Below are 72,089 nucleotides of genomic sequence, written 5' to 3'. Positions count from 1 at the left end.
TACTTAATCTCTTGCATATTTGGACTTCTCAGTTCTTTTTTATAAATTGTAGTTCGTTTTCGAAAGAAAAAGCACTAAAATTATCTAGCGGGCCATATCTCAACACATCTAAATGTAAATGAGTTAAGCTGTGCACATTCATAACTATAAACTTTTCACCGTAAATCTTTTCACACTCGGCTACAAACATATTAATAAGTTCTGATGCATATGAGCCCTAAATAGCTGGCGACTAGACAAAATATATATAGCGCAGTGCAAAAGCCTAAAGTGCTTGAGACCATTTTTACCAATAATTCCCATTAATAAAATGGGGCCAGTATACAAAAGAAATTGTCTTAACTCTGTACCTTTCCATTTATCTATGAGTCTCAGTGCTTTTGGTTTTCGAGCAAACTCGCTGGGAATAAATTTACGTGCTTTTAACAATTTTTCAGAAATTAAATCTATATTTTTTTACCTAAACGAACAGAGAACGGTCCTTTTCTCATCCAAAAATAAAGTCACCTACGCAACACACCTAAACATACCAATTTTAAGGGCTACTAGTGGAGATGGCTCCCCAATTGTATGATGATCTTCATCTACTTTATCTAAAAAGGACTGATCAGTACGCAATTCAGAACCATTAGTAATAAATGTCATTGTATGATCTATTCGTTCGCCTTCAACATTACATTTATCACAAGATTTATACCCTGCATGCCCTTTTGTTCGTTTTAAATGTGCTTTGGCAGGTGTCTAAAATGAATGGACCTCGCAAATTTACACAGTACTTTTTCTCAGCAAGAATAAAACCATTTTTATCGAGGTCTAGAAGTTCATCAATTAAGTTATCCAAATAGTCTTTTAAAGGAACTGGCTTTTTATCGCCACAAAAAATTGCAACAACAAAAGGTTTTCCAACTAGCCCAGTATCAAAATTAAATACCGAAACTAAAATTGGACAAAATTCCAAGGTGCCACTTTTTGAAATAGGAATACCATCAATATTCACAGCAAGCGAGATGATATGTTCGTAGGGATAATTTTGTAACAGAAAATTTATCAGACCCTTTTTAACCCCAAAATAAATAAACTCTCCACTACCGAAAGTTTTAACTACAGCAACAGGTTTTGCAGTTTTTAAAAGTGTTCTACTGTCTTTAGGTAGATCATGGCCATGTTTACGTAACAAAAGTAATAAATTATCCAAAGCTACGTGCGTGGTTCTGTTTCTTATGGCCCAAACAGCTAAATCATTGTCAAATGGTATATTGGGATCCTTATTAATATCATCTACTTCGCTAGAAGATTCATAATTATAATCCCTGTCAAGTTCAGACGACTGAATATCGCAATATACGCTGGCGAATTATGATTGGGTTTTAAAACATCACTTTCGCTCGCACTTTCATCGCGGATTAAACTAATTTCGCTTTTACTTCCTTTCTCGCTATCTGATATAACAGTATTAGTGTTTTCGTTATGAAACAATTCCTCATATTTCTTTTTATTATTCCTACTTCTTTGCCTTGCATACAAAGGTTGAGGAAAAGAGCCACCATATTCATATCTATTTCAACAACAATATATTAAAAAATCCTTCACTTATTAATGAAAAATTAAAATTATTTTTAAATTAAAATTTTATTATTATTAAATTTACTTTTAAATGTAATATTTATTTCTTATATTTACCAACGAAGTATCATCACACCACAAAGTTTACTTACTTTTTTATCGCTTCCAGCCATATCTTACCAAATCTTTAAAAAATCCCAGGCGCAGGCAACGTACTAACAATGCCACCTAAAATAGAATAGCATACAATAACCAAGGCCACTTAATTAACCTTTGATAGTAGTAGTAGGTAATGTTAATAACTTCTACAACTCTTATAAATATTAAAACTTTTAGCCATGGTTTATTATAAAATGTAATTTAAAAAAACCCGCTACTTCATGACTTAGAATAAAAACTGTTGTTTTTTTAAAATTAACATCCCATATTCATTACATTAAGTTATCTTTAAAATGTTTTAAATATTAAATGAAATATAACCCACTTTAAATTCTGACTAACAAATAGCGAATTCATTAACAAAAATACAGAGAAGAATTTTAAGCTTAGCGCCAAGCACGCAATAGAATAGCGAGGTAACATATTTTCAACAGATTTGATTAAAATAGTACGAAACAAATTGTTCTTACCTTAAATTATTGAATATCGAAATCCAAGAGTTAAGAAAATCGATTGAAACATTAACTTATAAAAGGTTATAACGGCGACGAGTGAGAAAGGCTTAGCTTCTCTTGGACAATGAGATTCGATAAAAGGTTTGTCGATGAGGCTTGGAGGAATAGCCGTGATTCCTCCAAGGATGAGGTACGATGAATTGTAAAACGCCACCGTAGGCAATGCACGAAGACTCTTAACCAAATAAAAAGTTCCGAAGCAGCAGTGGTGTCAGATGAGAAAGAGAGAAAGAGAGAAAGAGAGAAAGAGAGAAAGAGAGAAAGAGAGAAAGAGAGAAAGAGAGAAAGAGAGAAAGAGAGAAAGAGAGAAAGAGAGAAAGAGAGAAAGAGAGAAAGAGAGAAAGAGAGAAAGAGAGAAAGAGAGAAAGAGAGAAAGAGAGAAAGAGAGAAAGAGAGAAAGAGAGAAAGAGAGAAAGAGAGAGAGAGAAAGAGAGAAAGAGAGAAAGAGAGAAAGAGAGAAAGAGAGAAAGAGAGAAAGAGAGAAAGAAAGAGAGAAAGAGAGAAAGAGAGAAAGAGAGAAAGAGAGAAAGAGAGAAAGAGAGAAAGAAAGAGAGAAAGAGAGAAAGAGAGAAAGAGAGAAAGAGAGAGAGAGAGAGAGAGATTATAGGGTTTGCTTTCTGGTTAATGAGATAAGATAGTTGCGCGGGTAATACAGATTCTGGAGAATGAAAAGTATGGTGAATGTAAGCAATGAGAAATTCTGGTGATTGGGGAGGGTGGAAGGGTGAAGGGGAAAGCAGAGAGAGTCTACTGATTGGGGTATGGTTAACGAAGATATCAGCGGCAGGGAAAACATTCTGGACATTAGGGCTAACGGGAGGACGGAGGGGGGAGCAGAAAGATTCTACCGATTGCGATATGAGATAAGATATCACACTGACAATCTCATTAACCATGTCGAAATGCTTGTCTCTAACGTATTCAACAAGAACTAGAAAACTAAATAAGTGTGAAAATAAATAAAGAAATTTAAGTAAAAATTTTACTATGAAACTGTACCATTCTTTTCCCAGAAGTGGCATAAGACAAAATACATTCTTTGAATCCATAATAATTTACCATATTTTGTTACTGGACAAGTTAATTTTTACCAATGGTTTTAGCACATATTTCATCATCCTTGGTGAGTACGCTAAATGAGTCTTTTTATTACTTAAGCTAACGGAATATTCAGCACAGTTCTACGCAAACCTTCGACCGTGGTTTAACGTTGTCAATGGATAAGTTATGTAAAAAGCTTACGATATACCACGTATTTTTAAATTTCAAGGTCATGGCCTACTCTCCTAACCCTTCCTTTTTGGAAAAGTCTTCGAAGCAGACGATACGACAATCGGACGAAAATCAGACGAAATAAATTAATTTTCTAAGCTTTAAATGGCAATTACGTCTTTAATTTGTTCGCCATTTCTATTTTAATTTTGATATAAATGAATAATTTATCGAATATAATATTTAGGACATTTTCGGAAATAATCGCCTTTTTTCTAGCCCACATTTCATTTTCATTCGCTTTTCGTATCGTCTGCCAAAAGCTTGGGGAAATTGTGAAAGATTGAATTTGTAAGTGATTTTATCTGAGAAATTAGAAGGAAACAGATTCCAGAGCGTGGGAGTGATTGAAAAGGCAACTTGAATCGGTAAGACAGATCCGGGTAGTATGTAGAAATCTAATTTGAGGCTGCTTTGATAGATTTGAACGTATCTAAAGCTTAATCGAGGCTGTCAAACTGAAATTTAGTGCCAAACAGGTGAATGAGCGAAAAATAAATGCGGGGAGAATGTATAAATCTAATATGATCATGTGGCAATGAGTTCCAATCACGTTATTATTATCTTATTAGACAGGTTATTATAGAAAAAAAATCATGTAGTAAGCGTTGGTGGTCTGTGATGGAGCTGCAAAAGGGTCACTACGCGGGTTCCGAATAAGAGTGTGCCCAAGGTTTTTATACTATATCCCCTTCCAGCCTTTACCTGCCGTAACGAGAAAGCTATCTAGTACTTTAGCCTTTCTTGCATCTAACAGTTATACAGGGTGTTACGAGGAAGAGTACCGAAACTTTCTATATGCATTCTATGGGTCTCTATGAGTAAAAAATTCCAATAAACAGGGATCCTAAAGTGCTTCGTTTGAGAGATATGGGCTTCCAAAAAATACCCCAAAAACCGGACACAGCCTTAAATCTGGCCAACAGTATTCTTCCTTGAACCAAATTGTTTTCATTAAACTATAATTTTTTTTATCCGTGAGGCGAGAAACTTTAATAACAAGTGGCAAAAGTTAATTAATGTCTTTTAGAAGTAAAACGAGTTTGTTTTTTAAATATATTGATACGATTTTGAATTTAATAATGAAAATCGTAACAATAAATTAAAATGGCTTGTATTTGCATGTTGTCTTCAAACTCATTTTACTTCTAAAATGACATAAATGAACTTTTGCCACTTGTTATTAAAGTTTCTCGCCTCACGGATAAAAAACAATTGATAGTTTAATGAAAACAATTTGGTTCAAGGAAGAATATTACTTGCCAGATTTAAGGCTGTGTCGGGTTTATTTAGGTAGGTTTTTGGGAGCACATATCTCTGAAAAGAAGCACTTTAAGACCCATGTTTATGGGACATTTTTTACTCTTAGAGACCCATAGAATGCATATAGAAAGTTTCAGTACCCTTATCCGTAACTCCCTGTATAATACGACGAAAATACACTCACTTCCAACCAGGCTTCACTCCGGACATTTCTCAAGAGAACTCGAAACCGGTCCTGAAGATTTGTCAACGACGTACGCCGCTCGCTCAGTTCCGTCAGTTTTAAACGGTTCTCACCCGGTAATCTGAAAAAATCATGAAAAAAAATCAATGATAAAAGACCAGGAGATCCCTGGAGCGTGGTTGATTGGTCTATTTTAAAAAGAGAAGCTTTTAGCTGTGCCAGAATATAAATTAACAAATAACCTCTCCGTGGAGGACTCGAATAGAACCGCGTTTTATCAAAAGTAAATATTGAGATCAAGTCTAATAGTGCCTTCAGATTTTACCATCAACGATGCTTGACATCCATTTTAAAGAGCTACAGATCACTTGGTGTTTTCCACCAATAGAAAATCACTTTATAAGACATATTTTCCCGAAAAAGTTATGCGTTCCGAGGATTTTTGGGGCACAATGTTTCGGTCCTCGCTTTCGACGTATCGAATCGTCCGCTTCTGTTTCAGAAACGCTAGCCTAGTATTTTACTTCGCGCTCGGTTTTGTTTAGACCTTGTTTAAAGATTTTAATTAAGTGAAGACTTCCATCCATCAACAACTACTCGCCAATAGCTTTATAGGTTACATCCAGTTTGAAAAATTAATCTTCACAATTCTTCAACAATGCTTCAATACTTAACCCTTGGCTAGTCATTTTTTATTAAACCATTTAATATGTTCCTTTTCTGGCTATAAAATTGAATGTCAACTAATTAAAGACCACGAAAAAGTCAAATTTGAATGGCATTTAAAATTGTTACCTTTTTAAGTTATAAATCCGTTTATATATTCGTTTTCTTGTAATATACTCAGCATGTCATAACTTTGTGGCTAGCGCGATATCACGTCATATTAGGCTTACTATAACCACTGATTTAAGTTACATTTGTATCTATTTTAAAATGTCGTATTATAGGTTCAATCTTATATCTACTTAATAACTTAAAAACAACAACATCAACTTCTTGTACAATAAAAGGTTTTTATTTATAAAAACGACAACTAGTTTCGTTACCCTTCGGGAACATCATCAGGTCTAACTCAAGCGTAGTGCGGTTAGCCAATATATACAGAATTCCAAACACTTACAGGTTGATTTACATAAAAAGCAGCGTGTCAGATAAAGATTAAAAAATTAAAAATAATAACAAATCAAAACGGGTTTTTATTCCAAAACAAAGCGATAGCACTACCTGGGCCGTCATCTCTATTTATTAGGTTGTCGTCAGAATTATGTTTTTTGATTATTTCTAACGACTCTCTTACATTGAGTTTTAATTAATTATCAGTTTTAAATAAACAAGTAGTTTTTTCGAAATCAAGTTTGTGGCCAGTATTAGATACATGTTCGGCTAGGGCTGACTCATTAAATTTTAAATTACGGACGGCCAACTTGTGCTCATTCATTCTGAATTTAAAATTTCGTTTAGTTTGTCCTATATAGACAGAGTCACACTTACAGGGGATTTGATAAATTCCGTAGGTTTCGGACAGTTTAATTTTATCTTTGGTGGAAGTAAAAAAATGTAAAATCGATTGCCTCAAGTAGAGGTTTCGATAACTCAATTTTAAATAGAGGGATAGACCGCATAACCCATAGACAAACCATAGAAAAAATACGTTCTTAAAAATGGAACGGAAAACCCAACAAATTGTAGTTCTACCCTATACTTATGTCTCGAGTACTATTGGCAATGAATTTAGTAAAATTAATATAAAACCGGTTTATAAACCCATTAATTAATTAATAAACTACAAACATTTTTTACTTCCACCAAAGATAAAATTAAACTGTCCGAAAACTACGGAATTTATCAAATCCCCTGTAAGTGTGACTCTGTCTATATAGGACAAACTAAACGAAATTTTAAATTCAGAATGAATGAGTACAAGTTTGAACGTCTTTAACATTCGTTGGTTTGGGAAACTTCTCGACCACGTCGAAACGTGAGCGGTCAACACTGCTACCCGTTTCGTTAACCACGTGACCGAGAAGCTTGGCGTCCGTTTTGTGAATTGACATTTTTCTATTAGACCAGCGTGGCCCTCAGGGGTTCGAAGTGTGCACTAACTGGTGGCTTTACCGGCGAGTCGGGGTCCGGTCTTGTAACACCTAAGGGCGGTGGTGCACTGGGAGATGTTAGCTCCGTCCAAAGGTTCCTTTCTCCACCTCCGACCTCGGTCAGTTGTAGGCTGGATACTGGGCTTCGGCTCAGGCGAACGGAGAGGGTCTAGGCAAACTGGTCACCTCGGCAGATTGGGTAGTCTGCTGTGGGGCAGTAAGCCTCCGTGTGAGGGCAAGACGGCCCTGTTTCCCGGCCTTTTGGAGTTCACCGGGATATCCGGTGCCAGCTGTGATGGGTAATTTGCTCGTCGTTTAGGAGCTCTTTCCAAAGGGCTTGGCTCTCTGTCTTTCTTGGTGGGGTGTAAAGCCGGAGTTGCTAGAGCATCCGCTCTCTATTCCACTGCTGTGTGCGTAGTGGCGAGCTGGTCAAACCATTGCTGCACATTCTGCTGCGATGGGTGGTTTGCGTCGAGGGTGCGACCATCAGTAGTAGGGTTCTACTACCCATGCAGGATTTGTCACCTGTCCGGGCTTGTGAACGCCGGCGTAGGGCATTTTGATGATATACCTCTGGTGGTGTGGTTTAATAATAATAATATTCAGCTAGGCTAATACTCAAGTCACTACCTTAAGCCTAAGTCATTGAGCGACTTTTAAAGCCTTTAAAGTGCGTAGGAGGGTGGTGGCAAGCCCTGCAAGCCACGAGAGCCAACAGCTCCATACACTAACTAATACCGTTAACCTCAACAAGTTTTGATGGAAGGGGAAACCGAAGAGCTCAGGGGAGAGAACTTGCAAACTCAACGCAGAAGGAGTTATTCCGAGTTTTCACCCAGTGCCACAAGCTGGGATCGAACCCGGTTCCTCTTGCTGCGAGGCGAAAGTGCTAACCACTACGCCGGTACACCGGGCTATAAATTTGACATATGTTAGACCAGCGTTTCGTGGTTGACTTAAGGCGTACTCTAAAGCGTGTATATGTGCTTCCCAACTTTCGGAAACAATCAAAATATCATCTAGATAAACACATAAATCAAATTTATCCCCGTCTCGAATCAATTCGTCAACTAATCATTGAAAAGTACTAGGAGCTCCGGTTAAACCGAAGGGAAGAACGTTAAATTCGTATTTGCCTGAATTTGTTACGAAAGCGGTTTTAGACTGGGAATTTGGCTAGACTTCTATTTGCCAATTACCTGACCTTAGATATAAGGCAGTTATATGCTTGGCTTTTTTCATTCTCATCAACACGTCTTTGATTCGTTTCATTGGATAAGGATCCTTTTCAGTTATTTTCCCCTCTCTATTTTCCTGGTAGACTAAAACTACAGGAGATGACCAAGGGCTTCTCGAAGGTTTTATTATACCTTCTCGAATATTTCTTGAACTTTTTCATTATGCGTTATGTTTCTTTGAGCATAAAAATTGGGTCTAGAGCTTGTATATTGTTGATTCGGTTTTCCCGATCGGAACATACTGTTATTTGTATTTGGAGTAAATTGAGAATTTCCGGTATTAGCATTTGTATTTCTAGGTGGATGAAAATTTACGAGTCGTGTAGCATTCCGGGCGTGACTCATTTCTTTTATTGACTTTTCTAAAGCCTCGCAACGTGTTTGTAAAGGGGTTAGATTTACTGTAGGATAAGAAAACAAATGTTCTCTGAATTCCGGTTTTACATTTCGCCTTATTATAGAGGCTAGAGCTGCATCGGGTTCTGGATGTATTAAACAATTATTCAGCTTCAGAACTCTTGCAATAAATTGTGATACTGATTCATGAATTTTTTTATTAGCTAATCGCAAATCGTTGATTAATTGCTGTTCATTTTCTACTGGTTAGAAATACATCCCAAGCCTACTTGTAAATTCTTGAACTGTTATAGTATCTCTATGGGGATAAATCATATGTCTATTTTGATCCAATTATAAATTATTCGACTTAATTAAGCTAGATGATTTAGGACTATGGTGGTGCCTTGGGTAATATCCTAGCTGCTTATTATTATTATTAATATTATTACAATTAGCAAATGTCCATAAAGGTATTAAAAATTTAGGTAAGATTGTAACATTGACAAGCTGAGGTAGGACCGCTCCTGGCCCAGCAGCACAAAAAATTGGTCATACGTCGATGGCATCACAGGGGCCTGACTAGTGGGCAAAAAGCCGGCCCGCTGGGGTCGAATGTCACCTGAGCCCGACTTATCAGAAATACGCTGATCCGACTTAACTTACTGCATCGTGAACCGACGTTCCGGCGACAGTTGCATTAGACATTGTGCCAACGTTACGGTTTACTTTCATATAATGGTCGGCCCGACAACAGCCAACGTCGGTACGTAATGAATCCCACCTATCAGCGAAACAACATATATAGATATAAATGTCGGCCCGACAACTGCCAACGTCGGTACGTCACAAACCCCAACTGTCAGCCCCATAACACATAAATATAAAATGAGTCGGCCCGACGATTGCCCACGTTGGTACGTAAACAACCCCAACTGTCAGACCAATAACATATTGTCGGTCCAACGGTGTTAAACGTCGGACCAACGCTACATTTCCTCCAGAAATATTAGTAGGTCCGACGTACACCAGCGTTGGTGCGTACTGAAACCCAACAGCTACGGTGTAAAACCCATCCACCCTTTAAATATACTAATTAATTTACTTAAACACATGTGGATTTGCATGTTTTAATGAATTGTTTAATTCACTTTAATACCATTTATTTATTGCACAAAACTATAAAGGAACTCAATTATCACATTAAACGAGTGTTTCTAAAAATCAATTAAGATACAGAATACTGGCTAATCGTTTTTAGTGAAATCTTTCCGCCAATAACCAAATACGCTATATCTGGACTTTATAGAAATGTACATTTTGTATTCATCGCTATTATTTATTTGAAAAAGAACGGCAACAACTCAATGCCGTTTAAATTCGTTTCATTTTACGGTGCACAAACAAATAAGATATACAAAATAGTTTAATTATAAATCCCCGTCTTGTTTTTAAGGTACAAAATAATTTTAGTTAAGAACAAATATAAACGTATGTTAATTAACATACAAGTTTGAAACTATACGTAATTGACATTAATCAAATGAAAGTCACTAACACACGACTTACAAAATGAGTTCAGGTTCTTAAAATTTGTATACAGGGTGTCTTAATTTGATCAGCCCAGCCGTTTTTCTCAAACACTATAGTTGCTAGAAATGTGAAATTATCAGGGTATACTCTCTCGGGGAGGACCCTTTTCGTTTGGTCAGCGTCGTCGTCTGCTTATAGATATAGGGCTTTAAATTATTAGTGTCCTATTGGTTTTATCGCCAAATTGACTTCTTATATTTTCCTATATTTCACTGAGATTTGTTATATAATTCCTATTAAGGATTTTAAAATATTCTGTAGTCACCATCCTAATTTTGAAGTCAATAATTTCCTCAATTTCTATAAATACAGGTTTAATTAGGTGCAGGTGCTATAATTTGTCTAAGAATTGCTTGATTTTGGATAGTGGATGCCATATATATTTGGTATATTCAATCTGGCAACGTTGCACTTAGTTGAAGTTTAAGCCACCCAAGGTCATTGAAGATACCGAGGCCCAAAACTTAAGTTTTAGCTAAGTCTTATAAGCTCGCAAATCAAACGATCTTACCTGTTATGTAGCTATTACATACATGTAGTAATGCTAAATATTAACATTTAGTAATATTTTATATCATTAAAGTATTCAATTCAACGTTATAACCTGTTCATAAAGTTTACACATGCATTCAATTCTAACTTACCGACGTAGTTTAGATTATCTTTAGTTCATTTGCAGTGCTGCCGACTTATCAAGAGTTTACCAACCAACTATGGTATATGAATAGCCTAAAAAGACTGAAAATTTTTAATAAAAATAAATCGTGACATTTAAAAATTTGCATGATTATTATTTTTGATCAAATATGTGCGTAAAATCCTTAGATATAGTTCATTTTCGCACAATTATTGCAAATGAAATCGAAATGATTATTTCTTCAGCCCAGTTTTAAAAAAAATCCCGACGTCCCAACGATACCATGTCAAAACCCAATTATTTTCACGTATTTAGCCCCTCGTCAAATCTTTCAGGTTTATATATTTTAAATCTGACTTCTAAGGTAATTCAATGTATTTTACGTGTAATTTAAATGCATATTTGATAAATATGTGATTTATCAATGTGTGAGTTGGCCCAAAGTAGGTGTTACTCCTTTTTGTTTTTAAGTATGACCACGTACCAACTATCACAGATTCACAAACAAAATGACCAAAAGCCAACTAAAATTTTACCATTTGCAACGGTCGCATTTAGGTCGGCTGTCGACCGAGACCATTAACCGACTTTCCAACCATTTCCCTACCAAAAACCGACTAGACTATGCTGCTGGGGTGTATCGTAAATAAAGTGTTTTCAACTTCACGAAGTATCAATTTTTTTATAAAACTTGTTTTAACTATTTCGATATATCCGTGGAGCAAATTTTTTTTAATTTCATAATTATGTTCATGCCCCGAAATTTATAATAAGCTAAAAATCCTCCCGTTAATAGCATTACATGATTAGTGGTTACATTATTACGATTGTAAGAAAAAATAACCATTCGGCAATAAACGATTTTTGAAAACTTAATTTATTAAGTATTATCTTTAAACTTCTTAGGTCAGTTTACTGCATTATAGACCGTAGGTGGTTTTTATTAACAACCATTATACTAAGAAATATAGGGATGACTGAAAGGTTTTATATTGGCAAGTATTTCAAAAAATTATTATGCTATTCTGATTAAAAAATGAATACCCTAGTGGTGAAGTATGGCAATACACTAATGGCTGCCACTTACGACTCCATTATTTGCTAACCGTTCATGTTACAACTTGTTGTAATAGTTGAACTATTGAACCGCTTCGGAAACACTATCTGACACGCTCCTATGGAATAATATGTTGTATACGATTGAACGTTTTCATAGAGGAGCTTATTACGTTATTTAAATTTCGAGTGCGAACCGACCTTTTTTAATTTTTTTATGTATTTTATAGAAATATTTCTGACAGTATAGTGGTCATGTATTCAATATACACAAGTTCTTAATACTAAAATTTGTACACACGAAGAGTTCACAAAAGCATTATGTTTACGGAGATAATTAATGTTACAATATGTTTGTAGCAACATTTCCAGATGATAACAAAATTCTAGTACCAAACACTTCTCCCTTAAATTCTTATAGTAAATAATCAGCCTTAGTTCATTATAGAACTATGATAAAAAATGATAAATTATTATATAAATAAATTATCTTTCGTGACCAAAGCATGATCGATTGCTATTTTTTACCAAAGGTTCGATGGTACAGTAATATAAGTAATTGTTAACAAATTATGTGCATAAAGACATTAACACGAATAATAACCAAAATAAACGTTAATTAATTATTTTAAGACGTATCAAGTATTTTTAAGGACCAGAAAACCAAGTAGGCAACTTAGACGTCGATGTCTAAGCGTATTTTAATGCAAATCTTGGCCGTAGTACCAGAGAAGCTCAGGCAGAATTGGGAAAGCTAATCTTAAGTTTTTCCATTATTTATTTATTTAAATAATTCGTGAATAATTCTTACGTTTATTAGTTGCTTATTTATTTCCCTCTCAAGTTGAGCATCACGACTACATTGACTCAACAACATTAATCGACATTCTAAATGTATTTATGAAGATCGATAGTCTCACCAGGGACAAAGATTCGGCCATAAATATTTTATGCACTTCTATGGCTGACATATCATTTCAGCTCTCATCTATGCAGTCTGCAATTGAAGCCCTGCAAAAGGAAAACGTTATTCTAAAGCGTGATATTACTAAAATTAATACAACCACGCACCCAGCACCAAACCGAGCTCGGTCAACCTCACCTACACGAGCGGCCACCTCTAACGACACAACCTATGCCACAGTAGCCTCTCAGAGGGCATCCTCTAAGCCAAGCAATACTAGCAAGTCGTCAGTAGTTTACCCCCCTATTCCTGGATACGCGTGGGGGCCCTCCGTGCTTTCCCCCACGCATCCACAGCTGCGTAACGGGGGGAATGAAGCGGGGAATCGCGATTCCGCCCCCCTCGGGCGCGTGTCCCGCACGCGTGACCTGAATGATTAATGAGATTAACAGGTGTTAATTAGTCGACCTGTCAATCAACCTGTTCAAGGTCAAAAGGGTGAATATTAATGAGCGTGGTATTGTTTAACTAGGTGGATTACCGTTAGGGGTCATTGACCTGTTATATGGATAGTATAGTAACATGTGTTTGGTAAGCGCGAAAAGGAAAAATGAACAAGTGGAGGGGAGGTCAAGTAGTTATACTTGTTTATTATATGTTTGAATATTAATTTTTGGCGGGAAAGTGTAAGCGTCACGTGCATAAATCAAAAAGTGGTTAAACTCTTTAGGTTTATTTTTGTACACTTATGTTTGACATGAATATTAATATATGGCTAAAGTTTGTACCTTTATAATTAACCGTTAGGGGTAATTGACCTGGTAGCTATATGGTTAACAAATCGTTTTTGGCGCGAATTTAACATGTGTTTCGGTTAGAAAAGCGCGGGAAATTGTAAGCGTCGATTAACAAGTTAAACTCTTTGAAAAGGTTTATTATATGTTTGACTATTAATTTTTACCGGGAAAATGTTAGCGTCGCGGGCATAAATCAACAAGTGGTTTAACAAAAAAAATAGTTATAAAGTGTGTATTGTACATTTTCGGTTTGCCCAACACCGAACCATATATCTCTAAATATAAGTCTCCTTCAGATGTCCAGAGTCCAGGATGAGCAGTGTCCAAATATGATTTGCTGAAACTCTTTTTGACTTTCATCCTCCAAATCGAAATTTAAGACTTCTTCAGATGTCCATAGTCCAGGATTATCAGTGTCCAAATATTTAGTTGCTGAAACTCTTTTGACTCCCATAGAAATCGTATTGAATTCATTATACCAGATGGCCATTATTCCTATTATACAAAGCATAACAATAAAGTTTACGATAAATAACTTAACATTTTTATATTGACATTTCGAATTTACCGCGCCTCCACGAAAATCCCTACTTCCAAGTGCACTTGCGCCATCTATTGTACTAAATCACTACCATAAAAATATATAAAATAAATATCAGTCTAATTTGTTTAATATATACCAATATTATGAACACTTTATAATTAATATAATATAACATTTAACCTAACCAATAATTTTAAGCAACTCGCCTCCAGAAAAATTGCCAAAATCTCTCCTTTCCAAGCGCACTAGCGCCATCTATGTATTACGTTGCAAGATTAGCATAAAAATATATTTTCGAACAAAAACTTTTTAAAATATATAGCATAAATATCAGTCTAATTTGTTTATTATATACCTATATTAATAACACTTTATAAATTACTATATTTTTATATATAATATTTAAGTTAGATGGCGCCACTTTCTTCACCCAGCATCTTAAGCAACGCGGTCGAAATCGCCATTCTCCAAAAGAAAATTGTGCTAAGTATCTAACCGCGTAACTTTTAACATTCTTTAGATTTCTAGGAATTATATTGGCCGCATACTTTCCAGCTAAACTTTTAGGCTTATAAATGAACATATTTTTAAATATTTTAACGTCTAGGATGTAAGCCATTACTAACGGCCATTGGTAAAGCTCAACGAACAGTAACGGACTCATCATTGCCATTTGACTAGGTAAAAAACTATAATTTTGAACTAGTATTTTGTTTTGGGCCGTATATATATATATTGTATTATTCAATTTAAATAAGGTGTATGATAGAAAGATTTATGGGAGGCCGGGGGCGGGTTAAACTGGGTACGAGGCCCCGTCAAAAAGTTTCTCCAGCGCCACCAAGTGAGGCGTTTTAGAACGTATGTCGGGGAAACATTAAGTTGTTTTAAGGCTAGCTTTACACACATTTTTTGGTGGAATATTTTAAAATAATTTGAATGCTATTATAAGTATATTACCATGTCGAGAGGGATTCCCAGCTACTAGTAGATTGTTGATTTTTCATAAGGAACGTAAGACTTTTTATCAGAAACATTAAAGAATTGTGAGAATACATGGAAAAAATCCCGTCCTTTTATATCAGTAAATCCAGGAAAAACTGGAAATCAGAATCAGGTTATCGATAACTAGAGGTGAATAGCCCTATAAATAAGAAAGGAATGTCATAGTTTATAACCAGTTGTTAATATCGTATCTAATTAAAGTTTACGTGGTGGTTCAGGCTAGTGGCCATATTATTTTTTGCAATGGACGATCTATTTTTAACATTACCGAGTAACGCTTCGAGCGATTTATACCCGGAAAATACAGCGTCTACTTATAAAGTAAATTTAGGACGACCTTTAAATGTACCTTCAAATTTTGAAGTTGGAATTAGCGAAAATATATTACCGCCAACATGGGAAAATATTACAGAAAAAAACCGGTCATTTTTAGCAGTTTCCACGACAACCATTAAAAACGTGCAACCGTTTACATACTTTAAAATATCAGTGAAAGTGGGTAAAATTGAAGCGGAGAAAGACCAGAATGGAAATATCCTTCGATATAGTGTCGTGCGAAAACTTATTGCAGCGCTTAATGAAAGTTTAAAAGAATTCGGGCTTGATAATGAAATTAAAATTGAACTCCACGCGAAACCAAACGGGCTCTGTTGGAATTTGATAACCACCAATAACTACCATATTAGAATTCCCAATGGACCAATTAAAGAGCTTCTCGATTTTGAACCTAACATAAATCCATATCAGAAAGACGGATTTCATATTGGGTCATATTTTTGTACGAAACCTTTTGCTGGTTATATAAAGTCCTTGTCGTTAAATAGCTTTAATTACATTGAAATTAGAAGTGATAATGTACAAGACGCCGCGTTTAGAGTGGAAACTCGAATCGATTATCAAATACCGACTGGTGCTTACTCGAGTATCCAAGACATTTTAGACGCAATGATGTTGACCTTGGATGAGGAAATAAGAGATAAATTTAAATTAACCATTAACCATAATGGATCCGTTCACATTGGAGCCGCGGCGGGGTTTGCAATTATATTTCATTCATCTGAGAAAGGTCTCGGTGAAATGTTAGGCTTTACGTGCTTTAGTGAACTCTTGGCCAATACAGATAGTCTCTACGCTGCTGATTTATCAATGGGAGCCAGAACACTATATATATATTCAAATTTAATATACCCTCAATATGTAGGCGATACGTTTGCCCCTTTGATGAAAATAATACCGCTAGCTGGAAATGATAAGCCGTTTGAAAAATCTATTATTTTTTACATATTGATTACTATCCTTTGAGAACAAATAATACAGAAATAGTTGACATTGACATGAAAACGGATTTTGGCGAAACAATAGCCTTTGTAAATGGTAAAAGTGTCGTTAGACTTCATTTGAGACGAAATGGCCGACAGTGAAAGTTATTTCAAATATTACCGCGAACAATATGGTGGCGGACCATTTTTTGCCGGACCTGTTTATCAACGGGGAAGAGGCGTGGGCGGAATTTTTAAAAAGCTGATAAAATATATAACACCCTTTATCAAACCCGTGACCAATGAGGCTTTTGGAGTAGGCAAGAGATGGTGGCAAGATTTAAAACAAGGCCATGACCCAAAAGACGCGTTAAAGAACAATTTAAGAATCGCCGGTAGCAATTTATTACATAAAGCAGCTGATCGATTAACGAGAAATCAGTCTGGCCGCGACTGCCGTAAACGACGAACGGGCCCCATTAGGAAACGAAAAAAAGTGTCCAAATGGAGAGTTACAAAAGAACCAAACTTGACTTTTTAGGATAATAATGGCGGTTTACGAGGGAATGCTAAGTCAGCTGGATATTTTTCAACGCCCATTGGTCAATACTAATGTAATTACCACAACGGAAATAAGATATTTACCAACAAACAATTTATCGGATAATGGACCTCTGGAATTTTTTATTCCCGCGTCGGAAGATTTATATATGGATTTATCAAAAACTATGTTAAAATTGAAACTGAGACTTTAACATAATGATGGATCGAATGTCCCTGCCGTTGAAACAAAAGTGGCACCAACGAATAATCTAATAGGGTCGCTTTTTAGTCAATGCGATTGTTATCTCGGGGATACTTCTACCCAGTCCGCGAAAAACTGCTACGCTTACAGTTCGTACATTGAAAAATTAGTCAACTATGGAGAAGATGCAAAAAATTTGCAACTCCAAAACTGATTGTTTTATATGGAGTCCACGACCAAACCATCGGAAATGTGGTGAGATGCGTTCAAGTCAGAGTCCAACGGGGCCCTGAAGCGAGGCTCAAGATCAAAAGAATCGCAATCCTTTGAAATAATGGGGCCTTTGTCTGTTGATATTTGCAAAATTAATAAGTTTATGTTAAACCAAGTTCCGGTACGATTTCGTTTAGTTAGAAGCCCGCGTCTAACTACCGTCATGTCTATGGAAGCTGGCAAGGATTATAAATTAGTTATAGACCAAGCGTACTTGTACGTGACAAAAGTTAAAGTTAATCCATCAATCGTATTGGCGCATGCAAAATTGCTAGAATCAGATATTCCAGCTATCTATCCCTTAAAGCAAACGATTGTTAAAAAGTTTAGCGTAGCTAGAGGCCTTACGAGTATAAACCGCGATAACATCATTTTAGGTAGATTACCGAAACGAGCTATTGTGGTTTTTGTCAAGGAAGATGCGTTTATCGGGTCATTGAATACTAATAGTTTACAATTTGACCATTTAAACGTGACCGATTTGTCCCTCTCGGTGGGTCCTGATCGTTATCCTCCCGATGGGTTCCAAATGGACTACGACGTAGGGAATTATTGTTTACCTTATCAGAGTCTATTTTCCGCGATGGGGATCGATGGGGCTGACCGTGGTAATTTCATAAGTTTTAAAAATTTTAGATACGGGTATAGCATGTTTCTGTTCGATCTAACAAGCGACAACAACGCTAGTGGGGATTATTTGTCTCTTAGAAAGGACGGTAGTTTACGACTCGATGTGCAATTTAAAAACGCATCAACCCATAATGTGACATGTATAATGTATTTTGAATTCGATAATGAGATTTTGATAACACGCGATCGCAAAGTAATTTATAACGCCGAATAAAACCCATTTAAAGCACTTTACCTTAAACTGTTTAACAGTTCCTCGCGCGCAATCGTTCAACCATGTCACGCTCTCATTATCTCTCTGATAAACTGGAAATTTTTCTTTCAAATGACATTCCGGGTACCGATCTTAAAATTAAACGCCAAGGGCATAGAAAATACGTTTCATTTAATCTTAACGTTTGGGAAAACTTATGGACATTTTCCGATGAAATTGACACATTCTTTGACTTGACAAAACCCCCAACCCGATTTCATAGTTGGCTAACCGATTACGTAAAACTCGAAGGATTTATATGTCAAAGAGGTAAATTTATTGATTTGCGTTCGCACGTCCGCGGAGCTAATGACAAGTATAATGTCTTGTACTCAACTTCAAACGGTTTTGCAATGTGTAAAACAAGCTGGGAGCGGTTAAAAATTATTCGTTTAAGTCTTAATACGGAAATTCAGGAGAGAAAAAACTGTTACCAGTGTATGAAGAAATGTATTATCGACGAATTAACCGAGATTCTAATGTCGTTAACGGGATCCTGTGAGAATACAGCTTGCCACTTTCAATTGGCTCATGACATTACGTGCCTTCCCGTAGCTTCGCATTGGTCTGAAAGGCTTGAGGCTAATGTGAAAAGAGCTCTTCCTCTGGTCAATTATCAAAAGACTCTAAATAATTTTAACGAAAACTACCCACATTGTTCTTTAAACATACATAATTTATTTCATGCATTGGTTCACGATGTAAATGAAATTATTACAGAATTTATTTTAAATAAAATGGTATAAATTTAAGAATATGGTTTGTTTAATTTTTATTACAAGTTAAAAGGTCAAAGCGCGCGGCCATGAATAAAACTAAAAAGAAGGTCTATTACGATCCTGAAAATCCAGGGGGATAAGGCGGTGTCAAGCGATTAGAAAAAAGTTTGCCCTTAATTCCAAAGACAAAAATTCAAAAATGGTTGTTGACGCAAGACCCCTATACGTTGCATAGAGACCGAAAGCTTAAATTTGCACGTACACCGACATACGTGACGTCACTGAATGAAATTCATCAAATGGATTTAATAGTTTTGGGCGAGTTGAAACCGGATTATAATTATATTTTAGTTAACATTGACGTTTTATCGCGTTTTTTATCCCCGTTACCTTTGAAAACAAAGAGCGGGAAAGACGTTCTACAGGCGCTAAAAAAAATTCACAGAGTTAATAAACCCATGAAAATTAATACGGATCAAGGGAAGGAATTTCTTAATAAGACCGTACAGGATTATTTAAAAAAGAACGATATAAAACATTTTGTAAGTTACGGGGACATAAAATGCGGAATCGTAGAACGCCCCAATAGAACTCTCGAGAACAAAATATATCGTTTAATTACTAAAACTAAGAAACCAAATTTCATTAAGGATTTACCGAAAATTGTTAGATCGTATAATAACAGCGTACACAGGTCGACCGGGTTCAAATCGTGTGAAGTAACGGTTGATAATGATCATTTAGTTTGGAAAAATCTTTACGGTAAAAAATCAATTAGGGAAAAAGCCAAATTCAAAGTCGGTGAACGTGTTCGATTAACAAAAGCCCCGAAAGCGTTTACTAAAGGCTACAAGGGATACTGGTCGAAGGAAGTGTTTACTATTAAGACAGTGATTAATAGACCTCGTCCTGTTTACGTCATACAAGATCAAAATAAACAAGTCATCTTGGGTTCATTCTATCCCGAAGAACTACATAAGATTCTATCATGAATACTTATCAGCTTGATGAATTTTTGAAATGTGATTATAGAACGCGCCCATTTGATATTGGTACATTTTCCAAAGACGCGATTCCCAAAAAACCGCCGAAACAGAAAACGTATTGTTTTATTATAAATACGGACGATTCGACGGAACCAGGTTCTCATTGCGTCGCTGTGTTTATTGAATCGGGAAAGGGAGAATTTTTCTGTTCGTTTAAAAATTCACCTATTACGTACAATTTTAACTTTGGTCATTTAGCTAAAAAGTGGGTATATAATAAAAATATTATCCAACCGATTGACTCGGAAACATGCGGTGCGCATTGTTTATTTTATATCGTATGTAAATGTTCGGGGTATACTTATAGAGTAATATTAGATATGTATAATGATACTCTATATATCAATGACATAATCTCGTTATGGAATGTGTCTGCATTTAATGAATCACGAAAATAAATATTGTAATCAATAAATTTTTTATTGTATCAATCTTTCCATTTTTTAAGAGGGCTTATTGCGCGACGTCTGTTTTTAGGTGTCGGATAAGGTTTGCGAACATTTAGTCTCCTCTTCACGTGCTTTTCATTCGTTTGTAAATCTTTATCCCAAAATGGTAGAGACACAGCCTCCGATAAATTCTCCACGCTTTCAGCCGATGGCCTATACGTTGCGTCGCTGTCTCGTGTAGTACCCGTCGCGCCTTCAGACGTATTGAAGAGGTTCCTTATGTTACTGGTACTTTCGGAACGGCGTGGTGTACTACTTGAACGATGATCAAACTCGCGGCGGAGTGCTTCGTGGACGGCTTCGGGAATATTCGGTGTTGACTCCGCTATCAAATGATCCGGTAGAAATGCCGGGACTGGGGGAGTAGGTAGAAGAGAGGGTCTCGGTTCCGCGTGTAGATAAACGGGAATCGGATCGGGAGAAATCAACGTAGTACTGGGTGAAACGGGGGAACCGCGAGAGACATTTCTCGGAGAATTTGTTGGTGTAGCTACGGGTCGTATCATCTGCGCCGGTGCGAGAAGAGGGGCTACGGGCCGTATAATCTGCGCCGGTGCGAGAAGAGGAGCTAATGTATTCGATGGAGGAGGCATCGGTGGGGGCTCTTACGAACGGCGGGAACTCCTTGAAATTCTTTAATTTTAAAGTACCTTTGAAGCATAGTTAAATACTCTCGTAACATATCCTCCTCACTCCCTACTTTAATCGGTTTATTTATGATACTTTTCATTTGATTTTGAATAATGTCTATTAATTTGGCCGTATCGCTAAAATAGCTATCAGCGGTGATAAAACGAATTTTTTCATCGATTAATAATACGGTTAAGAACCACGGGAATTAATGAACCGAGAACTGCACCCCAGAATCCACCTCGCTGAGATATTAGAATTTTTCGACGGTTTAAGTCGGTTAAATTTTTACGAGCAAGTTTTCTGATGCACGCTTTATAGCGCTGTAGTATTTTTTTCCTATTTGCGCCTACAGGTAGCGCCCCCCGGGTAATATTAAGACAAATATTAGAAATAGAGTTTAATTGTTCGGAACTAGCGTTTTTAATTAAAAATTTGCGCTGACTGGGGGAAGATTTTTTAATGAGCGTTAAAAAAAGGTTTATGTTCGCGTATCGCTCGTGGCCAAGTCATCTTACGTAATGAAACAAGTTTATAAATACATTCAAATTTATTCAAAAAACACAAAGAATTAATACAATGAAAACATTTTCACATATTTTTTATAGAACATATTTAACAGAATGCATTTTTTTTAAACCCGTCACCATTACTCTAGAAAACTTTTCATTGGGCCCTCTTCAAATAAGCAATTTGTTCGCACTTTGAAATGTTCTGGTGTTTCTTGATTTAAGTCTAAAACAATATTATAATAGGGTCGGGAAGCAGTTACATTATTGTACACAGTACTTAGAAAATTTGGGTTATTAGGAAAGACTTGTCGACTGAGACATTTAATCTGACTTGGATCACGCGGACTCTTAAATAGAACAATATACGATGAGTTCAAGCTAATATCGCGAGCCGCTCGACCTTGACCAAAAACATTTTGGGTTAAATTTAAGTGGTGATTACCAACACGAAATAATTCCGAAACGTACGCGTTATTTAAACAACTTTGAAAGAGATCGTCGAGAACGAGCAAGTTGTTTATAGAACTATCAAATATTTCTTCCGGTTTCTCACTTAATAAACCCTGATGAAACTCGATATCAGGTATAATTTTTTTAAGCTCATTGAATTTTTCCGACCAAATATTATAACAATAAATGATTCGCTCGGGAGGTTTCTCGAATAGCGTGTGTCGATTTTTTAAAAGCCGAAAAGTCCAAACTGTTTTTCCGCATCGACTCGGTCCACTGATGAGGAACGTGGTCGGTGATTTAAACTTGAGCCGTGTTACTGACATTTTTGTAGCCGAAGGGAATACTGGTACCATCGCTCTTGAAGATTCGCTTGTTAGACGTAAATCCAACGAGTTTTTCAGCAGGTTTTTGGAATAGCTGCCCCGTTTTTAAACGTTTCACGTTAAATGGGACTTCGACGCTGTATTTCAATTGTTGGTTGTCCAGATTCGAATAAAATGGAATAGGCTTTACATCCCAAGGAAACAAAGGCTTTTATATTTTCATTGGGATACTGGTCAGCCAATGTTCCTAGGGTAGTCCCTAGTGGAATATTTAAATCTTCACTCATATAGAGAAAAGCAGAGTCAGTATCGACGTAATTTAAATTAAACCTATTTGAGCCATTAATTTGTATAATTTAATACGGCCGTAACTAGCTACAAACGCGCCTATCGTTGGTGACCCTTTCCGATAAGTTGGAACGTAGTCTTCCCGAAAACGAGTGGTGACTAAGGCTATATCATCGTCTAGTAGTTTAAAATCCGTTAATTCTTTGGTTTTATCGGCCAAAATTTCGACTAATTCCTTATAAGAATTAATAAAAACACTTTGGCCTCGATTTATATTAATGGAATTTTTGCCCCACAGATTGTTTAGACTAAGTTTACCAATAGCCTTTTAAAGCGGGATTATTGGTTATATCGTCTAAATTTAAATCTAACCCGTCAATTTCATTAAAGTCTCGTAAATAATTAAGTTTTTGTTCTAATGTAATTATGTCTTTTGGATACGACGAATTTTGAACTTTGATTTTGTAAAAAAGCCGAATATAGTCATCGAATAGCGGACAATCTTTACCGAATGTCTCTTGATAATGATGTACTTCGTGAATTGTAATAATTTTGTAACCGTACTCTATCGCTAGATAAAACTCGGGGGTCGTCAACACGTCGGTTATGCTACGCTCTCGATCAGTATGGGTACATTCGAAACATTGTTCAGCTGCACATTTGTAGCAGAGAGTATAATATATTTTACTATTAATTTTAGCTGAGATGATCGGGAGGTTAAATTGGTAGGTGGCAGCACCGTAGCTTTAATCAGACCAAAATAAGCGTTAACGGCAAAATTAAAGTTACAAGTTATAATTTCGGGGCTCGATTTGGGGTATTTATAGGAACTCATCTGGACGGAAGGTTACATGCTATTAAAATCCATGACTTTGATTGGTCGATCGGGAGTGGCTTCGGCGTAAATTACAAAGTTTTCGACCCTCCCCCCGCGAATGGCGTCTCTCGCTCCTATCGGTTTGGTAAAGGGTAGGGAATCGCAAAAACTCGAAATTGCTGGGTCTTCTAATAACTCATCATACTCGTGTTCCCATATACTAATAAACTGTGCATTAGGCTTTTCCTTTTTTTTAAAAATGTGACCTGTACACCGATTGTGCGTACTCAAGACTAATAAAGGTACCGACTCTAAGGATTACTCGTTATCTCATTAGTTAAGTCAAAGGTTCATACACACATTCCTCATTCTACGAAAAAAAAAACGTTTTTATTAAAATATCTCACACCCGTTATATAAACTCTAATACAATTAGAGCATCGGTTTTAACATCGGGGGGATTGTACTTAAATGTCCGTGATATCCGGAGGAATAACAGCTCATGAAAAACGTGATCTGAATATCTCATTTCGGCTTTTTATTCTTTTTATAAATAAAACTTAGTAGGTGATGGTAATAAAAAATCGAGATTGATTAAGTATAGAAAATAGCCGATTATCAACTCGTACAACAAAAAGTAATACAAATCGTAGACCTAAACAGATTTAAAACTTTGTAAATATCTGATAACCCGTAACTACTTGAATTTGTTATAAAATATTTTATTAATATTTCTGGTAGAATATGAACTTTCAAAAACAATTACTTAGAGCTATTTTTATAGTATCCCAAATAGATTGAATTCATATTTTATATCTCAAGTTTCAAAAACTTCAAAGCTAGATAGTAACCTGCCTTAAAGTTGAAAAACGTCACGTAATGTTCTATATCAACCATGTATTTTAGAATTTATTTCCATTGCCATTAAAAATATTCAATGTGCTATTAAATTGCATTGGAATAATTTGAATACAGACACATCGAAAACATAGATTAAAAAATTATGATAGATAGGTAGTCGTAAAACACAACGAATTTTTTTTCGTATTCGCTTTTTATACTAAGAAACGTATTCTTTGCCGCAATATTTTAATGAAACCTCCTAACAAAAAGTCCTGGAAGAATAAGTAACTACCCAGCAAACACAAATCGTCCCTGGGACGTCCCATAATGGTCCTTAGAGCCCAGCTTGGTCACGTCCAAAATTCGTCCTACGGGACGAATAACGGGCGTCTCATTTTGGTCCTCGTAGAACCAATTTCGTGACATCCGATATTCAGCCCAATCGACGTCGCATGGATCTCCACTATTCGTCCGAAATGTTTCGTCCATCAATGCTATCTAGAGGTGCGTTTATCAGCAATTAATTATAATTTTTTTCACCTGTATTGGTATTTGAGCTGATAATGATTAATGAACCACTAAATAATAATTGTATGAAGAATATTAGTATTTAAATTTACGAGTTTATTTAACGTGAATTAATGAAATTACGTGTTAAATCAAAACTACTTAATTATTTAATTAATTTTTTCTGTTCTTAATTTTAAATTTTTTTATATTATTATTTTCTTAATTTTTATTTCCATTATTTTCATGTGATGAATTATTTCTACAATCACAGCCAATTACTTCGAAAAAGCTGATCTAAGTTGGCCGAGCTAAAGTCCTTTTAAAATATCTGGTAGCCCAGTTTGTAGTTTCTTTTGTACGACGCCATTACTCGATAGTTTGGAATCGGTCACCATAAAGTACATGATGCGTTCTACCAAGAATGTATTGAAGTTACTAAGAATATTGGACTACAGGATTCTGATTCCCATCCTCGCAGCCTTTGTAGCTTAAATTTGTCTGCTTTCCCATTCAAGTTTGCTATATGGTATGACCCTGAACAGGCTTGGAAATAAGGTTTATTAATAAACTGGACACTTTACCAGTGAACCCCTAGCTTTTGAATAAAAAACTGGTCCGAGCAATTAATAAACTGGTCTTTGACCCAATGACCACCGCTTATTTCCAAGCCTGACCTTGATTCCTTGAATGCGCCTTAAATGCAGACGAACTTTTTCCACAAAAGCTGTGAGGATGGTACCAGGGGTTACTGCTATGCTGAAATATTCTTAGTAACTTCAATACATTCTTGGTTCTACACACACGTTAAAGATTATAACATAGTAATCTCTAGTATTGCTGATAATATATCATAAGAGTAAGTATTTTATTAAAAAACTGTTTGATTTTTTAATGATTTTAACTCGATTTTTTTAGTGTGTCTTTTACAGAGGTAGGAAGAAAATATGTTTGATCAAAGTCTATTCATTTTGGACCTGTACATGTTTCAATTTAACTTTTTAATATTATTCATTACTCTCACTGAACGGTTCGCCTAAAGCTTTATTTCATACTGTTATATTTTATATATTGAATTTTGGAATTCCAAAAGTAAGATTTGCATTGAATTCTCCGAATGTTAGGGAAGGTTCGCTGTTTTTAAAGTTCATTTTGGACCTGTACATGTTTCAATTTAACTTTTTAAGTTTATTATTCATCACTCTCACTGAGTGGTTCGTCTAAAGCTTTATTTCATTTTGTTATATTTTGTATATTGAATTTGGAATTCCAAAAGTAAGATTTGCGTGTAATTCTCCGAATGTTAGGGAAGGTTCGCTGTTTTTAAAGTTCATTTTGGACCTGTACATGTTTCAATTTAACTTTTTAAGTTAATTATTCATTACTCTCACTGAACGGTTCGCCTAAAGCTTTATTTTATACTGTGATATTTTATATAGTTAAATTGTAATTCCAAAAGTAAGATTTGGATAAATATTAAAATTAAGCTTCGAGAAACAGTAATTTCTAGAGTACATTTTTCATCCGATAGTCTTAATTTTTTTAAGGAATAGTATTAAATGGCTTAGTTTTATTTTGCTTCTGATTTTAAAATTAATTTTATTGTTTTTTTTTTACATTTGTATAAGGAACGTTATTTAATTTTTTAATTGTTTAGTTCGAAATTTATTTTGTTACATAAAAATTAAATAACTATATAAGTTTTGTAATTTATATGTTAACTGCTAATACTTGCAGAGTTCGTGTTATTACAATCAAATTGTACACTTGTTGCTGGATTTTTTCCATTATCTTGTATTTTAATGTTTTGAATAAAATTTTAATACCAAGTTTGGCTTTTTAAATTATTTGTTCAGAATACGATATCCAATAAACGTCCTAGTTTCATCCCTATTGAGCCATCTATAGGTTTTATAGAAAGACATCCAGTGGACGATCTCCGTAATCGCCGGTCGATGTCCGAAAACTCGTCCCCGGGAAGTACTACTGTTATAGACAAACCGGACATTTGGACGTCCTTTAACGTCCAACCGACGTCAACCCCGGATTTTGGGATGTCCTACGGACGAAGGCAAGATCCGAGTGTGACGTCTATCGGATGTCCATAGGACGTGTTTGTGTTTGCTGGGTAGTCTATTTAATAATAGCTAGGCTAAAACCCAAGGCACCACCAAGTCATGGAGTGACTTTTAAATTAAAGGAGGTGGCAAACATTAGTTAAAAAACTTGTGTTTAAGTTGTTGTATAACTACACATGATTTTCCGTGAAATGAACCTAAAATTTAATTGCCAACAATATTAACTAAAATATCAAATCGATAGGCTGCTAATTGTTTGCATGTTTCGTTAAAAATTAACTTGATTAACTGAGTGTTATATTTATAATCTAAATAAAATAATGTTGTATTTGTGTTATGTAAAATTTTTAAATTCAAACAAGTTGTATTTTTTCTAAAATATTGTACACCTATATGTTTAAAAAGATAACAAATCACCCTCTAAATAGCTCTGTATTTGACGTAACTTAGAATGTCATTCTTATCGACTTTCCGCAACTTCAATATTTCCTTTCAACCATTTCCATTACCTCTCGGGTAAAAATGACGCTTTTTAAAAATTTAAACACCTGCCAGTAAATTATTCCCGCCCACTATTCTATGTAGCATGACGCAATGAAATACCATGTCATATCTAAGTTATATATTTGCTGTTAAAATAATATTAGTATGCGTTAAAAGGGTGAATAATAATAGTCTAATTATAACAGAAAGTGTAAATGTTTTCAACAGTAGTTTTGACGACCGAAACCATTATACTAAATTCGGGGACATTTCGTTCGCTGAAAGGTCAAGTATTTAAACAATGCGTATTAATTATGTTATTGTCATTAATGCAGGGTAGTGTGTGCTGCCACTAAGTTCTTAATTTACCCCTGGTGGTGAGAAATGGCAATACTATAATGCTCTTTAAAAATAATCGAACGTTAATAAGAGTTCAGTTTACCCCTAGTGATGAAAAACGACAATGCCACTCTAAAAACTATATAGGGTCTGTTAATATCACAATAAGCCCATGTCTGCTACGATAGAATTACCACTATTTTACCTTTACACTCATTTAATAAAATTATTAGTCATTTTAAAGGTTCACAAATTGATTGAGCGTTCTTTCACGTAGTGGCCCCTCCCATACTTTCGCTACCACTTACGAAAATTAACGGACCGTACATGTTAAAGTCTATTAAACCGCGGCCGAAACATTCCTCGCGCCGGAATAATATACAGCTAGTTAACGATAGATTAGAGGATCTTTTTTACGTTTATTCAATATTAAAGATTTTTACGAAATTTATAACGGCTCAATACAAATATTTTTAGTATAGTGACCATGTATTCAATATACTTAAGATTAAAAAGTCTTTCTCAGAAGTAATACTTTTTTTGTTTATTATACATTTAAAAAATAGGATTCCACACGTTCCCAAGGCACTAGCTTAGTTCATTTTATGATTAAAAATGATAGTTTTTGTATATAAATTGTCTTTCGTGAGCAAATCGATTGCTATTTTGAAAGGTTATATGTTGTCGTAAATGTTACATACTTTTATATGCATTTACAATGTATACATTTTATGTTAACACGAATAATAATAACCGTTTAAAAGTTCATATAGGGGCGACTTGTTTAAGTAACGGTTTCTATTCGATACCAGCCTAGCATTGCATGTTAAAAACACTAACTTGAATACAGGAACTTATAAATGCATTATATATAATTTTTATACACGAACTTATACATTCATTATATGTACACGGATTTATAAAGATTCGTTAATGTTTCAATAGTAACATATCCAGATAATAACAAAAGTCTTGACCCCGCGCCCTTAAAGTATTGGCTAATCCTAAGAGTAAATACTTAGTTTATTATATGATTTATAAGGCCAGAGCTGCAGACGTTGTTAATAAGACCAAGCTTATTCTTAATATAGGGACAACTGGTTTCAAACTGCGAGGTTAACGAATTTAACATTGAACTTAGTTTTCTAAGGCTTATTAAAAATATTATTCACGATGACCACGCTCCACAAGTAATACAAATTTTACCCCGTTATGTTAGATGCCATTAACGCATTGACTATGTTAAAAACTTGAAATATCCAATATGGCCACTAAAAACTTTAACTCCCTAGTTAATTTCTTCACCCCAAAAATACCCTTGAATACAATGTGTAAGACAAAACGAATTATGTGCTTAAAGACAATGTTAGATTAATAACCTATAAAATCTTTAAAAGGGACCCCTATTAGGGGTGACTTATATTTGAAAACATGTACCCGAATCCATATATATCAGTCTAGTGGCGAAAAATGGCAGCATTGCATGATTATAATAATTTAATTTATGGAAGACCCCTTTCAATAACCGTAAATCAGATGATCACGTGACGCGGCTTTTTGATCGAACTATCTAGGGAAAACGTGTTCTTGAAATGTCTTTTGGCCACGCTAATGTAATTCCCCATTTTCAACACATGTTTACGTGAGATGAACCCAAAGACCCTTCCTAACGGACGACAGGATATACTATCTTTACCCCGTTATTAGCTTATTGACTATGTTAAAAAACTTGAAATATCCAATAAAAAACTAAACTCCCTAATTTCTTCACCCCAAAAATAACCTTGAATACCCAGTTTACATTTCATAAATTTTAGTTTCCTAAGGCTTATTACTAACGATGGCCAGGCTACCTACAAACTTTACCCCCGCGTCCTTATTAAAGGTTAAGTGACGGTAATATATAGTTTTTGATGCATTTACAATGTCATAATAATAATCAGCTAGGCCCAAGCCATCTACCGACTTTTAATGCGACGTTTTATGTTAATATATATAAAAATCCTTTAGGGACAACTTGTTTAAAAACAAGCTTGAACATGATATAAAGTAAATATGGCAAATAAAATAAAAAATAACAAAGATGGCCACCCTTTTCAATACACCCTACAGAACCCGTTTGAATATAAAACATTAAAGATGGCGGCCAAACTTAAGACCACTTGTTGATTAACCCCAAGACGTTACCTAACGGTTATAAAACATACCAATATGCTAATTTTAAGAGTTCAGCTACTTGTTGATTGACCTCTAAGACGCTTCCTAACCGTTGACAGGTAATAAAACAGTACGCACCCTAACCATATCAAATATGCCGATTTTCCCGCTATAATTTAATATTCATGTTAATAAACCTTTCATAATTCAGAGTCTATGATTCATGTGTTTACATCACTTAAACACATGTTAAATTCCCGCCAAAAATGCTAATGAGTAGTTAGCCATATAGCAACCAGGTCAAATACCCCTAACGGTTAATTATAAAGGTACAAACATGTAATAGACCTATAGAGTACAAACTATACCCGTTTCCCCGACAAAAATGCTAATGAGTTGTTAACGATCTAGCAACCAGGACATGAACCCTAACGGTTAACTGGTAATTATAAAGGTACAAACTTTACCCGTTTCCCCGCCATAAATTAATATTCAAACATATAATAAACCTACAGAGTGTAACTACTTGTTGATCGACGCTTACAAATTCCCGCGCTTTTCTAACCGAAACACATGTTAAATTCGCGCCAAAAATGATTTGTTAACCATATAGCTACCAGGTCATGAACCCTAATGGTTAACTGGTAGTTATAAAGGTACACACTTTATAACTAGTAAATACAAACTTTACCTCCCCTCCACTTGTTCGTTGATCTTTTTCGCGCTTACCAAACACATGTTACTATACTATCCATATAATAGGTCAATGACCTCTAACGGTAATCCACCTAGTAAAACAATACCACGCTCATTAATATTCACCCTTTTTAAATGACCTTGATCACCTGCACTTGATTGACAGGTCGACTAATTAGGCTAATTAATTAACACCTGTGCTCGTTACGCACGAGTGCACGCGCGCGTGACACGCGCCCGAGGGGGGTTCGGCAACGCGATTCCCCGCTTCATTCCCCCCGTCACGCAGCTGGGGACGCGGTAGCCACGCCCCCGCTTGGCTAGGAAGACGGGGGTTATCTACTGTCGTTAACTAAACCAAAAACCCGGAACTCGGATTCTTCTAAACGCGCACATTCTTCTGCACAAGTATGTGGTGCTAAAAGGCAACAGAAACCGATCGATCACCCGCCGAACAATAAATTTAAACTAAAGTTGAAGGGCTCGAAGTCGGTCACTTCTCTTAAGCCGTTCCAAAGATGGTGAAACCCAGACGAAAGGAGGTATTTGTTACTAGGCTTGATCCGACCCTTACATCATCGCAACTAACGGTTTGCCTTATAGCTGAGAACGAACTAAATACCCTCCACTGTGTTCGTCTTAAAACTCGCTATCTGAGTTACTCATCTTTTTACGTCTCGGTTGACTACACCTATACCTTAAGTTAAAGAAGACCCCGCGCAACCGGAATTGTTAATTACCTACCACAGCACCATCTCAGGCTTTAACACTGTCACATACCCCAAGTTTTGCTTTAAGCGTGGCGACTACATGAACTTATACCAAGACTTACGCTCCACAAATCTGCCGACGCTTCTTGCCTCTCAAGATGTTAATGTTTGTGTTGACATTCTCACACATCGGGTACAGGATGTAATGCAAGGAAACATCCCGAAAGTACAGCGGCCCAGGATTTCCAACTATCCGATGTGGTACTCAAAGGACCTAATTAAAGCCATTAAACGCCAGACGTATTTCCATCGAAAATTTAACAGACTAGGCAAGACGGACGACCGAGAAAATTACGAGTCTATAAGAGGAGATGTAAAACGTCTGTTGTCTCGTGACAAACTGGAGCACGCCAAACTCACCTATAGCAATTCTATAAAAAATCCTAAGCTTCTTTGGAACTTCACAAATGAGCGATTGGAAAATATACCTCGACCAATTTCCCTACACCTTCCATCGGGTATAACGTCCGACCCATCGCTTTTAGCGAAGGAGTTTGCGCGCAACTTTGAGAACGTTGCCACTGATACATTGAGAGACACCACCGACTATTCTCTCGGGGACTTTCATCTAGCCGATAACCTGCTTTCTACCATCACTGTAGACAAAGCTTCCGTTCGAACAAGAATAAGAAAGCTGAAAAATACACATTGCACTGGTATCGACAACATACCTGTATTTATCATTAAAGGTTGTATGGACATTCTAGCTCCGCAACTATGTCCATCAAGACTGGATCATTCCCATCACTGTGGAAAATGGTCGTGGTTTCTCCAATTTTTAAAAGTGGCTTCGCGGGTGACTTAAAAACTATAGGGCAATATCCCTACTTTGTGTCTTTGCTAAGATTTTTGATGCTTTAATGCACGACGTTTTATACAATTGGTTTAAGCCGATCTTTGCTGATACGCAGCACGGTTTTATACGGGCCCGGTCGGTAGAGACCAACCACGTCTCCTTCCTTAATGAAGTTATGCCAGCCATGTTGAAGCAAGGTCAAGTAGATGTTTTATCACACCCTCTGCTAATTACTAAGCTTAAACTTTATGGTCTTACCGGAAACGCTCTGACTTGGGTCGCGGAATACCTCAGAGAGAGGAGCAGTATTATAAAATTTAACGGTATTCTTACCGACATTTCATACGCAACAACTTGTGGAGTTCCGCAACTGTATAATATATACGAAAATGTCTTGCCCAACTGTGTACATTCGTCTAAGCTAAATCAATTCGCTGACGATACGAAAGTTTATGGCCTTGTGACGAACGTCAGTGATAGTCGCCAGTTACAGGATGATCTATCCAACATCGCTCGATGGTGCGCTTCGAATAACTTGCTTATTAATGAAAATAAAAGCCTAGCCATAACTCTAACGAGAAAAGTTAATGGAGTTCATTTTCCATATTCGTTAAATAACAAAATAATTCCAAGAACATCAACATTAAAAGACCTCGGTATCCTTATCGATGAAGGACTCTATTTCCGAGAGCAGGTTACAAACACCGTCGAAAGAACCCGCCTCTTATTATTCGTTGATTTACGACTTTCTAGGGCTTTAAAATTAATAGCCTCTTTAAAGACTCTATACTTGGCCTTAGTTGGGACTAAACTAACTTTCGACACGCTGTCCTGGGGTGGTTGCGCCAAGTATTTACTAAATGAAGTTGAGAAGGTACAATGGAAATTCATAAAGCTTGCCACTCATATTTCCTCCGAAAAGAGCCGTATATATATGAATATTTACTGAACATCTTGAGCATGGATACTGTTAAAATTTATTCCTATAAGCGTGAACTAATTTTTCTAAAAAAAAACCATTATACAGTCACAATGTTCAGATTTAACAAACTCCCTCACAGTCCATAGGTAGTCTCTTTTAACTTAACTTATCGTATATACTATTCTCCACCACACTCCCCCCTTTTCGGCTTTCCGTTGCTATGCAACGCGTTTTGAAATTTTTAATGTTTAGGCTTAGTTTCTCTTTTCGATATAACAGTCGCCAGCCAGATTTCCCGCACGGTACTGATGAGTTCCAAATAGAACGAAACCGGTCTACCGTTGGAATTTCTGGCTATTTTATTTAGTTTTTATGTAGTTTATTACTCGAACATCTATTTGATCCGAGATTCGCTCGAAGACCTATCGGTACGAGTTATTAGTAAGTTTTTAAATTTCTTCAAATTTGTTTAAGATTTAGATATATTTTCCCTTTTAATTATGGACTAATCTACTTTTTCGCGTATTTTATCATCCTTCTCACTGTCCATAGCTGGTCTCTTCTAACTTAACTTATCGTATATACTATTCTCCACCACACTCCCCCCTTTTCGGCTTTCCGTTGCTACGCAACGCGTTTGAAATTTTTATTGTTTAGGCTTAGTTTCTCTTTTCGATAGAACAGTCGCCAGCCAGATTTCCCGCACGGTACTGATGAGTTCCAAATAGAACGAAAACGGTCTACCATTGGAATTTCTGGCTATTTTATTTAGTTTTTATGTAGTTTATTACTCGAAGATCTATTTGATCCGAGATTCGCTCGAAGACCTATCGGTAAGAGTTATTAGTTAGTTTTTTTAATTTCTTCAAATTTGTTTAGGATTTAGATATATTATCCCTTTAAATTATGGACTAATCTACTTTTTCGCGTATTTTATCATCCTTCTCACAAACCATAGGTGGTCTCTTCTAACTTAACTTATCGTATATACTATTCTCCACCACACTTCCCCCTTTTCGGGTTTCCGTTGCTATGCAACGGGTTTTGAAATTTTTAATGTTTAGGCTTATTTTCTCTTTTCGATATAACAGTCGCCAGCCAGATTTCCCGCACGGTACTGATGAGTTCCAAATAGAACGAAACCGGTCTACCGTTGGAATTTCTGGCTATTTTATTTAGTTTTTATGTAGTTTATTACTCGAAGATCTATTTGATCGGAGATTCGCTCGAAGACCTATCGGTACGAGTTATTAGTTATTTTTTTTAATTTCTTCAAATTTGTTTAGGATTGAGATATATTATCCATTTTAATTATGGACTAATCTACTTTTTCGCGTATTTTATCATCCTTCTCACAGTCCATAGGTGGTCTCTTCTAACTTAACTTATCGTATATACTATTCCTCACCACACTCCCCCTTTTCGGCTTTCCGTTGCTACGCAACGCGTTTTGAAATTATTAATGTTTAGGCTTAGTTTCTCTTTTCGATATAACAGTCGCCAGCCTGATTTCCAGCACGGTACTGATGAGTTCCAAATAGAACGAAACCGGTCTACCGTTGGAATTTCTGGCTATTTTATTTAGTTTTTATGTAGTTTATTACTCGAAGATCTATTTGATCCGAGATTCGCTCGAAGACCTATCGGTACGAGTTATTGGTAAGTTTTTTTAATTTCTTCAAATTTGTATAGGATTTAGATATATTATCGCTTTTAATTATGGACTAATCTACCTTTTCGCGTATTTTATCATCCTTCTCACAGTCCATAGGTGGTCTCTTCTAACTTTACTTATCGTATATACTATTCTCCACCACACTCCCCCCTTTTCAGCTTTCCGTTGCTATGCAACGCGTTTTGAAATTTTTAATGTGTAGGCTTACTTTCTCTTTTCGTTATAACAGTCGCCAGCCAGATTTCCCGCACGGTACTGATGAGTTCCAAATAGAACGAAACCGGTCTACCGTTGGAATTTCTGGCTATTTTATTTAGTTTTTATATAGTTTATTACTCGAAGATCTATTTGATCCGAGATTCGCTCGAACACCTATCGGTACGAGTTATTAGTAAGTTTTTTTAATTTCTTCAAATTTGTTTAGGATTTGGATATATTATCCCTTTTAATTATGAACTAATCTACTTTTTCGCGTATTTAATCATCCTTCTCACGTCCATAGGTGGTCTCTTCTAACTTAACTTATCGTATATACTATTCTCCACCACACTCCCCCCTTTTCGGCTTTCCGTTGCTATGCAACGCGTTTTGAAATTTTTAATGTTTAGGCTTAGTTTCTATTTTCGATATAACAGTCGCCAGCCAGAGTTCCCGCACGGTACTGATGAGTTCCAAATAGAACGAAACCGGTCTACCGTTGGAATTTCTGGTTATTTTATTTAGTGTTTATGTAGTTTATTACTCGAAGATCTATTTGATCCGAGATTCGCTCGAAGACCTATCGGTACGAGTTAATAGTAAGTTTTTTAATTTCTTCAAATTTGTTTAGGATTTAGATATATTATCCCTTTTAATTATGGACTAATCTACTTTTTCGCGTATTTTATCATTCTTCTCACAGTCCATAGGTGGTCTCTTCTAACTTAACTTATCGTATATACTGTTCTCCACCACACTCCCCCCTTTTCGGCTTTCCGTTGCTATGCAACGCGTTTTGAAATTTTTAATGTTTAGGCTTAGTTTCTCTTTTCGATATAACAGTCGCCAGCCAGATTTCCCGCACGGTACTGATGAGTTCTAAATAGAACGAAACCGGTCTACCGTTGGAATTTCTGGCTATTTTATTTAGTTTTTATGTAGTTTATTACTCGAAGATCTATTTGAACCGAGATTCGCTCGAAGACCTATCGGTACGAGTTATTAGTTATTTTTTTTAATTTCTTCAAATTTGTTTAGGATTTAGATATATTATCCCTTTTAATTATGGACTAATCTACTTTTTCGCGTATTTAATCATCCTTCTCACAGTCCATAGGTGGTCTCTTCTAACTTAACTTATCGTATATACTATTCTCCACCACACTCCCCCCTTTTCGGCTTTCCGTTGCTATGCAACGCGTTTTGAAATTTTTAATGTTTAGGTTTAGTTTCTATTTTCGATATAACAGTCGCCAGCCAGATTTCCCGCACGGTACTGATGATTTCCAAATAGAACGAAACCGGTCTACCGTTGGAATTTCTGGTTATTTTATTTAGTGTTTATGTAGTTTATTACTCGAAGATCTATTTGAACCGAGATTCGCTCGAAGACCTATCGGTACGAGTAATTAGTTATTTTTTTTATTTTCTTCAAATTTGTTTAGGATTTAGATATATTATCCCTTTTAATTATGGACTAATCTACTTTTTCGCGTATTTTATCATCCTTCTCACAGTCCATAGGTGGTCTCTTCTAACTTAACTTATCGTTTATACTATTCTCCACCACACTCCCCCCTTTTCGGCTTTCCGTTGCTATGCGACGCGTTTTGAAATTTTTAATGTTTAGGCTTAGTTTCTCTTTTCGATATAACAGTCGCCAGCCAGATTTCCCGCACGGTACTGATGAGTTCCAAATAGAACAAAACCGGTCTACCGTTGGAATTTCTGGCTATTTTATTTAGTTTTTATGTAGTTTATTACTCGAAGATCTATTTGATCCGAGATTCGCTCCAAGATCTATCGGTACGAGTTATTAGTTAGTTTTTTAATTTCTTCAAATTTGTTTAGGATTTAGATATATTATCCCTTTTAATTATGGACTAATCTACTTTTTCGCGTATTTTATCATTCTTCTCACAGTCCATAGGTGGTCTCTTCTAACTTAACTTATCGTATATACTGTTCTCCACCACACTCCCCCTTTTCGGCTTAACGTTGCTATGCAACGCGTTTTGAAATTTTTAATGTTTAGGCTTAGTTTCTGTTTTTGATATAACAGTCGCCAGCCAGATTTCCCGCACGGTACTGATGAGTTCCAAATAGAACGAAACCGGTCTACCGTTGGAATTTCTGACTATTATGAAAAATTGACTGTATCCTCCCCTCTCTCTTCCTATTAAACTGTAAATTATGTTGATATAAGCATACTTTCTTAAAAATTAAAAGTAAATTATGATAATAATTAATGATGTCACGTTATTATAAATTCAGGCCGTGGGAAATCTTGATAGCATGTTTTAGTACTGTACTCCCCACCTTACAAATTAACTTCATGCAACCTTCAGCAGTGTTGTCATACGGCAGCGTATTTAGAATGAACCCTTTACTTATCAACGATATAATATATTTAATTTATTAAAATACCCCAATTTGACCTTTTACTATTTTATGAACTTTAAAAATAAAATAGTGAAAAGTCAAATGAAGGATATTAGATAGTTTTACCTGGTAGATTAAATTTGTTTTTATCGTTAAATTAGATGTTGATAGTAATATCAAGTATAGCAATAGACTTAATAATAGTATTGATAAGAGATATTTATCCCCCTGGTATCTCTTTTGATGAGGGGTCTAGATTTGGCTTGAAAGTTAATAAATCATTAGGTTACCTATGTTTTGCTTTCAAAGCCAATTGCTTAATAGAGCTAAATGATTAGCTTAATTTTGTATCTTGAATTTTTATTAGGAGGGGATTTAACAAAAAGTATGAGAAGTAAGCGAGTGTAAAAATTTGTCCTAGATTAAGATAAGGCTCCTCGATGGGTGAGGCTCCAACTCATGTTAGGAGAATAATTAAAGTTAAGCAAGTTTATGGGATAGAATTGGAGCCCTTGTAATTTTCCTCTACTTAAGGGAAGTATCAATAAAATTAAAATTGAAGAGATTAGGGCTAATACTCCCCCTAATTTATAAGGGATAGACCGTAAGATGGTATACGCGAATAAAAAGTATCATTCAGGTTGGATATGGGGGGTGTAGCTAATGGGTTAGCTTGATTAAAGTTTCTGGGTCATTAAATAAATTAGGATTGATTAGAACAATAATAACAAAGATTGAGAGTGTAGTTGTATAACCTAAAATATCCTTAATTGAAAAGTAGGGATGGAACGGAATTTTGTCTAAATTTCTATTTAGCCCTAAAGGGTTATTGGACCCCTTTTGGTGTAAAAATTGGAACTTACTGGAAGCATTCTTCTAATCCTAATGGTTCCATAGATAAATTTTGAACTAATGTTTCAAGGTCATCATAAATTACAAATTTCGAACTACACCACTCAGTTTAGAGTGTCACGACAATTTTGATCCATAAGATCTGGTAGTTTTCGTTTAAAAAGCACTTAAATGTCGTGTCTTGATATGAATACCCCACACGACCTAATGGATTTTGGTCTAATATTTATCGGCTTCCCATAGGTCAAATTAGATCGGCTTAAAGCTGTTTAGACTTAAATTTAATTAAAACGTAGAACACATTTCTATTTGGAACCATTCTTCTAATCCTAATGGTTCTCGAAATAAAATTTTAATGACCTTGAAGACTTGGTTCATGGCCATTGCAATTTGTATTGTCATTAGTCCCCTGCACCCTCTATGTAACCTGCAAATTTCAAATTCTTACATAAAATACATTTTGAGTAATTGGCTCTTTATCGTTTTTTTAATTATTACCCTGTATATAAAAAACCGTTTGGGGTGGTGGAGTGGTTAGCACTTTCGCCTTGCAGCAAGAGGAGCCGGGTTCGATCCCAGCTAGTGGCACTGAGTGAAAATCCAGAACCACTCCTTCTGCATAGTTTGTAAGTTATCTCCCCACTGATTAAAGGGGTTTTCTCCCGAGATCTTCGGTTTCCCCTTCCCATAAAACTTGCCGAGGTTAACGGTAATATTTAGTGCAGGAAGCTGTTGGCTCGCGTGGCATGAAGGGCTTTCCGCCACCCTCTTACGCATTGTAACCCGGCCACCTGTTACTTGATCACGCACAAGCAACATTGCTTATGTGGTCGAAGGTGGTGCCTTGGGTATTAGCTCTATTTAAAAAAATGTTTCCCCTAAAAAACAACCTTCAACGTGATAATTTAAAGTAAAATAAATTAGTATGCACCCTTTTCAAACCACCCAACTAACTTGACCCCATTATGTACTTTTAAGAAGTCATTAAAATATGAATAATTTTTTACCGTGCTTCCTAACGGTTATTTAAGATGGCGGCCAAAACACAGCTTATTAAACATAACCCTTTTTTATACCTTTTATATTTAACTCTCAATTCTTCTAAAGACCACTAAAAGAGGTCAATGACCCCTAAGAAACTTTCTAACGGTAATAAAACAATTCAAAAATACAATTTTCCCGCCAAAAATACTAATTATTTGAAGGCTTTAACCACTAAAAGAGGTCAATCACCCCAAAGACGCTTCCTAACGGTAATAACATGATACTATCTTAACAAATATGACAATTTCCCCGTAAAAAAATTTCAGTTATTTTTAGACATATAGCAACTACTAAAAAAGGTCTATGATCCTTAGAACGCTTCCTTACTGTTATTAACTATAAAAACTTTAGTAGAAATTATGTTTAATTCAGAGAAAACAGCATGGTATTAGAAAGAGAAAATTCTATGAAGGATTGTATATTCGTAAACTAGGTAATTTAAATTTAGATAAAGGATGTCAAGAAGTAACTAATTGGGGTAATATTGTGATTTAAAATTTTATTTTATTTTATATTTATATTTTAATAATTCACACTGACTTACATATACTTTGGATTTATCGGTTACATTGATTCTATTACACACGTAAATTGTTAAAATCAGTAAAACTTTTGTTTATTTTTTAACACGCTGACCTTCTGCTCGCGTGATATTAGAACTTGAATATGGCGCGTGGTAAAATTTTAAATCAAATTAAAACTAACGAACGACTGAAGAAGAGCCTCGGCTCGAAACGTCTTGTATAAAATAAGTTTTATCTTCTAATACCATGCCGTTTTCTCTGAATTAAACATAATTTCTACTAATATTCACCATGGTAAATAATAAGTTTAATATATATAAAAACTTTACCCAAATATGCCGATTTTCCCGCCATAAATGGTGGCATGCTCAGGGCCGTGCTTAGGGGGTAGCGAGCCGGGCGCACACCCAGGGCCGCTAAAATGTATATACCGGAGGGATGCTACACTCAATTTCGCCCATGCATTTCGGCATTAATATTCACCCTTTTTAAAACACATGTTTACGTACTCTAGTTAACTTGATTGACAGGTCACCTATTTGGCTAATTAATTAAAACAGTTGTTAATCTCAATAATTATCTGGACACGAGCGGTTGGGGGGAGGTAATCGCGTTTATCCGCTTCATACCCTCCGATACGCACCTGTGCACGCGGGGGATGCACAGTGCGACCCCGTGGTTGGCTAGGAAGAGGGATCCTAACTACTGACGTGCGAAGCGGTTTTTTTTAGCCAGAGTGACAGCGGTGGAAGACGGCTCCACGTTTTATCGCGCGGTGTCATAAGAGAGTGATTGCGGCGAGTATTTTTATGCGGTATGTGTCACAACGTCAACTGAAAGTATACGTGTCGTCCACTACCAGATGTCGAATATTGCTATTCTACGGTATCTTCATCAAGGGCGAGTGTAGAAATAAAAAGAGCGTTAAAGATGCGGTAACTATTTCGTAAGCGAGAAAAATACAAATACACTATGTAGATATTTATTTCAATAAAATTTGCTTCGTATTATATTCAACTGATAAAGTTGTACTGTAAAAAGGGTTTCAATTCAATTGTGCATTGTTTTAGTAAGTCTAACTCAATGTTGTAACTACTTAATTTATAATATTCTGAATAAATTATAATCGGTTGTTTCGTCTCAATTATTTTAATTATAATTATAATTTTATACCGGGCGGGATAGAACCGGGATTAAAGTTTTAGTAAATAACTCTGAATTGCGGAGATAGGATCTTTAAAAGTCACCTCGAAAAATTAATACCGTTAGGGACAATTATTCCGATGAGATGTACATTTTACAAGTAAACAAGTTGGCAAGCCATTTTACATTCTTATCTTTATATTGATTTTCTCTTGTTCTAGTTTAGAATCTTATTTTGGTGGATTTTAGGAAATTTTGGGCACCTACAATGTTAAGGCTTGCGCCCTTTTTCCCAGATTTTTTGCGCTCTTTCAGTTTTCAGGTCGGGCCATGGTCCACCCTGTCCCTATCTTGCGCACGCCTATGACAGCAATGAATATTCCATTTAGTGTACGTGGTGGGTTTCTGAATTTCGGAGATCTATCTCTAAGGGTGATCTCGAGAAATTAATACCCCTATGGACAATTCTTCCGAGGAGAGGTGTATTTTGGCTTGCCAACTTGTTTATAGTCGGGCTATCAGAAATGGTAAAATTCCATTTTTCCTCAAGGTTTTTTCAAAATCGTGTCGTGATTAGGTCGCGCGTAGAGGCAGTAGACGGGACCATATTTAAAAACTTAAATACTCGTGTGTGGAGTCCCCTATCGTTTCTACGCTTGGTAGATTTGCGTTTAGATTTAGTTCAAGAAACCAAGATAGTTTTTGGTCGTGCCGGCTGGCATGCCAAGAATTTTTGTCGCCTTATCAGAGGCGCTATTGTGGCCAAGAGACATACCGCGAAAGTTTGTTGCGTGCGCGGTTGATTGTTGCAAGTGAACCGATGTTTCTCACCGTGGAATTCCTGGTGTTGCATGAATTGCCATAGTCGTTTAACGCCGATTTTAAGGATAGTGCGTCCGGCGATGAAGAACTTTCTAGTGCGAACGTCGTTGCGGTTCCTTCAACTCCGGACTCGTCTAGAAAACGGCCAATTTTCGATGAGGACGGTCATTTTGTTGCTACTCCCCGTTCTTTAATCATCGAGGAAGACGTTCCAGTTTGCAATAACTAATTACACAATACGTAATATTTACGTTTTCAATAATAAAAAATATAAACCAATCAACAATCAAACAGTTTGCCATTTTTTAAAGATTAACGAATAATTTTTCTATACCTTTAAAATAATTCAACCAGTGAACAGGATTAACATTACATTTTCTCCGAAACTGCTATCCCTCAGTCCTGAATCAACGTTTTGTACCAGATCGAGAGATGGGCCGGCTAAACCCTGGGTTTCCTGCATCAAGGTGCGTTTGAATGACACTCATAGAATTTGTGTGGTCAACTTTCTCCGCCTCGCAATTAATTAAAAATATTGTTTCCTTTTAAAGGCAAAGTACTTTTTCTATTATCTATACTGTTTTACAAATTCTGCAAGCACGAGAAACTTAATTTATAAAAATGCCCGAGACGAGGGCCAATTCGAGTTCTAAAAAGTATAGAGTCCAACTTCAATTCTCGCTTCGATTCCTTAAATAGAAAATTAGACGACATCAGTAAAGTGTCTAAAGATAACGGTGACAAGATCTCTGAAATTGAACAATGGCAATCACAGATTAAAGTCACCATTGACGCTATTGAACTTAGCATCCAAGATATCCCCGGTATCAAATTCAGACTAGATACGGCAGATCTTGAACTCTCTAGCCTTCGTAAAGACACTACCGCAAAAATAGATCATAATTAAATGCTTATTAATAACTAAGATGTTACCGGAAAACAATGATGAGGGTAGGCAAACTCTAGTCAAAAAAGTAACCGATTTGTTCTCAAAATCGCTTTTATTAAACTTAATTGTATCGCAGAGTCAAGTCTATCGTAAGATCCCATTCCAGGCCAACAAAACCAGAGTTTTTATATATAAAGCTGACAACTACGATTTAAAAACGGATATTCTAAAAACCAATGTGAAAGTTAATGGTTCAAACACATATATTGAACAATACTATACACAGATTTAATCCTTAGCTCGTTTCAACCTTAGATCATTTGCCAAGACAAAACTCCCACTCAAATTTAAATGGGTTAATACCAATTCTATACTAATTGATAATAATGTTTACAAGTATGACTACCAATTGGCCAAGATTATACAATGTTAGACCTCCTAGTTTAGATAACAAATATGTTTATTTAAAAAAATCTAATACTTAATATCATCTCCCACAATATAAAACATGCTAGCGCAAATTTTCTAAACTTGCTAGTCAATTGTACATCAATTCTAAATAAAGACATACATATTTTTGCACTAACCAAAACCTGGTTTCGTGACTTCTTCTACGACCATCTAGAAAACTTATTTTTTTTTGGGTAAGGCCGATCTAACCGGAAATGCGGGGGCGTTGGCTTCTATGTCAAGAACAATTTTTAAAGTAGAGGTAATTGAAAAAGCAACCGCTAGCAACGAAACAGAGGAGATTTTTTCAAAAAAAATTGCTATTTGTGCATTATATATAGACCAACCAACTCATCAGTAAACAACTTTATCACACTGTTTGAAACGACTATTGAAGAATTAGGTAGTGCAAACAGCAAAAAGTTATTTTAGGTGACTTTAATATTAATCTCTTGAAGAACGATAATGATAAAAAAGATTGGTTGATCTAACTAATACATTTAATCTAAAACAATTAATTAGAGAGCCTTACCGTTTTAATAGACATTTAAACATTACGTCTAGTGAAAGCCATTTTGTAAAATTCAAGTTAACTAATTTTTGGATTTTGATTGACATTTCTTCCGGTGGTTATGTAATTGTTACTTAGTGCAATATCTCATTTACAGAAGGTGAACAATTCGGTAATTTTTCAAAATTGTGTTCACAAGTTTTGGGATTACTTTAAATTTGTTTAGGGTTTACCCCTTATTCTTATGTACTTTAATACCCTTTCGCGTAATTCACAGTTTATAGATGGTTCTTATTAAGTTTAACTTTTGGCCATAAGACAGCCGATAAGCTTGACCATTACCTCATAGATATTTCCATATGATAGCTCATGGTTTGATAACGATCTATCAAGTCGAAGGCTTTTTCAGTGAAAATGTCTGTAGCATCAAAGGATCTAATTGAACTTCGACCAGCCAAAGTATTGGAGAAATGAGTCAAGACTGGATAACTTACCGTGGAAGCCAGTCCTTTAAGATGGCGATTTTCTCGCACATAATATCGCGCCCAGCAAACACAAATCGTCCCTGGGACGTCCCAGCATGGTCCTTAGAGGCCAGCTTGTTCCCGTCCAAAATTCGTCCTACGGGACGAATAACGGACGTCCCATTTTAGTCCTCGTAGAACCAATTTCGTGATATCCGATATTCAGCCCAATCGACGTCGCATGGATCTCCACTATTCGTCCGAAATGTTTCGTCCATCAATGCTATCTAGAGGTGCATTTATCAGCAATTAATTTTAATTTTTTTCACCTGTATTTGTATTTGAGCTGATAATGATTAATGAACCACAAAATATTAATTTTATTAAGAATATTATTATTTAAATTTACGAGTTTATTTAACGTGAATTAATGAAATTACGTGTTACATCAAAACTACTTAATTATTTAATTAATTTTTCTGTTCTTAATTTTTATATTTTTTATATTATTATTTTCTTAATTTTTATTTCCATTATTTTCATTTGATGAATTATTTCTACAATCTCAGCCAATTACTGCGAAAAAGCTGATCTAAGTTGGCCGAACTAAAGTCCTTTTAAAATATCTGGTAGCCCAGTTTGTAGTTTCTTTTGTACGACGCCATTACTCGATAGTTTGGAATCGGTCACCATAAAGTACAAAATGCGTTCTACACAAACGTTAAAGATTATAACATAGTAATCTCTAGTATTGCTGATAATATATCATAAGAGTAAGTATTTTATTAAAAAACTGTTTGATTTTTTTAATTATTTTAACTCGATTTTTTAATGTGTCTTTTACAGAGGTAGGAAGAAAATATGTTTGATCAAAGTCTATTCATTTTGGACCTGTACATGTTTCAATTTAACTTTTTAAGTTTATTATTCATTACTCTCACGGAACGGTTCCCCTAAAGCTTTATTTCATACTGTTATATTTTATATATTGAATTTTGGAATTCCAAAAGTAAGATTAGCTTTGAATTCTCAGAAAGTTAGGGAAGGTTCGCTGTTTTTAAAGTTCATTTAGGACCTGTACATGTTTCAATTTAACTTTTTAAGTTTATTATTCATTACTCTCACTGAGTGGTTCGCCTAAAGCTTTATTTCATTTTGTTATATTTTATATATTGGGTTTGGAATTCCAAAAGTAAGATTTGCGTTGAATTCTCCGAATGTTAGGGAAGGTTCGCTGTTTTTAAAGTTCATTTTGGACCTGTACATGTTTCAATTTAACTTTTTAAGTTTATTATTCATTACTCTCACTGAACGGTTCGCCTAAAGCTTTATTTTATACTGTGATAATTTATGTAGTTAAATTGTAATTCGAAAAGTAAGATTTGCATTGAATTCTCCGAATGTTAGGGAAGGTTCGCTGTTTTTAAAGTTCATTATGGGCCTGTACATGTTTCATTTTAACTTTTTAAGTTTATTATTCATCACTCTCACTGAGTGGTTCGCCTAAAGCTTTGTTTAATTATGTTATATTTTATATATTGGATTTCAAATTCCAAAAGTAAGATTTGCGTTGAATTCTTCGAATGTTAGGGAAGGTTCGCTATTTTTAAAGTTCATTTTGGACCTGTACATGTTTCAATTTTTAAGTTTATTATTCATCACTCTCACTGAGTGGTTCGCCTAAAGCTTTATTTCATTTTGTTATATTTTATATATTGGGTTTGGAATTTCAAAAGTAAGATTTGCGTTGAATTCTCCGAATGTTAGGGAAGGTTCGCTATTTTTAAAGTTCATTTTGCACCTGTACATGTTTCAATTTAACTTTTTAAGTTTATTATTCATCACTGTCACTGAGTGGTTCGCCTAAAGCTTCATTTCATTTTGTTATATTTTATATATTGGGTTTGGAATTTCAAAAGTAAGATTTGCGTTGAATTCTCCGAATGTTAGGGAAGGTTCGCTGTTTTTAAAGTTCATTTTGGACCTTATATGTTTCAATTTATTCATCACTCTCACTGAGTGGTTCGCCTAAAGCTTTATTTAATTTTGTTATATTATATATTTTGGATTTGGAATTCGAAAAGTAAGATTTGCGTTGAATTCTCCGAATGTTAGGGAAGGTTCGCTGTTTTTAAAGTTCATTTTGGACCTGTACATGTTTCAATTAAACTTTTTAAGTTTATTATTCATTACTCTCACTGAACGGTTCGCCTAAAGCTTTAGTTTTTACTGTGATAATTTATATAGTTAAATTGTAATTCCAAAAGTAAGATTTGCGTTGAATTCTCCGAATGTTAGGGAAGGTTCGCAGTTTTGAAAGTTCATTTTGGACCTGTACATGTTTCAATTTAACTTTTTAAGTTTACTATTCATTACTCTCACTGAGTGGTTCGCCTAAAGCTTTATTTCATTTTGTTATATTTTGTATATTGAATTTGGAATTCCAAAAGTAAGATTTGCGTTGAATTCTCCGAATGTTAGGGAAGGTTCACTGTTTTTAAAGTTCATTTTGGACCTGTACATGTTTCAATTTAACTTTTTAAGTTTATTATTCATTACTCTCACTGAACGGTTCGCCTAAAGCTTTATTTTTACTGTGATAATTTATATAGTTAAATTGTAATTCCAAAAGTAAGATTTGCGTTGAATTCTCCGAATGTTAGGGAAGGTTCACTGTTTTTAAAGTTCATTTTGGACCTGTACATGTTTCAATTTAACTTTTTAAGTTTATTATTCATCACTCTCACTGAACGGTTCGCCTAAAGCTTTATTTCATACTGTTATATTTTATATATTGAATTTTGGAATTCCAAAAGTAAGATTAGCTTTAAATTCTCAGACAGTTAGGGAAGGTTCGCTGTTTTTAAAGTTCATTTAGGACCTGTACATGTTTCAATTTAACTTTTTAAGTTTATTATTCATTACTCTCACTGAACGGTTCGCCTAAAGCTTTATTTCATACTGTTATATTTTATATATTGAATTTTGGAATTCCAAAAGTAAGATTAGCTTTGAATTCTCAGAAAGTTAGGGAAGGTTCGCTGTTATTAAAGTTCATTTAGTACCTGTACATGTTTCAATTTAACTTTTTAAGTTTATTATTCATTACTCTCACTGAGTGGTTCGCCTAAAGCTTTATTTCATTTTTTTTATATTTTATATATTGGGTTTGGAATTCCAAAAGTAAGATTTGCGTTGAATTCTCCGAATGTTAGGGAAGGTTCGCTGTTTTTAAAGTTCATTTTGGACCTGTACATGTTTCAATTTAACTTTTTAAGTTTATTATTCATTACTCTCACTGAACGGTTCGCCTAAAGCTTTATTTTTTTGTGATAATTTATATAGTTAAATTGTAATTCCAAACGTAAGATTTGCGTTGAATTCTCCGAATGTTAGGGAAGGTTCGCTGTTTTTAAAGTTCATTTTGGACCTTACATGTTTCAATTTATTCATCACTCTTACTGAGTGGTTCGCCTAAAGCTTTATTTTATTTTGTTATATTTTATATATTGGATTTGGAATTCGAAAAAAAAGATTTGCGTTGAATTCTCCGAATGTTAGGGAAGGTTCGCTGTTTTTAAAGTTCATTTTGGACCTGTACATGTTTCAATTAAACTTTTTAAGTTTATTATTCATTAATCTCACTGAACGGTTCGCCTAAAGCTTTAGTTTTTACTGTGATAATTTATATAGTTAAATTGTAATTCCAAAAGTAAGATTTGCGTTGAATTCTCCGAATGTTAGGGAAGGTTCGCAGTTTTGAAAGTTCATTTTGGACCTGTACATGTTTCAATTTAACTTTTTAAGTTTATTATTCATTACTCTCACTGAGTGGTTCGCCTAAAGCTTTATTTAATTTTGTTATATTTTATATATTGGATTTGGAATTCGAAAAGTAAGATTTGCGTTGAATTCTCCGAATGTTAGGGAAGGTTCGCTGTTTTTAAAGTTCATTTTGGACCTGTACATGTTTCAATTTAACTTTTTAAGTTTATTATTCATTACTCTCACTGAACGGTTCGCCTAAAGCTTTATTTTTTACTGTGATAATTTATATAGTTAAATTGTAATTCCAAAAGTAAGATTTGCGTTGAATTCTCCGAATGTTAGGGAAGGTTCGTTATTTTTAAAGTTCATTTTGGTCCTGTGCATGTTTCAATTTAACTTTTTAAGTTAATTATTCATCACTCTCACTGAGTGGTTCGCCTAAAGCTTTATTTCATTTTGATATATTTTATATATTGGATTTGGAATTTCAAAAGTAAGATTTGCGTTGAATTCTCCGAATGTTAGGGAAGGTACGCTGTTTTTAAAGTTAATTTTGGACCTGTACATGTTTCAATTTATTCATCACTCTCACTGAGTGGTTCGCCTAAAGCTTTATTAAATTTTGTTATATTTTATATATTGGATTTGGAATTCGAAAAGTAAGATTTGCGTTGAATTCTCCGAATGTTAGGGAAGGTTCGCTGTTTTTAAAGTTCATTTTGGACCTGTACATGTTTCATTTTATTTATCACTCTCACTGAGTGGTTCGCCTAAAGCTTTATTTCATTTTGTTATATTTTGTATATGGAATTTGGAATTCCAAAAGTAAGATTTGCGTTGAATTCTCCGAATGTTAGGGAAGGTTCGCTGTTTTTAAATTTCATTTTGGACCTGTACATGTTTCAATTTAACTTTTTAAGTTTATTATTCATTACTCTCACTGAACGGTTTGCCTAAAGCTTTAGTTTTTACTGTGATAATTTATATAGTTAAATTGTAATTCCAAAAGTAAGATTTGCGTTGAATTCTCCGAATGTTAGGGAAGGTTCGCAGTTTTGAAAGTTCATTTTGGACCTGTACATGTTTCAATTTATTCATCACTCTCACTGAGTGGTTCGCCTAAAGCTTTATTTAATTTTGTTATATTTTATATATTGGATTTGGAATTCGAAAAGTAAGATTTGCGTTGAATTCTCCGAATGTTAGGGAAGGTTCGCTGTTTTTAAAGTTCATTTTGGACCTGTACATGTTTCAATTTATTCATCACTCTCACTGAGTGGTTCGCCTAAAGCTTTATTTCATTTTGTTATATTTTGTATATGGAATTTGGAATTCCAAAAGTAAGATTTGCGTTGAATTCTCCGAATGTTAGGGAAGGTTCGCTGTTTTTAAAGTTCATTTAGGACCTGTACATGTTTCAATTTAACTTTTTAAGTTTATTATTCATTACTCTCACTGAACGGTTCGCCTAAAGCTTTATTTCATACTGTTATATTTTATATATTGAATTTTGGAATTCCAAAAGTAAGATTAGCTTTGAATTCTCAGAAAGTTAGGGAAGGTTCGCTGTTTTTAAAGTTCATTTTGGACCTGTACATGTTTCAATTTAACTTTTTAAGTTTATTATTCATTACTCTCACTGAACGGTTCACCTAAAGCTTTATTTTATACTGTGATAATTTATATAGTTAAATTGTAATTCCAAAAGTAAGATTTGTATTGAATTCTCCGAAGGTTAGGGAAGGTTCGCTGTTTTGAAAGTTCATTTTGGGCCTGTACATGTTTCAATTTAACTTTTTAAGTTTATTATTCATCACTCTCACTGAGTGGTTCGCCTAAAGCTTTATTTAATTTTGTTATATTTTATATATTGGATTTGAAATTCCAAAAGTAAGATTTGCGTTGAATTCTCCGAATGTTAGGGAAGGTTCGCTATTTTTAAAGTTCATTTTGGACTTGTACATGTTTCAATTTTTAAGTTTATTATTCATTACTCTCACTGAGGGGTTCGCCTAAAGCTTTATTTCATTTTGTTATATTTTATATATTGGGTTTGGAATTTCAAAAGTAAGATTTGCGTTGAATTCTCCGAATGTTAGGGAAGGTTCGCTATTTTTAAAGTTCATTTTGCACCTGTACATGTTTCAATTTAACTTTTTAAGTTTATTATTCATCACTGTCACTGAGTGGTTCGCCTAAAGCTTCATTTCATTTTGTTATATTTTATATATTGGATTTGGAATTCCAAAAGTAAGATTTGCGTTGAATTCTCCGAATGTTAGGGAAGGTTCGCTGTTTTTAAAGTTCATTTTGGACCTGTACATGTTTCAATTAAACTTTTTAAGTTTATTATTCATTACTCTCACTGAACGGTTCGCCTAAAGCTTTATTTTTTTGTGATAATTTATATAGTTAAATTGTAATTCCAAAAGTAAGATTTGCGTTGAATTCTCCGAATGTTAGGGAAGGTTCGCTGTTTTTAAAGTTCATTTTGGACCTTACATGTTTCAATTTATTCATCACTCTCACTGAGTGGTTCGCCTAAAGCTTTATTTAATTTTGTTATATTTTATATATTGGATTTGGAATTCGAAAAGTAAGATTTGCGTTGAATTCTCCGAATGTTAGGGAAGGTTCGCTGTTTTTAAAGTTCATTTTGGACCTGTACATGTTTCAATTTAACTTTTTAAGTTTATTATTCATTACTCTCACTGAACGGTTCGCCTTAAGCTTTATTTTTTTGTGATAATTTATATAGTTAAATTGTAATTCCAAAAGTAAGATTTGCGTTGAATTCTCCGAATGTTAGGGAAGGTTCGCTGTTTTTAAAGTTCATTTTGGACCTTACATGTTTCAATTTATTCATCACTCTCACTGAGTGGTTCGCCTAAAGCTTTATTTAATTTTGTTATATTTTATATATTGGATTTGGAATTCGAAAAGTAAGATTTGCGTTGAATTCTCCGAATGTTAGGGAAGGTTCGCTGTTTTTAAAGTTCATTTTGGACCTGTACATGTTTCAATTAAACTTTTTAAGTTTATTATTCATTACTCTCACTGAACATTTCGCCTAAAGCTTTAGTTTTTACTGTGATAATTTATATAGTTAAATTGTAATTCCAAAAGTAAGATTTGCGTTGAATTCTCCGAATGTTAGGGACGGTTCGCTGTTTTGAAAGTTCATTTTGGACCTGTACATGTTTCAATTTAACTTTTTAAGTTTATTATTCATTACTCTCACTGAACGGTTCGCCTAAAGCTTAATTTTTTACTGTGATAATTTATATAGTTAAATTGTATTTCCAAAAGTAAGATTTGCGTTGAATTCTCCGAATGTTAGGGACGGTTCGCTATATTTAAAGTTCATTTTGGACCTGTACATGTTTCAATTTTTAAGTTTATTATTCATCACTCTCACTGAGTGGTTCGCCTAAAGCTTTATTTCATTTTGTTATATTTTATATATTGGGTTTGGAATTTCAAAAGTAAGATTTGCGTTGAATTCTCCGAATGTTAGGGAAGGTTCGCTATTTTTAAAGTTCATTTTGGTCCTGTGCAAGTTTCAATTTAACTTTTTAAGTTAATTATTCATCACTCTCACTGAGTGGTTCGCCTAAAGCTTTATTTCATTTTGTTATATTTTATATATTGGGTTTGGAATTCCAAAAGTAAGATTTGCGTTGAATTCTCCGAATGTTAGGGAAGGTTCGCTGTTTTTAAAGTTCATTTTGGACCTGTACATGTTTCAATTTAACTTTTTAAGTTTATTATTCATTACTCTCACTGAACGGTTCACCTAAAGCTTTATTTTATACTGTGATAATTTATATAGTTAAATTGTAATTCCAAAAGTAAGATTTGCATTGAATTCTCCGAATGTTAGGGAAGGTTCGCTGTTTTTAAAGTTCATTTTGGGCCTGTACATGTTTCAATTTAACTTTTTAAGTTTATTATTCATCACTCTCACTGAGTGGTTCGCCTAAAGCTTTATTTAATTTTGTTATATTTTATATATTGGATTTGAAATTCCAAAAGTAAGATTTGCGTTGAATTTTCCGAATGTTAGGGAAGGTTCGCTATTTTTAAAGTTCATTTTGGACCTGTACATGTTTCAATTTTTAAGTTTATTATTCATCACTCTCACTGAGTGGTTCGCCTAAAGCTTTATTTCATTTTGTTATATTTTATATATTGGGTGTGGAATTTCAAAAGTAAGATTTGCGTTGAATTCTCCGAATGTTAGGGAAGGTTCGCTATTTTTAAAGTTCATTTTGCACCTGTACAAGTTTCAATTTAACTTTTTAAGTTTATTATTCATCACTGTCACTGAGTGGTTCGCCTAAAGCTTCATTTCATTTTGTTATATTTTATATATTGGATTTGGAATTTCAAAAGTAAGATTTGCGTTGAATTCTCCGAATGTTAGGGAAGGTTCGCTGTTTTTAAAGTTCATTTAGGACCTGTACATGTTTCAATTTAACTTTTTAAGTTTATTATTCATTACTCTCACTGAACGGTTCGCCTAAAGCTTTATTTCATACTGTTATATTTTATATATTGAATTTTGGAATTCCAAAAGTAAGATTAGCTTTGAATTCTCAGAAAGTTAGGGAAGGTTCGCTGTTTTTAAAGTTCATTTTGGACCTGTACATGTTTCAATTTAACTTTTTAAGTTTATTATTCATTACTCTCACTGAACGGTTCACCTAAAGCTTTATTTTATACTGTGATAATTTATATAGTTAAATTGTAATTCCAAAAGTAAGATTTGCATTGAATTCTCCGAATGTTAGGGAAGGTTCGCTGTTTTTAAAGTTCATTTTGGGCCTGTACATGTTTCAATTTAACTTTTTAAGTTTATTATTCATCACTCTCACTGAGTGGTTCGCCTAAAGCTTTATTTAATTTTGTTATATTTTATATATTGGATTTGAAATTCCAAAAGTAAGATTTGCGTTGAATTCTCCGAATGTTAGGGAAGGTTCGCTATTTTTAAAGTTCATTTTGCACCTGTACATGTTTCAATTTAACTTTTTAAGTTTATTATTCATCACTGTCACTGAGTGGTTCGCCTAAAGCTTCATTTCATTTTGTTATATTTTATATATTGGATTTGGAATTCCAAAAGTAAGATTTGCGTTGAATTCTCCGAATGTTAGGGAAGGTTCGCTGTTTTTAAAGTTCATTTTGGACCTTACATGTTTCAATTTATTCATCACTCTCACTGAGTGGTTCGCCTAAAGCTTTATTTAATTTTGTTATATTTTATATATTGGATTTGGAATTCGAAAAGTAAGATTTGCGTTGAATTCTCCGAATGTTAGGGAAGGTTCGCTGTTTTTAAAGTTCATTTTGGACCTTACATGTTTCAATTTATTCATCACTCTCATTGAGTGGTTCGCCTAAAGCTTGATTTAATTTTGTTATATTTTATATATTGGATTTGGAATTCGAAAAGTAAGATTTGCGTTGAATTCTCCGAATGTTAGGGAAGGTTCGCTGTTTTTAAAGTTCATTTTGGACCTGTACATGTTTCAATTTAACTTTTTAAGTTTATTATTCATTACTCTCACTGAACGGTTCGCCTTAAGCTTTATTTTTTTGTGATAATTTATATAGTTAAATTGTAATTCCAAAAGTAAGATTTGCGTTGAATTCTCCGAATGTTAGGGTAGGTTCGCTGTTTTTAAAGTTCATTTTGGACCTTACATGTTTCAATTTATTCATCACTCTCACTGAGTGGTTCGCCTAAAGCTTTATTTAATTTTGTTATATTTTATATATTGGATTTGGAATTCGAAAAGTAAGATTTGCGTTGAATTCTCCGAATGTTAGGGAAGGTTCGCTGTTTTTAAAGTTCATTTTGGACCTGTACATGTTTCAATTTAACTTTTTAAGTTTATTATTCATTACTCTCACTGAACGGTTCACCTAAAGCTTTATTTTATACTGTGATAATTTATATAGTTAAATTGTAATTCCAAAAGTAAGATTTGCATTGAATTCTCCGAATGTTAGGGAAGGTTCGCTGTTTTTAAAGTTCATTTTGGGCCTGTACATGTTTCAATTTAACTTTTTAAGTTTATTATTCATCACTCTCACTGAGTGGTTCGCCTAAAGCTTTATTTAATTTTGTTATATTTTATATATTGGATTTGAAATTCCAAAAGTAAGATTTGCGTTGAATTCTCCGAATGTTAGGGAAGGTTCGCTATTTTTAAAGTTCATTTTGGACCTGTACATGTTTCAATTTTTAAGTTTATTATTCATCACTCTCACTGAGTGGTTCGCCTAAAGCTTTATTTCATTTTGTTATATTTTATATATTGGGTTTGGAATTTCAAAAGTAAGATTTGCGTTGAATTCTCCGAATGTTAGGGAAGGTTCGCTATTTTTAAAGTTCATTTTGCACCTGTACATGTTTCAATTTAACTTTTTAAGTTTATTATTCATCACTGTCACTGAGTGGTTCGCCTAAAGCTTCATTTCATTTTGTTATATTTTATATATTGGATTTGGAATTCCAAAAGTAAGATTTGCGTTGAATTCTCCGAATGTTAGGGAAGGTTCGCTATTTTTAAAGTTCATTTTGGACCTGTACATGTTTCAATTTTTAAGTTTATTATTCATCACTCTCACTGAGTGGTTCGCCTAAAGCTTTATTTCATTTTGTTATATTTTATATATTGGATTTGGAATTCCAAAAGTAAGATTTGCGTTGAATTCTCCGAATGTTAGGGAAGGTTCGCTGTTTTTAAAGTTCATTTTGGACCTGTACATGTTTCAATTTAACTTTTTAAGTTTATTATTCATTACTCTCACTGAACGGTTCGCCTTAAGCTTTATTTTTTTGTGATAATTTATATAGTTAAATTGTAATTCCAAAAGTAAGATTTGCGTTGAATTCTCCGAATGTTAGGGAAGGTTCGCTGTTTTTAAAGTTCATTTTGGACCTTACATGTTTCAATTTATTCATCACTCTCACTGAGTGGTTCGCCTAAAGCTTTATTTAATTTTGTTATATTTTATATATTGGATTTGGAATTCGAAAAGTAAGATTTGCGTTGAATTCTCCGAATGTTAAGGAAGGTTCGCTGTTTTTAAAGTTCATTTTGGACCTGTACATGTTTCAATTAAACTTTTTAAGTTTATTATTCATTACTCTCACTGAACGGTTCGCCTAAAGCTTTAGTTTTTACTGTGATAATTTATATAGTTAAATTGTAATTCCAAAAGTAAGATTTGCGTTGAATTCTCCGAATGTTAGGGAAGGTTCGCTGTTTTTAAAGTTCATTTTGGGCCTGTACATGTTTCAATTTAACTTTTTAAGTTTATTATTCATCACTCTCACTGAGTGGTTCGCCTAAAGCTTTATTTAATTTTGTTATATTTTATATATTGGATTTGAAATTCCAAAAGTAAGATTTGCGTTGAATTCTCCGAATGTTAGGGAAGGTTCGCTATTTTTAAAGTTCATTTTGGACCTGTACATGTTTCAATTTTTAAGTTTATTATTCATCACTCTCACTGAGTGGTTCGCCTAAAGCTTTATTTCATTTTGTTATATTTTATATATTGGGTTTGGAATTTCAAAAGTAAGATTTGCGTTGAATTCTCCGAATGTTAGGGAAGGTTCGCTATTTTTAAAGTTCATTTTGCACCTGTACATGTTTCAATTTAACTTTTTAAGTTTATTATTCATCACTGTCACTGAGTGGTTCGCCTAAAGCTTCATTTCATTTTGTTATATTTTATATATTGGATTTGGAATTCCAAAAGTAAGATTTGCGTTGAATTCTCCGAATGTTAGGGAAGGTTCGCTGTTTTTAAAGTTCATTTTGGACCTGTACATGTTTCAATTAAACTTTTTAAGTTTATTATTCATTACTCTCACTGAACGGTTCGCCTAAAGCTTTATTTTTTTGTGATAATTTATATAGTTAAATTGTAATTCCAAAAGTAAGATTTGCGTTGAATTCTCCGAATGTTAGGGAAGGTTCGCTGTTTTTAAAGTTCATTTTGGACCTTACATGTTTCAATTTATTCATCACTCTCACTGAGTGGTTCGCCTAAAGCTTTATTTAATTTTGTTATATTTTATATATTGGATTTGGAATTCGAAAAGTAAGATTTGCGTTGAATTCTCCGAATGTTAGGGAAGGTTCGCTGTTTTTAAAGTTCATTTTGGACCTGTACATGTTTCAATTTAACTTTTTAAGTTTATTATTCATTACTCTCACTGAACGGTTCGCCTTAAGCTTTATTTTTTTGTGATAATTTATATAGTTAAATTGTAATTCCAAAAGTAAGATTTGCGTTGAATTCTCCGAATGTTAGGGAAGGTTCGCTGTTTTTAAAGTTCATTTTGGACCTTACATGTTTCAATTTATTCATCACTCTCACTGAGTGGTTCGCCTAAAGCTTTATTTAATTTTGTTATATTTTATATATTGGATTTGGAATTCGAAAACTAAGATTTGCGTTGAATTCTCCGAATGTTAGGGAAGGTTCGCTGTTTTTAAAGTTCATTTTGGACCTGTACATGTTTCAATTAAACTTTTTAAGTTTATTATTCATTACTCTCACTGAACGGTTCGCCTAAAGCTTTAGTTTTTACTGTGATAATTTATATAGTTAAATTGTAATTCCAAAAGTAAGATTTGCGTTGAATTCTCCGAATGTTAGGGAAGGTTCGCTGTTTTTAAAGTTCATTTTGGACCTGTACATGTTTCAATTAAACTTTTTAAGTTTATTATTCATTACTCTCACTTAACGGTTCGCCTAAAGCTTTAGTTTTTAATGTGATAATTTATATAGTTAAATTGTAATTCCAAAAGTAAGATTTGCGTTGAATTCTCCGAATGTTAGGGAAGGTTCGCTGTTTTTAAAGTTCATTTTGGACCTTACATGTTTCAATTTATTCATCACTCTCACTGAGTGGTTCGCCTAAAGCTTTATTTAATTTTGTTATATTTTATATATTGGATTTGGAATTCGAAAAGTAAGATTTGCGTTGAATTCTCCGAATGTTAAGGAAGGTTCGCTGTTTTTAAAGTTCATTTTGGACCTGTACATGTTTCAATTAAACTTTTTAAGTTTATTATTCATTACTCTCACTGAACGGTTCGCCTAAAGCTTTAGTTTTTACTGTGATAATTTATATAGTTAAATTGTAATTCCAAAAGTAAGATTTGCGTTGAATTCTCCGAATGTTAGGGAAGGTTCGCTGTTTTTAAAGTTCATTTTGGGCCTGTACATGTTTCAATTTAACTTTTTAAGTTTATTATTCATCACTCTCACTGAGTGGTTCGCCTAAAGCTTTATTTAATTTTGTTATATTTTATATATTGGATTTGAAATTCCAAAAGTAAGATTTGCGTTGAATTCTCCGAATGTTAGGGAAGGTTCGCTATTTTTAAAGTTCATTTTGGACCTGTACATGTTTCAATTTTTAAGTTTATTATTCATCACTCTCACTGAGTGGTTCGCCTAAAGCTTTATTTCATTTTGTTATATTTTATATATTGGGTTTGGAATTTCAAAAGTAAGATTTGCGTTGAATTCTCCGAATGTTAGGGAAGGTTCGCTATTTTTAAAGTTCATTTTGCACCTGTACATGTTTCAATTTAACTTTTTAAGTTTATTATTCATCACTGTCACTGAACGGTTCGCCTAAAGCTTTAGTTTTTACTGTGATAATTTATATAGTTAAATTGTAATTCCAAAAGTAAGATTTGCGTTGAATTCTCCGAATGTTAGGGAAGGTTCGCTGTTATTAAAGTTCATTTAGTACCTGTACATGTTTCAATTTAACTTTTTAAGTTTATTATTCATTACTCTCACTGAGTGGTTCGCCTAAAGCTTTATTTCATTTTTTTTATATTTTATATATTGGGTTTGGAATTCCAAAAGTAAGATTTGCGTTGAATTCTCCGAATGTTAGGGAAGGTTCGCTGTTTTTAAAGTTCATTTTGGACCTGTACATGTTTCAATTAAACTTTTTAAGTTTATTATTCATTAATCTCACTGAACGGTTCGCCTAAAGCTTTAGTTTTTACTGTGATAATTTATATAGTTAAATTGTAATTCCAAAAGTAAGATTTGCGTTGAATTCTCCGAATGTTAGGGAAGGTTCGCAGTTTTGAAAGTTCATTTTGGACCTGTACATGTTTCAATTTAACTTTTTAAGTTTATTATTCATTACTCTCACTGAGTGGTTCGCCTAAAGCTTTATTTAATTTTGTTATATTTTATATATTGGATTTGGAATTCGAAAAGTAAGATTTGCGTTGAATTCTCCGAATGTTAGGGAAGGTTCGCTGTTTTTAAAGTTCATTTTGGACCTGTACATGTTTCAATTTAACTTTTTAAGTTTATTATTCATTACTCTCACTGAACGGTTCGCCTAAAGCTTTATTTTTTACTGTGATAATTTATATAGTTAAATTGTAATTCCAAAAGTAAGATTTGCGTTGAATTCTCCGAATGTTAGGGAAGGTTCGTTATTTTTAAAGTTCATTTTGGTCCTGTGCATGTTTCAATTTAACTTTTTAAGTTAATTATTCATCACTCTCACTGAGTGGTTCGCCTAAAGCTTTATTTCATTTTGATATATTTTATATATTGGATTTGGAATTTCAAAAGTAAGATTTGCGTTGAATTCTCCGAATGTTAGGGAAGGTACGCTGTTTTTAAAGTTAATTTTGGACCTGTACATGTTTCAATTTAACTTTTTAAGTTTATTATTCATCACTGTCACTGAACGGTTCGCCTAAAGCTTTAGTTTTTACTGTGATAATTTATATAGTTAAATTGTAATTCCAAAAGTAAGATTTGCGTTGAATTCTCCGAATGTTAGGGAAGGTTCGCTGTTATTAAAGTTCATTTAGTACCTGTACATGTTTCAATTTAACTTTTTAAGTTTATTATTCATTACTCTCACTGAGTGGTTCGCCTAAAGCTTTATTTCATTTTTTTTATATTTTATATATTGGGTTTGGAATTCCAAAAGTAAGATTTGCGTTGAATTCTCCGAATGTTAGGGAAGGTTCGCTGTTTTTAAAGTTCATTTTGGACCTGTACATGTTTCAATTAAACTTTTTAAGTTTATTATTCATTAATCTCACTGAACGGTTCGCCTAAAGCTTTAGTTTTTACTGTGATAATTTATATAGTTAAATTGTAATTCCAAAAGTAAGATTTGCGTTGAATTCTCCGAATGTTAGGGAAGGTTCGCAGTTTTGAAAGTTCATTTTGGACCTGTACATGTTTCAATTTAACTTTTTAAGTTTATTATTCATTACTCTCACTGAGTGGTTCGCCTAAAGCTTTATTTAATTTTGTTATATTTTATATATTGGATTTGGAATTCGAAAAGTAAGATTTGCGTTGAATTCTCCGAATGTTAGGGAAGGTTCGCTGTTTTTAAAGTTCATTTTGGACCTGTACATGTTTCAATTTAACTTTTTAAGTTTATTATTCATTACTCTCACTGAACGGTTCGCCTAAAGCTTTATTTTTTACTGTGATAATTTATATAGTTAAATTGTAATTCCAAAAGTAAGATTTGCGTTGAATTCTCCGAATGTTAGGGAAGGTTCGTTATTTTTAAAGTTCATTTTGGTCCTGTGCATGTTTCAATTTAACTTTTTAAGTTAATTATTCATCACTCTCACTGAGTGGTTCGCCTAAAGCTTTATTTCATTTTGATATATTTTATATATTGGATTTGGAATTTCAAAAGTAAGATTTGCGTTGAATTCTCCGAATGTTAGGGAAGGTACGCTGTTTTTAAAGTTAATTTTGGACCTGTACATGTTTCAATTTATTCATCACTCTCACTGAGTGGTTCGCCTAAAGCTTTATTAAATTTTGTTATATTTTATATATTGGATTTGGAATTCGAAAAGTAAGATTTGCGTTGAATTCTCCGAATGTTAGGGAAGGTTCGCTGTTTTTAAAGTTCATTTTGGACCTGTACATGTTTCATTTTATTTATCACTCTCACTGAGTGGTTCGCCTAAAGCTTTATTTCATTTTGTTATATTTTGTATATGGAATTTGGAATTCCAAAAGTAAGATTTGCGTTGAATTCTCCGAATGTTAGGGAAGGTTCGCTGTTTTGAAAGTTCATTTTGGGCCTGTACATGTTTCAATTTAACTTTTTAAGTTTATTATTCATTACTCTCACTGAACGGTTCGCCTAAAGCTTTATTTCATACTGTTATATTTTATATATTGAATTTTGGAATTCCAAAAGTAAGATTAGCTTTGAATTCTCAGAAAGTTAGGGAAGGTTCGCTGTTTTTAAAGTTCATTTTGGACCTGTACATGTTTCAATTTAACTTTTTAAGTTTATTATTCATTACTCTCACTGAACGGTTCACCTAAAGCTTTATTTTATACTGTGATAATTTATATAGTTAAATTGTAATTCCAAAAGTAAGATTTGTATTGAATTCTCCGAAGGTTAGGGAAGGTTCGCTGTTTTGAAAGTTCATTTTGGGCCTGTACATGTTTCAATTTAACTTTTTAAGTTTATTATTCATCACTCTCACTGAGTGGTTCGCCTAAAGCTTTATTTAATTTTGTTATATTTTATATATTGGATTTGAAATTCCAAAAGTAAGATTTGCGTTGAATTCTCCGAATGTTAGGGAAGGTTCGCTATTTTTAAAGTTCATTTTGGACCTGTACATGTTTCAATTTTTAAGTTTATTATTCATTACTCTCACTGAGGGGTTCGCCTAAAGCTTTATTTCATTTTGTTATATTTTATATATTGGGTTTGGAATTTCAAAAGTAAGATTTGCGTTGAATTCTCCGAATGTTAGGGAAGGTTCGCTATTTTTAAAGTTCATTTTGCACCTGTACATGTTTCAATTTAACTTTTTAAGTTTATTATTCATCACTGTCACTGAGTGGTTCGCCTAAAGCTTCATTTCATTTTGTTATATTTTATATATTGGATTTGGAATTCCAAAAGTAAGATTTGCGTTGAATTCTCCGAATGTTAGGGAAGGTTCGCTGTTTTTAAAGTTCATTTTGGACCTGTACATGTTTCAATTAAACTTTTTAAGTTTATTATTCATTACTCTCACTGAACGGTTCGCCTAAAGCTTTATTTTTTTGTGATAATTTATATAGTTAAATTGTAATTCCAAAAGTAAGATTTGCGTTGAATTCTCCGAATGTTAGGGAAGGTTCGCTGTTTTTAAAGTTCATTTTGGACCTTACATGTTTCAATTTATTCATCACTCTCACTGAGTGGTTCGCCTAAAGCTTTATTTAATTTTGTTATATTTTATATATTGGATTTGGAATTCGAAAAGTAAGATTTGCGTTGAATTCTCCGAATGTTAGGGAAGGTTCGCTGTTTTTAAAGTTCATTTTGGACCTGTACATGTTTCAATTAAACTTTTTAAGTTTATTATTCATTACTCTCACTGAACATTTCGCCTAAAGCTTTAGTTTTTACTGTGATAATTTATATAGTTAAATTGTAATTCCAAAAGTAAGATTTGCGTTGAATTCTCCGAATGTTAGGGACGGTTCGCTGTTTTGAAAGTTCATTTTGGACCTGTACATGTTTCAATTTAACTTTTTAAGTTTATTATTCATTACTCTCACTGAACGGTTCGCCTAAAGCTTAATTTTTTACTGTGATAATTTATATAGTTAAATTGTATTTCCAAAAGTAAGATTTGCGTTGAATTCTCCGAATGTTAGGGACGGTTCGCTATATTTAAAGTTCATTTTGGACCTGTACATGTTTCAATTTTTAAGTTTATTATTCATTACTCTCACTGAGTGGTTCGCCTAAAGCTTTATTTCATTTTTTTATATTTTATATATTGGGTTTGGAATTCCAAAAGTAAGATTTGCGTTGAATTCTCCGAATGTTAGGGAAGGTTCGCTGTTTTTAAAGTTCATTTTGGACCTGTACATGTTTCAATTAAACTTTTTAAGTTTATTATTCATTAATCTCACTGAACGGTTCGCCTAAAGCTTTAGTTTTTACTGTGATAATTTATATAGTTAAATTGTAATTCCAAAAGTAAGATTTGCGTTGAATTCTCCGAATGTTAGGGAAGGTTCGCAGTTTTGAAAGTTCATTTTGGACCTGTACATGTTTCAATTTAACTTTTTAAGTTTATTATTCATTACTCTCACTGAGTGGTTCGCCTAAAGCTTTATTTAATTTTGTTATATTTTATATATTGGATTTGGAATTCGAAAAGTAAGATTTGCGTTGAATTCTCCGAATGTTAGGGAAGGTTCGCTGTTTTTAAAGTTCATTTTGGACCTGTACATGTTTCAATTTAACTTTTTAAGTTTATTATTCATTACTCTCACTGAACGGTTCGCCTAAAGCTTTATTTTTTACTGTGATAATTTATATAGTTAAATTGTAATTCCAAAAGTAAGATTTGCGTTGAATTCTCCGAATGTTAGGGAAGGTTCGTTATTTTTAAAGTTCATTTTGGTCCTGTGCATGTTTCAATTTAACTTTTTAAGTTAATTATTCATCACTCTCACTGAGTGGTTCGCCTAAAGCTTTATTTCATTTTGATATATTTTATATATTGGATTTGGAATTTCAAAAGTAAGATTTGCGTTGAATTCTCCGAATGTTAGGGAAGGTACGCTGTTTTTAAAGTTAATTTTGGACCTGTACATGTTTCAATTTATTCATCACTCTCACTGAGTGGTTCGCCTAAAGCTTTATTAAATTTTGTTATATTTTATATATTGGATTTGGAATTCGAAAAGTAAGATTTGCGTTGAATTCTCCGAATGTTAGGGAAGGTTCGCTGTTTTTAAAGTTCATTTTGGACCTGTACATGTTTCATTTTATTTATCACTCTCACTGAGTGGTTCGCCTAAAGCTTTATTTCATTTTGTTATATTTTGTATATGGAATTTGGAATTCCAAAAGTAAGATTTGCGTTGAATTCTCCGAATGTTAGGGAAGGTTCGCTGTTTTTAAATTTCATTTTGGACCTGTACATGTTTCAATTTAACTTTTTAAGTTTATTATTCATTACTCTCACTGAACGGTTTGCCTAAAGCTTTAGTTTTTACTGTGATAATTTATATAGTTAAATTGTAATTCCAAAAGTAAGATTTGCGTTGAATTCTCCGAATGTTAGGGAAGGTTCGCAGTTTTGAAAGTTCATTTTGGACCTGTACATGTTTCAATTTATTCATCACTCTCACTGAGTGGTTCGCCTAAAGCTTTATTTAATTTTGTTATATTTTATATATTGGATTTGGAATTCGAAAAGTAAGATTTGCGTTGAATTCTCCGAATGTTAGGGAAGGTTCGCTGTTTTTAAAGTTCATTTTGGACCTGTACATGTTTCAATTTATTCATCACTCTCACTGAGTGGTTCGCCTAAAGCTTTATTTCATTTTGTTATATTTTGTATATGGAATTTGGAATTCCAAAAGTAAGATTTGCGTTGAATTCTCCGAATGTTAGGGAAGGTTCGCTGTTTTTAAAGTTCATTTAGGACCTGTACATGTTTCAATTTAACTTTTTAAGTTTATTATTCATTACTCTCACTGAACGGTTCGCCTAAAGCTTTATTTCATACTGTTATATTTTATATATTGAATTTTGGAATTCCAAAAGTAAGATTAGCTTTGAATTCTCAGAAAGTTAGGGAAGGTTCGCTGTTTTTAAAGTTCATTTTGGACCTGTACATGTTTCAATTTAACTTTTTAAGTTTATTATTCATTACTCTCACTGAACGGTTCACCTAAAGCTTTATTTTATACTGTGATAATTTATATAGTTAAATTGTAATTCCAAAAGTAAGATTTGTATTGAATTCTCCGAAGGTTAGGGAAGGTTCGCTGTTTTGAAAGTTCATTTTGGGCCTGTACATGTTTCAATTTAACTTTTTAAGTTTATTATTCATCACTCTCACTGAGTGGTTCGCCTAAAGCTTTATTTAATTTTGTTATATTTTATATATTGGATTTGAAATTCCAAAAGTAAGATTTGCGTTGAATTCTCCGAATGTTAGGGAAGGTTCGCTATTTTTAAAGTTCATTTTGGACCTGTACATGTTTCAATTTTTAAGTTTATTATTCATTACTCTCACTGAGGGGTTCGCCTAAAGCTTTATTTCATTTTGTTATATTTTATATATTGGGTTTGGAATTTCAAAAGTAAGATTTGCGTTGAATTCTCCGAATGTTAGGGAAGGTTCGCTATTTTTAAAGTTCATTTTGCACCTGTACATGTTTCAATTTAACTTTTTAAGTTTATTATTCATCACTGTCACTGAGTGGTTCGCCTAAAGCTTCATTTCATTTTGTTATATTTTATATATTGGATTTGGAATTCCAAAAGTAAGATTTGCGTTGAATTCTCCGAATGTTAGGGAAGGTTCGCTGTTTTTAAAGTTCATTTTGGACCTGTACATGTTTCAATTAAACTTTTTAAGTTTATTATTCATTACTCTCACTGAACGGTTCGCCTAAAGCTTTATTTTTTTGTGATAATTTATATAGTTAAATTGTAATTCCAAAAGTAAGATTTGCGTTGAATTCTCCGAATGTTAGGGAAGGTTCGCTGTTTTTAAAGTTCATTTTGGACCTTACATGTTTCAATTTATTCATCACTCTCACTGAGTGGTTCGCCTAAAGCTTTATTTAATTTTGTTATATTTTATATATTGGATTTGGAATTCCAAAAGTAAGATTTGCGTTGAATTCTCCGAATGTTAGGGAAGGTTCGCTGTTTTTAAAGTTCATTTTGGACCTGTACATGTTTCAATTAAACTTTTTAAGTTTATTATTCATTACTCTCACTGAACATTTCGCCTAAAGCTTTAGTTTTTACTGTGATAATTTATATAGTTAAATTGTAATTCCAAAAGTAAGATTTGCGTTGAATTCTCCGAATGTTAGGGACGGTTCGCTGTTTTGAAAGTTCATTTTGGACCTGTACATGTTTCAATTTAACTTTTTAAGTTTATTATTCATTACTCTCACTGAACGGTTCGCCTAAAGCTTAATTTTTTACTGTGATAATTTATATAGTTAAATTGTATTTCCAAAAGTAAGATTTGCGTTGAATTCTCCGAATGTTAGGGACGGTTCGCTATATTTAAAGTTCATTTTGGACCTGTACATGTTTCAATTTTTAAGTTTATTATTCATTACTCTCACTGAGTGGTTCGCCTAAAGCTTTATTTCATTTTTTTATATTTTATATATTGGGTTTGGAATTCCAAAAGTAAGATTTGCGTTGAATTCTCCGAATGTTAGGGAAGGTTCGCTGTTTTTAAAGTTCATTTTGGACCTGTACATGTTTCAATTAAACTTTTTAAGTTTATTATTCATTAATCTCACTGAACGGTTCGCCTAAAGCTTTAGTTTTTACTGTGATAATTTATATAGTTAAATTGTAATTCCAAAAGTAAGATTTGCGTTGAATTCTCCGAATGTTAGGGAAGGTTCGCAGTTTTGAAAGTTCATTTTGGACCTGTACATGTTTCAATTTAACTTTTTAAGTTTATTATTCATTACTCTCACTGAGTGGTTCGCCTAAAGCTTTATTTAATTTTGTTATATTTTATATATTGGATTTGGAATTCGAAAAGTAAGATTTGCGTTGAATTCTCCGAATGTTAGGGAAGGTTCGCTGTTTTTAAAGTTCATTTTGGACCTGTACATGTTTCAATTTAACTTTTTAAGTTTATTATTCATTACTCTCACTGAACGGTTCGCCTAAAGCTTTATTTTTTACTGTGATAATTTATATAGTTAAATTGTAATTCCAAAAGTAAGATTTGCGTTGAATTCTCCGAATGTTAGGGAAGGTTCGTTATTTTTAAAGTTCATTTTGGTCCTGTGCATGTTTCAATTTAACTTTTTAAGTTAATTATTCATCACTCTCACTGAGTGGTTCGCCTAAAGCTTTATTTCATTTTGATATATTTTATATATTGGATTTGGAATTTCAAAAGTAAGATTTGCGTTGAATTCTCCGAATGTTAGGGAAGGTACGCTGTTTTTAAAGTTAATTTTGGACCTGTACATGTTTCAATTTATTCATCACTCTCACTGAGTGGTTCGCCTAAAGCTTTATTAAATTTTGTTATATTTTATATATTGGATTTGGAATTCGAAAAGTAAGATTTGCGTTGAATTCTCCGAATGTTAGGGAAGGTTCGCTGTTTTTAAAGTTCATTTTGGACCTGTACATGTTTCATTTTATTTATCACTCTCACTGAGTGGTTCGCCTAAAGCTTTATTTCATTTTGTTATATTTTGTATATGGAATTTGGAATTCCAAAAGTAAGATTTGCGTTGAATTCTCCGAATGTTAGGGAAGGTTCGCTGTTTTTAAATTTCATTTTGGACCTGTACATGTTTCAATTTAACTTTTTAAGTTTATTATTCATTACTCTCACTGAACGGTTTGCCTAAAGCTTTAGTTTTTACTGTGATAATTTATATAGTTAAATTGTAATTCCAAAAGTAAGATTTGCGTTGAATTCTCCGAATGTTAGGGAAGGTTCGCAGTTTTGAAAGTTCATTTTGGACCTGTACATGTTTCAATTTATTCATCACTCTCACTGAGTGGTTCGCCTAAAGCTTTATTTAATTTTGTTATATTTTATATATTGGATTTGGAATTCGAAAAGTAAGATTTGCGTTGAATTCTCCGAATGTTAGGGAAGGTTCGCTGTTTTTAAAGTTCATTTTGGACCTGTACATGTTTCAATTTATTCATCACTCTCACTGAGTGGTTCGCCTAAAGCTTTATTTCATTTTGTTATATTTTGTATATGGAATTTGGAATTCCAAAAGTAAGATTTGCGTTGAATTCTCCGAATGTTAGGGAAGGTTCGCTGTTTTTAAAGTTCATTTAGGACCTGTACATGTTTCAATTTAACTTTTTAAGTTTATTATTCATTACTCTCACTGAACGGTTCGCCTAAAGCTTTATTTCATACTGTTATATTTTATATATTGAATTTTGGAATTCCAAAAGTAAGATTAGCTTTGAATTCTCAGAAAGTTAGGGAAGGTTCGCTGTTTTTAAAGTTCATTTTGGACCTGTACATGTTTCAATTTAACTTTTTAAGTTTATTATTCATTACTCTCACTGAACGGTTCACCTAAAGCTTTATTTTATACTGTGATAATTTATATAGTTAAATTGTAATTCCAAAAGTAAGATTTGTATTGAATTCTCCGAAGGTTAGGGAAGGTTCGCTGTTTTGAAAGTTCATTTTGGGCCTGTACATGTTTCAATTTAACTTTTTAAGTTTATTATTCATCACTCTCACTGAGTGGTTCGCCTAAAGCTTTATTTAATTTTGTTATATTTTATATATTGGATTTGAAATTCCAAAAGTAAGATTTGCGTTGAATTCTCCGAATGTTAGGGAAGGTTCGCTATTTTTAAAGTTCATTTTGGACCTGTACATGTTTCAATTTTTAAGTTTATTATTCATTACTCTCACTGAGGGGTTCGCCTAAAGCTTTATTTCATTTTGTTATATTTTATATATTGGGTTTGGAATTTCAAAAGTAAGATTTGCGTTGAATTCTCCGAATGTTAGGGAAGGTTCGCTATTTTTAAAGTTCATTTTGCACCTGTACATGTTTCAATTTAACTTTTTAAGTTTATTATTCATCACTGTCACTGAGTGGTTCGCCTAAAGCTTCATTTCATTTTGTTATATTTTATATATTGGATTTGGAATTCCAAAAGTAAGATTTGCGTTGAATTCTCCGAATGTTAGGGAAGGTTCGCTGTTTTTAAAGTTCATTTTGGACCTGTACATGTTTCAATTAAACTTTTTAAGTTTATTATTCATTACTCTCACTGAACGGTTCGCCTAAAGCTTTATTTTTTTGTGATAATTTATATAGTTAAATTGTAATTCCAAAAGTAAGATTTGCGTTGAATTCTCCGAATGTTAGGGAAGGTTCGCTGTTTTTAAAGTTCATTTTGGACCTTACATGTTTCAATTTATTCATCACTCTCACTGAGTGGTTCGCCTAAAGCTTTATTTAATTTTGTTATATTTTATATATTGGATTTGGAATTCGAAAAGTAAGATTTGCGTTGAATTCTCCGAATGTTAGGGAAGGTTCGCTGTTTTTAAAGTTCATTTTGGACCTGTACATGTTTCAATTAAACTTTTTAAGTTTATTATTCATTACTCTCACTGAACATTTCGCCTAAAGCTTTAGTTTTTACTGTGATAATTTATATAGTTAAATTGTAATTCCAAAAGTAAGATTTGCGTTGAATTCTCCGAATGTTAGGGACGGTTCGCTGTTTTGAAAGTTCATTTTGGACCTGTACATGTTTCAATTTAACTTTTTAAGTTTATTATTCATTACTCTCACTGAACGGTTCGCCTAAAGCTTAATTTTTTACTGTGATAATTTATATAGTTAAATTGTATTTCCAAAAGTAAGATTTGCGTTGAATTCTCCGAATGTTAGGGACGGTTCGCTATATTTAAAGTTCATTTTGGACCTGTACATGTTTCAATTTTTAAGTTTATTATTCATCACTCTCACTGAGTGGTTCGCCTAAAGCTTTATTTCATTTTGTTATATTTTATATATTGGGTTTGGAATTTCAAAAGTAAGATTTGCGTTGAATTCTCCGAATGTTAGGGAAGGTTCGCTATTTTTAAAGTTCATTTTGGTCCTGTGCAAGTTTCAATTTAACTTTTTAAGTTAATTATTCATCACTCTCACTGAGTGGTTCGCCTAAAGCTTTATTTCATTTTGTTATATTTTATATATTGGGTTTGGAATTCCAAAAGTAAGATTTGCGTTGAATTCTCCGAATGTTAGGGAAGGTTCGCTATTTTTAAAGTTCATTTTGGACCTGTACATGTTTCAATTTTTAAGTTTATTATTCATTACTCTCACTGAGGGGTTCGCCTAAAGCTTTATTTCATTTTGTTATATTTTATATATTGGGTTTGGAATTTCAAAAGTAAGATTTGCGTTGAATTCTCCGAATGTTAGGGAAGGTTCGCTATTTTTAAAGTTCATTTTGCACCTGTACATGTTTCAATTTAACTTTTTAAGTTTATTATTCATCACTGTCACTGAGTGGTTCGCCTAAAGCTTCATTTCATTTTGTTATATTTTATATATTGGATTTGGAATTCCAAAAGTAAGATTTGCGTTGAATTCTCCGAATGTTAGGGAAGGTTCGCTGTTTTTAAAGTTCATTTTGGACCTGTACATGTTTCAATTAAACTTTTTAAGTTTATTATTCATTACTCTCACTGAACGGTTCGCCTAAAGCTTTATTTTTTTGTGATAATTTATATAGTTAAATTGTAATTCCAAAAGTAAGATTTGCGTTGAATTCTCCGAATGTTAGGGAAGGTTCGCTGTTTTTAAAGTTCATTTTGGACCTTACATGTTTCAATTTATTCATCACTCTCACTGAGTGGTTCGCCTAAAGCTTTATTTAATTTTGTTATATTTTATATATTGGATTTGGAATTCGAAAAGTAAGATTTGCGTTGAATTCTCCGAATGTTAGGGAAGGTTCGCTGTTTTTAAAGTTCATTTTGGACCTGTACATGTTTCAATTTAACTTTTTAAGTTTATTATTCATTACTCTCACTGAACGGTTCGCCTTAAGCTTTATTTTTTTGTGATAATTTATATAGTTAAATTGTAATTCCAAAAGTAAGATTTGCGTTGAATTCTCCGAATGTTAGGGAAGGTTCGCTGTTTTTAAAGTTCATTTTGGACCTTACATGTTTCAATTTATTCATCACTCTCACTGAGTGGTTCGCCTAAAGCTTTATTTAATTTTGTTATATTTTATATATTGGATTTGGAATTCGAAAAGAAAGATTTGCGTTGAATTCTCCGAATGTTAGGGAAGGTTCGCTGTTTTTAAAGTTCATTTTGGACCTGTACATGTTTCAATTAAACTTTTTAAGTTTATTATTCATTACTCTCACTGAACATTTCGCCTAAAGCTTTAGTTTTTACTGTGATAATTTATATAGTTAAATTGTAATTCCAAAAGTAAGATTTGCGTTGAATTCTCCGAATGTTAGGGACGGTTCGCTGTTTTGAAAGTTCATTTTGGACCTGTACATGTTTCAATTTAACTTTTTAAGTTTATTATTCATTACTCTCACTGAACGGTTCGCCTAAAGCTTAATTTTTTACTGTGATAATTTATATAGTTAAATTGTATTTCCAAAAGTAAGATTTGCGTTGAATTCTCCGAATGTTAGGGACGGTTCGCTATATTTAAAGTTCATTTTGGACCTGTACATGTTTCAATTTTTAAGTTTATTATTCATCACTCTCACTGAGTGGTTCGCCTAAAGCTTTATTTCATTTTGTTATATTTTATATATTGGGTTTGGAATTTCAAAAGTAAGATTTGCGTTGAATTCTCCGAATGTTAGGGAAGGTTCGCTATTTTTAAAGTTCATTTTGGTCCTGTGCAAGTTTCAATTTAACTTTTTAAGTTAATTATTCATCACTCTCACTGAGTGGTTCGCCTAAAGCTTTATTTCATTTTGTTATATTTTATATATTGGGTTTGGAATTCCAAAAGTAAGATTTGCGTTGAATTCTCCGAATGTTAGGGAAGGTTCGCTGTTTTTAAAGTTCATTTTGGACCTGTACATGTTTCAATTTAACTTTTTAAGTTTATTATTCATTACTCTCACTGAACGGTTCACCTAAAGCTTTATTTTATACTGTGATAATTTATATAGTTAAATTGTAATTCCAAAAGTAAGATTTGCATTGAATTCTCCGAATGTTAGGGAAGGTTCGCTGTTTTTAAAGTTCATTTTGGGCCTGTACATGTTTCAATTTAACTTTTTAAGTTTATTATTCATCACTCTCACTGAGTGGTTCGCCTAAAGCTTTATTTAATTTTGTTATATTTTATATATTGGATTTGAAATTCCAAAAGTAAGATTTGCGTTGAATTCTCCGAATGTTAGGGAAGGTTCGCTATTTTTAAAGTTCATTTTGGACCTGTACATGTTTCAATTTTTAAGTTTATTATTCATCACTCTCACTGAGTGGTTCGCCTAAAGCTTTATTTCATTTTGTTATATTTTATATATTGGGTGTGGAATTTCAAAAGTAAGATTTGCGTTGAAGTCTCCGAATGTTAGGGAAGTTTCGCTATTTTTAAAGTTCATTTTGCCCCTGTACATGTTTCAATTTAACTTTTTAAGTTTATTATTCATCACTGTCACTGAGTGGTTCGCCTAAAGCTTCATTTCATTTTGTTATATTTTATATATTGGATTTGGAATTTCAAAAGTAAGATTTGCGTTGAATTCTCCGAATGTTAGGGAAGGTTCGCTGTTTTTAAAGTTCATTTAGGACCTGTACATGTTTCAATTTAACTTTTTAAGTTTATTATTCATTACTCTCACTGAACGGTTCGCCTAAAGCTTTATTTCATACTGTTATATTTTATATATTGAATTTTGGAATTCCAAAAGTAAGATTTGCGTTGAATTCTCCGAATGTTAGGGAAGGTTCGCTGTTTTTAAAGTTCATTTTGGACCTTACATGTTTCAATTTATTCATCACTCTCACTGAGTGGTTCGCCTAAAGCTTTATTTAATTTTGTTATATTTTATATATTCGATTTGGAATTCGAAAAGTAAGATTTGCGTTGAATTCTCCGAATGTTAGGGAAGGTTCGCTGTTTTTAAAGTTCATTAAAAACCTGTACATGTTTCAATTTAACTTTTTAAGTTTATTATTCATTACTCTCACTGAACGGTTCGCCTAAAGCTTTATTTTTTTGTGATAATTTATATAGTTAAATTGTAATTCCAAAAGTAAGATTTGCGTTGAATTCTCCGAATGTTAGGGAAGGTTCGCTGTTTTTAAAGTTCATTTTCGACCTTACATGTTTCAATTTATTCATCACTCTCACTGAGTGGTTCGCCTAAAGCTTTATTTAATTTTGTTATATTTTATATATTGGATTTGGAATTCGAAAAGTAAGATTTGCGTTGAATTCTCCGAATGTTAGGGAAGGTTCGCTGTTTTTAAAGTTCATTTTGGACCTGTACATGTTTCAATTAAACTTTTTAAGTTTATTATTCATTACTCTCACTGAACGGTTCGCCTAAAGCTTTAGTTTTTACTGTGATAATTTATATAGTTAAATTGTAATTCCAAAAGTAAGATTTGCGTTGAATTCTCC

General features: G+C 33.6%; 1 protein-coding gene across 1 annotated transcript; it reads left to right on the top strand.

Annotated features, from left to right (window-relative positions):
• The first annotated feature begins 31,472 nt into the window (after window positions 1-31,472).
• LOC149945836 (uncharacterized) lies at window positions 31,473-42,019 on the top strand. The gene is made up of 3 exons (XM_090173284.1): window positions 31,473-32,228; window positions 32,278-33,102; window positions 41,855-42,019. The coding sequence occupies exons 1-3, from the start codon at window positions 31,473-31,475 to the stop codon at window positions 42,017-42,019; spliced, it is 1,746 nt and encodes a 581-aa protein (XP_090029410.1).
• Window positions 42,020-72,089: the final 30,070 nt, after the last annotated feature.

This window comes from Leiobunum rupestre, chromosome 4 (genome assembly GCF_980474605.1).
Source record: "Leiobunum rupestre chromosome 4, qqLeiRupe1.1.hap1, whole genome shotgun sequence".
Lineage (NCBI taxonomy): Eukaryota > Metazoa > Arthropoda > Arachnida > Opiliones > Sclerosomatidae > Leiobunum > Leiobunum rupestre.
Note: the sequence above shows the minus strand (reverse complement) of the source record. Positions and strands in the feature narration are given on the sequence as shown.

Bases quoted from the DNA above. Each gene is read 5' to 3' on its own strand.
- LOC149945836 (XM_090173284.1), top strand. From the start codon at position 31,473: ATGAACTTATACCAAGACTTACGCTCCACAAATCTGCCGACGCTTCTT. The intron at 32,229-32,277 runs GTGACTTAAAAA...GTCTTTGCTAAG, and splicing joins TTTTAAAAGTGGCTTCGCGG to ATTTTTGATGCTTTAATGCA. The intron at 33,103-41,854 runs GTACAATGGAAA...GCCGATTTTAAG, and splicing joins TACTAAATGAAGTTGAGAAG to GATAGTGCGTCCGGCGATGA.